The sequence below is a fragment of the Triturus cristatus genome, chromosome 4_2 (genome assembly GCF_964204655.1).
Source record: "Triturus cristatus chromosome 4_2, aTriCri1.1, whole genome shotgun sequence".
NCBI classification, from domain to species: Eukaryota; Metazoa; Chordata; class Amphibia; order Caudata; family Salamandridae; genus Triturus; species Triturus cristatus.
In genome coordinates, this window is record NC_140586.1 from 624,081,662 (window position 1) to 624,153,750 (window position 72,089).

Genomic DNA, 72,089 nt, shown 5'->3' on the forward strand with positions numbered 1-72,089 from the left:
AATGCAGAAAGAAGCAACAGAAGTCCTCAAAGACGAAGAAAAGTGCAGGAAGAAGGATAACGTGCAGAAAGAACAAACAGAAGAGCAGAAAGAAGCCTTGTTGCAAAATAATCCTGTACCCTCAACTTTTTCAGACGGATACTGGTGGTAACTGAGTCTGACTAACCAGTCCTAGAGCCAGTGCCATGTCAGAATACAGTGAAAACACCTACATGCACTAGGGAACACTATGCGTTGAGGTCCCCCTGTGATTAACATGACCTCCTCTGTATGCCCCTGATATATAATAGGGGAGGGCATTAAAACTACCTTTTAAAACGCCCCACAGGGCGTGTTTGCACACGTCACCTCAGGCCCCATCCCCTCCCTTCCCCACTGTGTAAACGCGCCCTGTGGCCGATCTAAGTTGAGAGATTAAGTCTCCTTGAATCCTAAGGGTTCCTAGGGTCAAACTAGCCCACTAGGTACCTCCAGTAAGCGCCACAGAGCTGCGTTGCATAGAGGTGTAAAAAGGGGCGTGGCCTCAGAACACCTGCCTGCAACGCAGCTCCCTGGCACATACTGGAGATACCTGTTGGGCTAGTTGGCCCTCAGGGACACTCAGTATTGAAGGGGAATTAATTCCCCAACTTACAACTGGCCAGGGGGTGCGTTTGCAGAGTGCTGCAAGGAGGGGGCGTGGCCTCCGGCGCGATGCCGGTCTTTTATTTATTTATTTTTTTTAAGAAGGAGGGCTGTGTGGCCCCACTTATTTTTCTAATTTATTGGCCCTAGGGACCCGATCCCCCAGGGCCTGCACCCTAATTTTTTTTGTTGAAAAATATACATTTGGAAGGGGGCCGCGTGCCCCCCTCCCAAGGCCTTAATCGGCCCCAGGGACTCCAATCCCCAGGTCATGGCCTTTTTAAAGAAAAATCTTTAGGAGGGGGGCTGCGTTGCCCCCCTCCTCAGGCCACTTATGGCCCCAGGGACCCCATCCCCCGGGGCCGGCCTTTGTTTTTTATTATTTTTTTAAAAATATATTTATAGAAACACCTAGGAAATGCTGGACAAACCGTATGTACCTATCACCATGACGATTTGCATGATATTCATTAAAAGGCGACTATGCATACAATGAATCCACGTGGAATGTATTTACACCGCTAGTGAAGCTCTGACGTGTCTGACGCCCTACCGTGCCTAATCCCGGCGCCCCCGCCGGTGGGTACTCTCCAAGTAGACACCCTTGTTGTTTATTTATACAAAGAAGGGTAGCTATTGACGGGCACATTTAATACACACGCACATCAAAGGGGATTCGACAAAAATTCAACCAAACTATGCAAGAAACCCCCCTCACGGTTAATAAAACACACATCCACTGCCGGATGTGTAATACTTTTTATTTTACTATCTGGAAAGGAGACGAATCTCACTTGAGAGTCACAGCGTGCTCCTGGCTGAGCCTAATGCTGTGTTACACCCACCAGTGCCCGCCGAGTGCCACACACCTCTGTGTTGTATTCCACCAGCTAGTACGTATGCTATGACACTCTCTAGCCCATGTGCACTGTAACACCACCCCGTGAATATGTCATGCCACACTTGCCTTCGCACGGGTTATATTGCCCCATCTAACGTGCCTTCCTCGATGCCTATGTTATAACGCACAGCGCTATGCCATACATATTACAATCTGGGATCCATATCTTTGTCACAGTGCATATGCAACGTTACACTCCCCAGTACATATTTTATATTACAACTTTAGAGACTAGTTAGGTTACAAAACACTGCCCTGTGGATATTACACTCCAAGGCGCATATCGCATAGCACGCGCTAGTGCCTGTGCTATCTCGTGCTCTCCAATGAATCTGTCATTGAGCACAATGTATTGCATATTATATTTCACGCCCCAGTTCATCTTATATCACACTTTTTGGTGCATAGTTTATACCATATACTATATCTAGTTTTCATTTTCAATCGTGATCTCAGGACTATGTTCTATATAACACTGCGTCCACCTACCCTTTTCACGGGCATTACATTTTGCGATGGGGGTGGAGGGTCAGGGGGTGTTTCTACCAAGTGAGCCCAGAGTCACAGTCACAAACGTCCTCTTCTTCCTGAATAAAAGTGAGATTATGCTGCATACTTGTTCATATTTTCAGTAGTTCGCACAGACATACATTTTAAAAACAATAAAGTTCATAATACCCACCTTCTCTGAACAGTTAGCTTGCTGCCCCATCCACCTCCTCCCTATCCTCTGTTGTCTGAATCCATGGACTAGCCTCCTCCCTCCTGCCATGCATGGTCTGATGTGCTGCCACTGCCCTCCATTTAGCATGATGTACCAGTCCACTCCTCCTGCCCTCCATTGCCCAATTCTATGGCCCATCATTGACCTCCTGCTTAGCCTCTGTGCTTAGCTTGCTGCCCCTATTCTCCTTCCCCCTGCTCTCCGATGTCTTTGTGCATGCCCCTGTTCCATCCTTTTTGCCCACCATGTTCCATGGACCGGCACTCCTATCTACTCTGAGTGTTCTGTTGAGCTGCCACTCCCCTCCCACCTGCCTAGCATTGTCAGATGACTCTAACCTGTCCCTGCCACCTCCACCCTACCTGTCCACATGCCATGCCCCTATCCCCTTCCGCCTGTCCTCCATGGTCCATTTTACTGCCACGCCCTTCTGCCCTCCCTGGTCTGTTGTGCTGCAACTGCTCCTCCTGCCTGCCCCGCATGGTCTGTTGTGAGGCCCCTTCCCCTGAACTCTCTTGTCTGTGCCCAGGTCCTGATCCTCCCTTCTATCCTCCATGGTCCTTTGTGCATGCCCCTGCACCCTCCTTCTTGCCCATCATAGCCATTGTGCTGCCACTAACCCTCCTGTTTGCCATGCATGGTCTTCTGTGCTGCCATGGACCCTCCCACTTTCCCTGTGTGGTCAGCTAGCTGCCCCTGACCCCCTCCCACCTTCCCTTCATGGTCTGTGTGTATGCCATCATAGTCTCACTGTTGCTCTCCATGGTGTGTCTTGTTTCTAGTGCCCATCCTGCCTGACCTCCATGGTCATCTTGCTGCTCCTGCCCTGCCCTCTTGCCCCCAGCCCTCTGTTTCCATGTGCAGACCCCTATTACCTCCCTCCTGGCTTGTCTGTTCCATTGTAATGCCCCTGATCCGTCACTCCTGCCCTTTATGGTCTGTTATGCTGCAGCTTTCTCTCCTGTCTGTCCATTATGGTCAGCTAGCTACCATTGCCTCTTTCCCCTCTGTTCTCTGTCGTCCATGTGCATGGTCCTGTCCCCTCCCTATTGCTTTTTATGGATTGTTGTGCTGCACTCCCGTCCCGTATTTGCTGCTGCAAACCCTGATGCCTGCCCTGTAGGGTCAGTTTGGTGCACCTCTCCATGTCCCTCCAGTCCTCTGTTATCCGAGTCCATGTCCATGTCCCTACCCCAATTCCTCCTGCCTACCTGCCTACCATGATCCAATGTACCATACTTGCGAATATTTTGAACTTGGTAAGAGGGAGATTTTGAAAAAAACTGGGGTATTGATTTTCCCCTTTGAGTTACATTGAAAAAGAGGAGATTGTAGACAGGAGACAGATCAAATAAAGCCCATTTGAGCTTAAAAACATTGGACGTTTCCTGGCTGAAACGGGTCTGTTGGCATGTATGGTTGTACTACCACTGCCTCTTCCTTCTGCCCACAATGGTCTATTATATTGCCACAGCCTCTCTTGCCAGTCCTGTATTGTTGGTTTGTTGCCCTTGCCCCCCTTTCCACTGCCCTCCATAGTCTGTTGTGTTGCCACTGCCCTTCCTGCCTGCCCAGTGTGGTCAAATTGTTGCCTCTGCACGCTCCTACCTGCCTTCAATTTTCAGAGTCCGTGCCCCCGGCCTCTGCCTCTCAACAGTATCCCAATGAACAACTAGAATTATGGTTAGTGCTCTAAAAAACTAAAATGAGGACATATTTTCTGATTTTTCAAATAGCGACAAAGAACTTTTAAATTATTTGTAATCTTTATGTTTTTTTATCCAGTTGACCACTTGATTAAATGTTGCACTTAGGGGAGAGGATGTGGTGTTACTTCCAGAGCTGCAGACTTTGCAACTGAGGAACCAGGTTGGAGTTTCTGTGTCAGTTCAACATTCTGTGATTCTGGTCAAATCACTTAATCTCCCCATGTCTACAACCAAAATGAATTTGATCTTGTGTGATGTAACCAATGCTCATGTAAAGCACTTCAATACCTGACAAGTCTGCACTATATAAAACTGCAAATACACAAAAAATAAGTGTTTTGCACACTTCTGTCATTGGGCTACATGTGGGCTACATCTGGGTGATATCTGTGCTGCATTTGGGCTCTTTTGTCTCTGGTGGCCATCTTGGGAGATTTATTTGTTATGAAGTTTCCTAATTTCCTCATTTACTGCAGTCTCCTCAGTAGGAAATGCTTTTAGTTTTTTACTTTGATTCCATCAAGAAGGTATTCAGATATGTCACACATTTGCCGTAAATTCTGAATGTTAGCACTCTAGTTGCTCATTAGATCACTGTAGTAAAGCTACTGCTCACGACAGAAGTCTGCTGCTGGTATTAAAAGTGCATGTTTCAGTCTGCATATCAGAATTTTTTAATGAAATAGAAGAGGATTTGAGAAGTCACTCAAAATGTGCCCTAATTTTTCTTTCTTCATCACTAATCATAATTTCTATGGCAAAATGAACCCCCTCACTGTGTCCCTTTTTAAATTAAATGTTTTAAGTGTTACCAGTTTATTTCAATCAAGATGGCTTCAGGTGTGCCATACTTTTGTCATAAGTAAGACAGTAAGCGCTCTAGTTGTTCTTAAGAACACTCTGGGACATTCTGTCATTGAGCTAGACTTGGGCTACATCTGGGTGATATTTGGGCTACATTTGGGCTCTTTTGTCTCTGGTGGCCATCTTGGGAGATTTATTTGTTATGAAGTTTCCTAATTTCCTCATTTACTGCAGTCTCCTCAGTAGGAAATACTTTCAGATTTTTACTTTGGTTCCATCAAGAAGACATTCAGATGTGTCACACATTTGCCATCAATTCTGAAAGTTAGCACTCTAGTTGCTCATTGGATCACTGTAGTAAAGCTACTGCTCACCAGGGAAGTCTGCTGCTGGTATTCAAAGTGCATGTTTCAGTTTGCATGTCAGAATTGTTTTATGAAATAGAAGAGGATTTGAGAAGTCAAAATGTGCCCTAATTTTTCTTTCTGCAGCACTAATCATAATTTCTATGACAGAATGAACCCCCTCATTTTGTTCCTTTCTAAATTAAGTGTTTTAAGTGTTACCACTTTATTCCAATCAAGATGGCTTCATGCGGCCATACTTTTGTCATAAGTTACCGCTCTAGTTGTTCGTTAGAACACTCTGGGACATTCTGTCATTGGCTATACTTGGGCTACATCTGGGTGATATTTGTGCTGCATTTGGGCTCTTTTGTCTCTGGTGGCCATCTTGGGAGATTTATTTATTAGGAAGTTTCCTAATTTCCTCATTTACTGCAGTCTCCTCAGTAGGAAATGCTTTTAGTTTTTTACTTTGATTCCATCAAGAAGGTATTTAAATATGTCACACATTTGCCATAAATTCTGAATGTTAGCACTCTAGTTGCTCAATAGATCACTGTAGTAAAGCTACTGCTCACCACGGAAGTCTGCTGCTGGTATTAAAAGTGCATGTTTCAGTCTGCATATCAAAACTTTTTTAATGAAATAGAAGAGGATTTGAGAAGTCACTCAAAATGTGCCCTAATTTTTCTTTCTTCAGCACTAATTATAGTTTCTATGGCAAAATGAACCCCCTCACTGTGTTCCTTTTTAAATTGAACGTTTTAAGTGTTACCAGTTTATTCCAATCAAGATGGCTTCAGGTGTGCCATACTTTTGTCATAAGTAAGACAGTAAGCGCGCTAGTTGTTCTTAAGAACACTCTGGGACATTCTGTCATTGGGCTATACTTGGGCTACATCTGGGTGATATTTGGGCTACATTTAGGCTCTTTTGTCTCTGGTGGCCATCTTGGGAGATTTATTTGTTATGAAGTTTCCTAATTTCCTCATTTACTGTAGTCTCCTCAGTAGGAAATACTTTCAGTTTTTTACTTTGGTTCCATCAAGAAGGCATTCAGATGTGTCACACATTTGCCATAAATTCTGAATGTTAGCACTCTAGTTGCTCATTAGATCACTGTAGTATAGCTACTGCTCTCCAGGGAAGTCTGCAGCTGGTATTCAAAGTGCATGTTTCAGTCGGCATGTCAGAATTTGTTTATGAAATAGAAGAGGATTTGAGAACTCAAAATGTGCCCTAATTTTTCTTTCTGCAGCACTAATCATAATTTCTATGGCAAAATGAACCCCCTCATTTTGTTCCGTTCTAAATTAAATGTTTTAAGTGTTACCACTTTATTCCAATCAAGATGGCTTCATGTGTGCCATACTTTTGTCATAAGTAAGACTGTTAGCGCTCTAGTTGTTTGTTAGAACACTCTGGGACATTCTGTCATAGGGCTATACTTGGGCTACATCTGGGTGATATTTGTGCTACATATGGGCTCTTTTGTCTCTGGTGGCCATTTTGGGAGACTTATTTGTTATGACGTTTCCTAATTTCCTCATTTACTACTGTCTCCTCAGTAGGAAATACTTTCAGTTTTTTACTTTGATTCCATCAAGAAGGCATTCAGATGTGTCACACATTTGCCTTAAATTCAGAATGCTAGCACTCTATTTGCTTACTAGATCACTGTAGTAAAGCTACTGCTCACCAGGGAAGTCTGCTGCTGGTATTGAAAGTGCATGTTTCAGTCTGCATGTCAGAATTGTTTAATGAAATAGAAGAGGATTTGAGAAGTCACTCAAAATGTGCCCTAATTTTTCTTTCTGCAGCACTAATCATACTTTCTATGGCAAAATGAACCCCCTCATTTTGTTCCTTTTTAAATTAAATGTTTTAAGAGTTACCACTTTATTCCAATCAAGATTGCTTCAGGTGTGGAATACGTTTGTCATAAGTAGGACTGTTAGCGCTCCAGTTGTTCTTTAGAACACTCTGGGAATCTGCAGTAGAACACAAAGGAATCAACTGACAGTCTCTGCCCTTGTTGGATGTACATGTTTTACTGAGAATGTCAGACTTCATTCTCACATGACTGAGAAAGATAATGTGAATTTACAGAAAATATGCTCTCAGTTTAGCTTATAGATCACCTTCCAAACCTCTGTGGGAAAAGCATGAGAAAATAGTTTTCTCTCAAACATGATTCATGATATCACAGCAGAAGGCTTTTTCACATGGTAAAATAACCTTAGAACACATCACAATTCCTAAAATGAGTATGGTACCATCAACAAATGATTTATAATGTAACTAAAGTCTTAAAACCTTCTATTAACTGCAATGCTTTTTAATGAGGTGCTATCATGTATATTAGTCCCAAGATGGCTGCCAACACTTCCTGGATGAAGTACTGACAGCCAATCAGATCTCACGATGAGATGTGCGGTTAGGCTCCGCCCAGATATATCTATCTTTTTAACTCTAATTTTCTCAGGAACTACTGAACGGATTTACACCATTTAAGCAAAAGGCATGAGTCTGAACTGGGGACTACATCTTTGCCAAATTTGGTATAATTCCGTTCAGCAGTTCAGGCTGTAGCTGCGTCAACAGGTCCTATGGGAAAATGCATGGGGAAAATGTGTTTTGGGACCCCCCATTTTTTCTCGATCCCCGCTTGACGAATCCCAGTGAAATTTTCAGGATAGGAGCGGACCGGAGCGGGCCAAAAGTTTGGAAAATTTCACTAAGATTCATCAATCGGCGCCAACGTTATTCCAAATAGAATGTTGCGGATTTCCTATGGAAAATAGGTCCTAACTATAACTACCTACTGGCGACTGCCAGTAGGTAATGTATATATACACACACACATATATATCAAAAGAATACCCTTGCAGGCATAGAGTGACGCATTAATTATGTAAAAAAGAAGAAGAGAACTCTGGGTAGTTCTCAAGTTTAGGTGGAAGGCAGCTTCTGTATAGAGCACCCTCAACACCAGTGACACTCTAGATTTGCTTACCTCAAATGTCTGCATTTCTATCAAAGTTTTTAAGCATTGGATTTGCACAGTGCTATCCAGGCCGAGTTAGAAAGGGACAAAGTCTTTTGCCATTTGAACAGCAAAGTCTTTAAGCATAGGAATATCACAGTGCTATCCATGCCAAGCTGTTAAATGGCAAAAGCCATTTACCACTCCAGGCTCAGTATTACAGCTTTGGATTGGTAAAATACCAACCAAGCCAACTTGAAATGAATAAAAGCAGCCCCTGACACGTGTTTCTCTGTCATTACAGCTCATCAGAGAGGTTTAGCTTTGTCCAGACACAAGGAAGCACCCAGTATAAGTCAAAAGAATATCCTTGCAGGCATAGAGTAACACATAAATTATGCAAAAAAGAAGAAGAGAACTTTGGGTAGTTCTCAAGTTTAGATGGAAAGCAGCTTCTGTATAGAGCACCCTCAAGACCAGTGACACTCTCGATTTGCTCACCTCAATGTCTGCTTTTCTATCAAAGATTTTAAGCAGTAGATTAGCACAGTTCTATCCACACCGAGATAGAAAGGGACAAAAGTCCTTAAGCATAGAAATAGCACAGTGCTATCCATGCCAAGCTGTTAAACGACAAAAACCATTTACCACTCCAGGCTCATTATTACAGCTTTGGACTGGTAAAATACCATCTAAGCCAACCTGAAATGAATGAAAGCACCCCCTGACTCGTGTTTCGCTGTCATTACAGCTCGTCAGAGACGTTTAGCTTTGTCCTATGCTTAAAGACTTTGCTGTACAAATGGCAAAAGCCTTTGTCCCTTCCTATCTCTTCTTCATATATATATATATTACCTACTGGTGGTCACCAGTAGGTAGTTATAGTTAGGACCTAGTTTCCATAGGTAAAGCATTTTTTGTTTTCCCAATAACTTTGGCGTTGTTTGACGAATCTTTGCGAAATTTTCAAAACTCGTGGGGCACTCCAGTCAGCTCTTGTTATGAAAGTTTCGGGGTGATTTGACAAGCGGGGTCCGAGAAAAAAGGGGGTCCCAAAATGTGTTTTCTCCATGTTATTTTCCATATGAAACTTTAGACACGGCTACAACTCAAACTGCTGAACGGAATTACACCAAATTTGGCAAAAAGGTAGCCCTAGGTTCAGAAAGACACCTTTTTGCTAATTGGTGTAAATCTGTTCAGTAGTTCCTGAGAAATTAGAAAAAGAAAACGGGGCTGATTCACAGAACTAAGTTAAGACAAAATCCTAACTTAAGTCTGTCTTAAGTCTGTTTAAGTCTGTCTTAAGTCTTTCTTAAGTTTGTCTTAAGACAAAATGCTAACTTAAGTCTGTCTTAAGTCTGCTTAAGTCTGTCTTAAGTCTGTCTTAAGTTTGTCTTAAGTCTGTCTTAAGTCTGTCTTAAGTTTGTCCTAAAACAAACTTAAGACAAAATCCTAACTTCTGTGAATACCAAAAGTAGTAAGTTTAGGATTTTGTCTTAAGTTAGTTCTGTGAATCAGGCCCAAATTTTTGATATCTATGGCCGCGGTGAATCCGCGGACCCTCCCGACCACGAGCTTTATTCTAATTGGCTGTCAACACTCCAAACCAGGAAGTGTTGGCAGCCATCTTGTGACTCGGTAGAACCGAGTCAGAAGAAAACAGGGAAACAAAGGTGAGAAAGAAGAAAAGGGGGCAGGGTAGAAACACCCTGACCCCCTAGGCCTACTCAGGGGGTCCCACCAGGACAAAAACAGTCGAATGCAAGCTGGGTGCGTGGATCCAAATAAAAAATAATAAAAAAATAAGCGAGGGCTTCTGCGCTTTGTTAATTTTAAGCCCCCGGGTGGGCAAGGTCCTGGGGTATTTACAAAATGTATAGCGGGGGCCCGTGGGGGCCCCCGCAGTGCCAGGGACCGCTACCTCCCCGGGGCACTAACTGTTTAAATGCGGGGGTCTGTTATGGAACCCCAAGCCCCGGAGACCACCACCTCCCCGGGGCTTTGGAAAAGTTGGGAGGGGGGCTGTACAGCACCCCTCCTTGAGCCTTCGATGGCCCTGGGGACCACCACCCCTCAGGGCCGGCTCCTGCAGTGTCCTGGGATGCCCACTCCTAGCACGTCTCCCGCCCTACCATAGCAAACTCCTGTTTGGATTTTGGAAGAGAGAGCAGGGAAACCTGCTCTCGCTTCCAAAATCCAAAGCAGATTGCTTTTCCACATGGGGAGCTACATGTCCGCAGTTCCCCATGTGGAAAAGCAATGCCGGCTCCAGCAGGATGCGGGGAGCCGACGGGACCATGGGGGCATTGGGGCTCTCCCCAAGTTCCTAATGAAGTGACTAGGCCCGGGAAATGGGGTCCCCTGGTGAATAGCTATTAATTGTAGGAGCCGGGTTTTTTTCCGTAAAACCCCCTGGTGTGAATGCGAGAGGTGCACGGCTCCCAGCACGGCCTCCTGGTGTGAACGTGAGAGGTGCGTGGCTTCCAGCGCAGCCCCCTGGTGTGAACACGAGGAGTGCGTGGATCCCAATGTGGCCCCCTGGTGTGAACACGAGGGGTGTGCGGTTCCCAGCGTGGCCCCCTGGTGTGAACACAAGGGGTGCTCGACTTCCAGTCATGCTGGGTGTGTGACTCCTAGCAAAAATATATTTATTTTTTAATTATAAACCTAGGTTATATGTTAGGATATTGGGTGGCTCTAAAAAGAGCCCTTGTGTTTATTGGGAGATTTTTGTAGCTACATGTAAGTGCCGATGCAGAGTCTTCAGTTGTTGAGAAGGACTCTGTTTCCCTTATCTGTGAAATGTACACCATCAGTCCTGTAGATGCCATCCATATTAAAACGCAGATTGTTGTTGTATATGGACTCCATACTATGGTCTCTGAGATAAGCAGAAACAGATTTATCGACATTTTTTCTAGCTTTCTCAATCTGTGGACAAAATTCATTGGACCAGTTCCATTTCTGTCTTTGGCATATGTTAGTGTAGACAAAGGCAGTTTGGGGGAAAAGTAACATCAATTCTGCAAAGGTGTCCTTCATTAGCATTTCCAGACCTACCCCAGTCAATGTGCCTAGGTCATTGCCACCACAGCACACAATTATGAGGTCAGTGGCTTGGAGATGTAAAAAGGTTTTAACCAAAGGCATCGTTTGGTGCCACTTTAATCCTCCTTGTCCAATCCATTTAATGTCCACATTGTGCAAAGCTAGATCTTTGTCAATACCTCTGTGTTCAGCATAACTTTTGCACCAGAAAACATAGCTGTGTCCCACAATCCACACTCTAAGCATCTTGAAGGGAAGTCTGGACGCACTGAAAAGATGCCTGTGGGTGAAGTAGGCAGTTGGTAGAATAAGAGGTATCTAAAATGGTGGATAAGATGCAGTTTTTAAAAAAGAAGAGAAATGATTGGCTGTTTAAGAACATTATAGGGTGAAAAATAGGGTGCATGTTTCTGTGTTTATAAAGCATGTTTCTTATTGGTTAGTAAAAAATGTTTGAAAGGTACATTAGATAGGATAAGCAGATATTTTGGAAAGTAAAGCACACTTGCTGTTTGAATTTGCAACATTGTGTGCTGAACTTGTGACCTGTGAGTTCAGTTGAGTGTTCCATGAACTGTTACTATGGAAACAGGTATTAAGCAGAATGGGGGTAGGGTTGGAGGTTATGTGTGGCATTAAAATGTGTATTTGTTATAAATATTAAAGTAATATGTTATTGCAGTGAGATTTTCCAAGTCAGTGCTATGGTTAGAAGTGGTGTGTTATTAAAAAAAATGCTAACATTATTTCGAATATACTTTTGAACTCTCGTATGGATCCGCTGCTCCATCGCTTACGGTGCACGGTCCAGGAGCGACTCCAGAAAATTCCAGAAGCAATTTCAGTTCAGTTAGAGGTCAGTTGGCAAGGGATGATATGTGTAACCAATAGAAATGTGTTTTAGAATTTGAATTAACCTGGAAAGCAATGTGATTTGCTATTTACATGTATATGTGTGGAGATTGAGAGGGAAACTTTTCCATTTTTTGGTTTTGCTAAGAGCAGTGCACTAATTGTGTGCATAAGAAAATCTGGTGTGTGATTCTGGTACTTCATAATCTACAAATCAATTTGAAAGGTGAGTTATCAATTTGTGAGGTGTATTATGTGGTGCCTTTTTTTTAAAAACATAAAATATAAGTCATACATTTTGAAGTTTGTCATATATTTTGTAATGAATAAATATTTATTGCAGTTTTTTGTAATGTATTTAAATGTTGTTTAATATACACTTTGTATAATATTATGTATGTCTTGGAATAGGGATTGCTGATTATGACCGTTTGTTTTAATGTGTGGATATGTATATTAGTAGTATACTGCATAATTTTAGGTGTTGATTTCAAATTGGAAATGTGTATATAGAGTTCAGGTATTAGTTTTGGTGTTTGGTTTCAATTAAAAATTTGTTCTGTGATTTTATGTGGTGTAGATAGTGTTGAAGTAGAGAGACACTCATTTATGTTTCTCAGTGAAATGGTGAGACTTATAGCAGAGAAATGTTAATGGTTTCTGCTTTCTATTTGGCTAGATGTAATATTAAAAGTAGTTGTAGAAAGGTAAAGTGTCAGTATAGATGTATGTAGTACTTTAATCCTATAAGGAGTGTCCTTGAAGAGCAGGAATTGCCCTGTTATTACTGAGACAGTCCTCCAATCACCCATCGAGCACCATACACTTATTCATTCAGTGCAGTAATACCTAAGTACTTATAAATTCTCTATGCACTCTGTTTGCTGCACTGTAATGATTCCAGTTACTAGTTATGTACTTATAGAATGCCCTAGCCAGTAACACTAGTACAGTTATGTTATTCTGTGCACTATGTATGCAGATGTCTAACCAGCTAGATACTATTGATACACTCTTGTAAATACCCAGTTAGTACTCATGCAACCTTGGAGTCTTTCTGTCTGTCCCATGCAATTCTCCAATTACCCATTCAGCCCTATCTACTTATCCTATCACTGCACCAATACCTAAGCACCTATAAATTCACCATGCACTCTGTTTACAGCACTGTAATTCCAGTTACTAGTCATGTACTTATGGAATGGCGTAGACAGTAACACTAGTACAGCTTAGAAATTCTGTGCACTATGCATACAGACCTCTAACCAGCTACATACTATTGATACACTCTTGTAAATACCCAGTTAGTATCCAGTCACTGTCCAAGCACTTGTACAATGCTTCTGGCATTAAGAGACCCAGTGCTACAGTCAAATGTGCACAATCAATGTGGTTTCCTAACCCCCTGCAGACTGCTGATTCACTCCTGCAAAAATCCAGGTAGCAGCCATGCAAATCAGCAATCAATTCAATTCAATTCAATTCAAATTTTCTTTATTTCGGCCGATTAGGCCATAAAAGATACAATCATACAATATCATGTAAAACAATCACTTGGAATAAAAACAATTAATAGGATCATTAAAACCAGTGTACAGTGGATTACGGACATAAAAGCAAATGGAATTCATTAAACAGAACTATCATTAATTAATTTAGACCTTATCTGCCACATAGCCCTTAAAAATTTTGCAACTGCAAAGACTATGTACGGAGCAGTGTTCGTTTTCAATATTCTGTACACCTGCAGATGACTCCTTATGCCAAGGTTTCTGCATAGCGGAACTAGCCAATATTTTCTTGGTCTATTATAAGCTGAGCAAAAAAACACAATGTGAGTTTCTTCCTCATCGTGAATACAGCAACCTGGACAGATTTTATCATTCTTTTTTGTCCAGTTATGGGTAAAAATTTTAATAGGGAGAGTCCCTAGCCTCCATTGTATGTACAATTTTCTAGATAAAATAGGGAAGATGATGTCCATAAAACCCTCAAACTGATAAGAGTCCTTGAAGATCAAAAATCGATCCGTCAGGGACCCTTTGTTAGGTGCAGAGACCAGGGAGGCAAAACGTTTCTCCCTGTATATACCCACGAGGTGTTTGCGAGGAACCCCGTGACAGCCTTGCTCGGGCGACTCCCATAATTCGGGGAGTCCCAGCCGATAAAGTTCTTTCCTTATAGAGGCTAGCAAGGGGATTTTGTTGCAAAGGTTCAGATTCATGACATGTACAAGCTCTTGTCTATAATGTGAAAGCTCAGCAGTAGACCAGAGCCTATGCCAGAACCTTAGTGGCATAAGTTCCAGGTCATCTTTTATAGAGGGTAGGCCCATATCTAGTCTTAGGGGAAGGTAGTAGCCATGCAAGTCAGCAATCACACTGTCACTCTCTGTCCACTCCTGCAATTATCCTGACAGAACCATGTCCGTATCTAATCTCTCTGCGGAAACACAAGCACTTATAAACTCACCCTGCTGTCAACTACCAGCACTCTACCTATCCAGTCACTGTCCATGCACTTGTGCAATGACTCAGGCATTAAGACACGCAGTGTTACAGTCAAATGTGCACAACCTATGCAGTCCCCTAACCCCCTGCAGACTTCTGATTCACTCCAGCTAAAATCCAGATAATAGCCATACAAGTCAGCAATCACACTGTCAGTCTCTGTCCCCTCCTGCAATCATTCTGACAGAACCATGTCCTTATCTAATCTCTGTTCCGAAACACAAGCACTTATAAACTCACCCTGCTGTCAACTACCAGCACTCTACCTATCCAGTCACTGTACATGCACTTGTGCAATGACTCAGGCATTAAGACATGCAGTGTTACAGTCAAATGTGCACAACCTATGCAGTCCCCTAACCCCCTGCAGACTTCTGATTCACTCCAGCTAAAATCCAGATAATAGCCATACAAGTCAGCAATCACACTGTCAGTCTCTGTCCCCTCCTGCAATCATTCTGACAGAACAATGTCCTTATCTAATCTCTGTTCCGAAACACAAGCACTTATAAACTCACCCTGCTGTCAACTACCAGCACTCTACCTATCCAGTCACTGTCCATGCACTTGTACAATGACTCAGGCATTAAGACACGTAGTGCTACAGTCAAATGTGCACGACCTATGCGGTCCCCTAACCCCCTGCAGACTACTGATTCACTCCTGCAAAAATCCAGATAGTAGCCATGCAAGTCAGTAATCACAGTGTCAGTCTCTGTCTCCTCCTGCAATCATTCTGACAGAACCATGTCCTTATCTAATCACTGTGCCGAAACACAAGCACTTATAAACTCAACCTGCTGTCAACTACCAGCACTCTACCTATCCAGTCACTGTCCATGCACTTGTTCAATGACTCAGGCATTAAAACACACAGTGCTACAGTCAAAAGTGCACAATCTATGTGGTCCCCTTACCCCCTGCAGACTACTGATACACTCCTGCAAAGATCCAGGTAGTAGCCATGCAAGTCAGCAATCACACTGTGACTCTCTGTCCACTCCTGCAATCATCCTGACAGAACCATGTCCCTATCTAATCTCTGTGGCGAAACACAAGCACTTATAAACTCACATTTCTGTCAACTACCAGCACTCTACCTATCCAGTCACTGTCCATGCACTTGTACAATGACTCAGGCATGAAGACACAAAGTGATACAGTCAAATGTGCACAACCTATGAAGTCCCCTAACCCCCTGCAGACTACTGATTCACTCCAGCAAAAATCCAGATAGTAGCCATACAAGTCAGCAATCACACTGTCAGTCTCTGTCCCCTCCTGCAATCATTCTGACTGAACCATGTCCTTATCTAATCTCTGTGCCGAAACACAATCACTTATAAACTCAACCTGCTGTCAAATACCAGCACTCTACCTATCCAGTCACTGTCCATGCACTTGTACAATGTCTCAGGCATTAAGACACGTAGTGCTACAGTCAAATGTGCACAACCTATGATGTCCCCTAACCCCCTGCAGACTACAGATTCACTCCTGCAAAAATCCAGATAGTAGCCATGCAAGTCAGTAATCACACTGTCAGTCTCTGTCCCCTCCTGCAATCATTCTGACAGAACCATGTCCTTATCTAATCACTGTGCCGAAACACAACCACTTATAAACTCAACCTGCTGTCAACTACCAGCACTCTACCTATCCAGTCACTGTCCATGCACTTGTACAATGACTCAGGCATTAAGGCACACACTGCTACAGTCAAATGTGCACAATCTATGTGGGCCCCTAACCCCCTGCAGACTACTGATTCAGTCCTGCAAAAATACAGGTAGTAGCCATGCAAGTCAGCAATCACACTGTCACTCTCTGTCCACTCCTGCAATAATCCTGACAGAACCATGTCCCTATCTAATCACTGTGCCGAAACAGAAGCACTTATAAACTCACCCTGCTTTCAACTACCAGCACTGCACCTATCCAGTCACTGTCCATGCACTTGTACAATGACTCAAGCATTAAGACAGTGCTACAGTCAAATGTGCACATTCTATGCGGTCCCCTAACCCCCTGCAGACTACTGATTCACTCCTGCAAAATCCAGATAATAGCCATACAAGTCAGCAATCACACTGTCAGTCTCTGTCCCCTCCTGCAATCATTCTGACAGAACCATGTCCTTATCTAATCTCTGTTCCGAAACACAAGCACTTATAAACTCACCCTGCTGTCAACTACCAGCACTCTACCTATCCAGTCACTGTACATGCACTTGTGCAATGACTCAGGCATTAAGACATGCAGTGTTACAGTCAAATGTGCACAACCTATGCAGTCCCCTAACCCCCTGCAGACTTCTGATTCACTCCAGCTAAAATCCAGATAATAGCCATACAAGTCAGCAATCACACTGTCAGTCTCTGTCCCCTCCTGCAATCATTCTGACAGAACAATGTCCTTATCTAATCTCTGTTCCGAAACACAAGCACTTATAAACTCACCCTGCTGTCAACTACCAGCACTCTACCTATCCAGTCACTGTCCATGCACTTGTACAATGACTCAGGCATTAAGACACGTAGTGCTACAGTCAAATGTGCACGACCTATGCGGTCCCCTAACCCCCTGCAGACTACTGATTCACTCCTGCAAAAATCCAGATAGTAGCCATGCAAGTCAGTAATCACAGTGTCAGTCTCTGTCTCCTCCTGCAATCATTCTGACAGAACCATGTCCTTATCTAATCACTGTGCCGAAACACAAGCACTTATAAACTCAACCTGCTGTCAACTACCAGCCCTCTACCTATCCAGTCACTGTCCATGCACTTGTTCAATGACTCAGGCATTAAAACACACAGTGCTACAGTCAAAAGTGCACAATCTATGTGGTCCCCTTACCCCCTGCAGACTACTGATACACTCCTGCAAAGATCCAGGTAGTAGCCATGCAAGTCAGCAATCACACTGTGACTCTCTGTCCACTCCTGCAATCATCCTGACAGAACCATGTCCCTATCTAATCTCTGTGGCGAAACACAAGCACTTATAAACTCACATTTCTGTCAACTACCAGCACTCTACCTATCCAGTCACTGTCCATGCACTTGTACAATGACTCAGGCATGAAGACACAAAGTGATACAGTCAAATGTGCACAACCTATGAAGTCCCCTAACCCCCTGCAGACTACTGATTCACTCCAGCAAAAATCCAGATAGTAGCCATACAAGTCAGCAATCACACTGTCAGTCTCTGTCCCCTCCTGCAATCATTCTGACTGAACCATGTCCTTATCTAATCTCTGTGCCGAAACACAATCACTTATAAACTCAACCTGCTGTCAAATACCAGCACTCTACCTATCCAGTCACTGTCCATGCACTTGTACAATGTCTCAGGCATTAAGACACGTAGTGCTACAGTCAAATGTGCACAACCTATGATGTCCCCTAACCCCCTGCAGACTACAGATTCACTCCTGCAAAAATCCAGATAGTAGCCATGCAAGTCAGTAATCACACTGTCAGTCTCTGTCCCCTCCTGCAATCATTCTGACAGAACCATGTCCTTATCTAATCACTGTGCCGAAACACAACCACTTATAAACTCAACCTGCTGTCAACTACCAGCACTCTACCTATCCAGTCACTGTCCATGCACTTGTACAATGACTCAGGCATTAAGGCACACACTGCTACAGTCAAATGTGCACAATCTATGTGGGCCCCTAACCCCCTGCAGACTACTGATTCAGTCCTGCAAAAATACAGGTAGTAGCCATGCAAGTCAGCAATCACACTGTCACTCTCTGTCCACTCCTGCAATAATCCTGACAGAACCATGTCCCTATCTAATCACTGTGCCGAAACAGAAGCACTTATAAACTCACCCTGCTTTCAACTACCAGCACTGCACCTATCCAGTCACTGTCCATGCACTTGTACAATGACTCAAGCATTAAGACAGTGCTACAGTCAAATGTGCACATTCTATGCGGTCCCCTAACCCCCTGCAGACTACTGATTCACTCCTGCAAAATCCAGGTAGTGGCCATGCAAGTCAGCAATCACACTGTCACTCTCTGTCCACTTCTGCAATCATCCTGACAGAACCATGTCCTTATCTAATCTCTGTTCCGAAACACAAGCACTTATAAACTCACCCTGCTGTCAACTACCAGCACTCTACCTATCCAGTCACTGTACATGCACTTGTGCAATGACTCAGGCATTAAGACATGCAGTGTTACAGTCAAATGTGCACAACCTATGCAGTCCCCTAACCCCCTGCAGACTTCTGATTCACTCCAGCTAAAATCCAGATAATAGCCATACAAGTCAGCAATCACACTGTCAGTCTCTGTCCCCTCCTGCAATCATTCTGACAGAACAATGTCCTTATCTAATCTCTGTTCCGAAACACAAGCACTTATAAACTCACCCTGCTGTCAACTACCAGCACTCTACCTATCCAGTCACTGTAAATGCACTTGTACAATGACTCAGGCATTAAGACACGTAGTGCTACAGTCAAATGTGCACGACCTATGCGGTCCCCTAACCCCCTGCAGACTACTGATTCACTCCTGCAAAAATCCAGATAGTAGCCATGCAAGTCAGTAATCACAGTGTCAGTCTCTGTCTCCTCCTGCAATCATTCTGACAGAACCATGTCCTTATCTAATCACTGTGCCGAAACACAAGCACTTATAAACTCAACCTGCTGTCAACTACCAGTACTCTACCTATCCAGTCACTGTCCATGCACTTGTACAATGACTCAGGCATTAAAACACACAGTGCTACAGTCAAAAGTGCACAATCTATGTGGTCCCCTTACCCCCTGCAGACTACTGATACACTCCTGCAAAGATCCAGGTAGTAGCCATGCAAGTCAGCAATCACACTGTGACTCTCTGTCCACTATTGCAATCATCCTGACAGAACCATGTCCCTATCTAATCTCTGTGGCGAAACACAAGCACTTATAAACTCACATTTCTGTCAACTACCAGCACTCTACCTATCCAGTCACTGTCCATGCACTTGTACAATGACTCAGGCATGAAGACACAAAGTGATACAGTCAAATGTGCACAACCTATGAAGTCCCCTAACCCCCTGCAGACTACTGATTCACTCCAGCAAAAATCCAGATAGTAGCCATACAAGTCAGCAATCACACTGTCAGTCTCTGTCCCCTCCTGCAATCATTCTGACTGAACCATGTCCTTATCTAATCTCTGTGCCGAAACACAATCACTTATAAACTCAACCTGCTGTCAAATACCAGCACTCTACCTATCCAGTCACTGTCCATGCACTTGTACAATGTCTCAGGCATTAAGACACGTAGTGCTACAGTCAAATGTGCACAACCTATGATGTCCCCTAACCCCCTGCAGACTACAGATTCACTCCTGCAAAAATCCAGATAGTAGCCATGCAAGTCAGTAATCACACTGTCAGTCTCTGTCCCCTCCTGCAATCATTCTGACAGAACCATGTCCTTATCTAATCACTGTGCCGAAACACAACCACTTATAAACTCAACCTGCTGTCAACTACCAGCACTCTACCTATCCAGTCACTGTCCATGCACTTGTACAATGACTCAGGCATTAAGGCACACACTGCTACAGTCAAATGTGCACAATCTATGTGGGCCCCTAACCCCCTGCAGACTACTGATTTAGTCCTGCAAAAATACAGGTAGTAGCCATGCAAGTCAGCAATCACACTGTCACTCTCTGTCCACTCCTGCAATAATCCTGACAGAACCATGTCCCTATCTAATCACTGTGCCGAAACAGAAGCACTTATAAACTCACCCTGCTTTCAACTACCAGCACTGCACCTATCCAGTCACTGTCCATGCACTTGTACAATGACTCAAGCATTAAGACAGTGCTACAGTCAAATGTGCACATTCTATGCGGTCCCCTAACCCCCTGCAGACTACTGATTCACTCCTGCAAAATCCAGGTAGTGGCCATGCAAGTCAGCAATCACACTGTCACTCTCTGTCCACTTCTGCAATCATCCTGAGAGAACCATGTCCTTATCTAATCTCTGTGCCGAAACACAAGCACTTATAAACTCACTCTGCTGTCAACTACCAGCACTCTAACTATACAGTCACTAGCCATGCACTGGTACAATGCCTCAGGCATTAAGAGACGCAGTGGTACAGTCAAATGTGCACAACTTATGCGGTCCCCTAATCCCCTGCAGAGTACTGATTCACTCCTGGAAAAATCCAGGTAGTAGCCATGCAAGTCAGCAATCACACTGTCACTCTCTGTCCACTCTTGCAATGACCCTGACAGAACCATGTCCTCATCTAATCACTGTGCCAAAACCCAAACATTTATTAATTAACCATTCTCTTTTGTTGCAGTACTCAAATGATACATTCAGTACCTATGTACTTATATATGAACCAAGTTACTAATAAATCCAGTATTACAATCATCTATCTACTATTGAGTTCTCTAAACACGTAAACACTACCTATTCAGTTCTACAATTATCCAGTTAGTACCTGTGTCTTGCAGTAAATGGATAGTGATTTTTAAACAAAGCATTTAAATGGTTTTATATACAATAGTATATCTTATCATTTTATTTTAATATCATATATACATATTTTTTTAACAGATATTGTTCATCATCATTAAAAAAAACTTACCATGACTAGAACAACACAAAAGAGGAAACAAAAAATAGGACTAATTTTTGAAGAAAACACAAAAGCAAGAATTAGATGAACTACAACATGTGGGAAAAAAGAAAAAGTCTTGCGATAAGAGAAGAAAATAATTTACTAAAAAGCTTTCAAAGGCTAGAAACAGTGTGCACAGTGTGGAAAGTAGAAAGAATGCCTCAACAACAAAGAAGAATAAAAAGAAAAAAGGAGAAATTAATGGGAAAATACATTTTCAAGAATGAATGTATGGTAAAAGAAGAAAGAATCAGTATGAGGAAATTAGAAAGAGAATGTTTTACAATAGAGTTGTCTTTAATTTGTTGAAAGTTTGTGAAGAAATATAAAAAAAGATCAGCATTTTATAAAAAGAAGAAACAGATTGAAACTATTGTTGAGAAGGCTTTTGAATTAAAAAGGAAATTATTCATTTTAGTATTAAACAGAATTCGATCATTAGATAAGCCAATACATGTTATGAAGGCCAAAAGTAAAAAGAAGAGAGTAATTAACAAAACTAACTTTTGTGATTTTTTTGGGGGTGAATGGAAACACAGTTCAAGTTCAGAGCCTTTTTTTAATGAAGAGAGCTATTTTAGAACCAATACTTTATTGCATGCAGTTATACCTCTGGTCGTGCTTATGAGGTTAAAAACGGTTGTCCAATTGAAAAAGAAAAGATGGTTCCCAGAAATGTAGAAGAAGTGATAGCTGATGAAGTTCTAGGGAGACGTACTAAAGCCCCAGTGTCTACTTGGGATTGTAGTAGTATATGCAGTATACAATAGGAATCTATTGATATTTTACAGAATTTCTTACGAGAGTATAGTAAAAAAAAGGGTTAAACAAAAGATTAAGATGTTGCAAGGACTACATCCTTGCATAGTGAGAAAGAATACTGGTTTGCAAGGTCATTCTCTGGCTTGTCTTTCTAGAAAAGTATGTCAAAGTGTTTTTCATCATTTTAGAATGTAAGCAGTGCATCATTCTCAAATGCGGAAGTTAGTCAGAAGATTGTATTACTCAAAAAGTCCAGCAATATTTTTAAATGATTTAAACAGTGCTCTTTTGCATGGGTCAGTATCAGATGTAAAAAAAGTTAGTGATGAAATAGAGTTTCGTTACTTTGGTCCTGAAGAAGAGAGTAGACAAAGTGAGACATTGATAGAATTAGGTGTTGAAGAAAATGTGGAAAATAGTAGTACAGAGAAGTTTGATGAAGAAATTACAAAGTTTAAGGTAATTTCGTGTGAAAGGCCAAATTATACTTGTATTTGTTGTCAACGAACTCCTTATAAAAATCAGACTAGGAATGTTGATCTGTATTTAAAAAGTGAAAGACAAAATAATGATAAGTGGAAGGAATTTGAAACTTACTTGTTGGTAGAGGATTGCTTTGATTTGGGTACTGATTATCATATTTGTAAACATTGTCATAACAAATTAGAGGATAATAAAATGCCTGCTAGAGCTGTCCATGATAATCTAGAGTTGGTAACCATTCCTCCAGAACTGATAGATTTAAACACGTATGAGTCTATTCTGATTCGATCTGTGCACCCGTTTCAGGCTATTGTTGGCATGGAGCCTAAAACAGGTAAATTGCGTCCCACAGATTTACAGAGAGGATTAAAAGGAAGAGTTGTATATTTACCTCTAGATTTAAAGAAAAATATTGAAATTGTTGGTGTAGAGAAAGAAGAAAGTGAACCACTAATTATTCTAGTTAATGGTGTTCCTACTAAGAGTAAGAAAATCTGGCAGGAATTAATGGATGTCAGGAAAGTGCAAAAGGCAACATTGTATCTTATAAAAAACAATGATTACTACAAAAATGAGTACGTGGAATAAGAGGAAATACTTTTAGGAGATGATAGTGGAATGTCTAGTGGTCAAATTGAGAAAGTGGACATGTCCAAAAGTGAGGAAATTTAGGAACATTATAGTGTACATCCTTTACATTCGAAAGAAGTGATGGGAAATACTATTGAATTATTCCAAATGAACAAAGCGAAGGGGAATCCCATGAGTATTTGGGAAAAAAGTTTGGAAGCTCGTTGTTTTCCCCAGCTGTTCCCAACTGGAAAAGGTGGACCATATGACAAACGATCAGTGCAGATTCCTGCATCAGAATATTGGACAACAAGATTGTATGCAGACGATCCAAGATTTCGACAATGTATACCATATATATTTCATCTTTTGTTTGAGAGTGACTTGTCTGGACTTTCATATGCAGTCAACCACATATTAAACTCAGGAGTACATCTTCGAAATGTTTCTGCAAAGGAATTTATGGATAAAGTACATCACAGAGACAATCATTTAGAATTTCAACTGATTAATTTGATGGCAGGTCAGCGTGGTACTAATGAGTATTGGTATCGTCGTCATGGAGAACTTAATTGCATGCTAAGGAACTTAGGAACTCCTACATGGTTTGCTACCCTAAGCTGTGCTGAATACGCTTGGGATGATTTACTTGAATTTCTTTGAAAAGCAAAATCGAATATTAAAAACATTGATTTCAAGAATCCTGGAGAATTGTGTTCTTTGGATCCTGTAAATGTATGCAGATATTTCAATCATAGGTTTGAAGCTATGATGTCTTTTATCTGCAATAAAAAGAATCCTTCTCTTGGAGAAGTTATTGATTTCTTTTGGAGAAAGGAGTATCAAGCTAGAGGTGCTCCTCATATACATATGCTTTTACGGATCAAGGATGCACCCAAAATGAAACAGATTCAGATGAGACTGTTTTATCTTTTATTGAAGATTATGTTACATGTGCTATACCAAAAATAAGAGAAGGAAACACCTTAAGGCAACAAGTGTTACGATTTCAATCTCATCGATGTGGCAAATAATGTCGATGGAAATACAAGTCGAAGGAAAGGTTTTATACCAAATGTCGTTTTGGATTTCTATGTCCTTAAATATCCAAAGGAAGAGGAAACAGTTTCATGTCAGCAGTGAGACATACCATCACTAGAAAATCTCCCAAAAATACTTACAATTTGAAAAGATGTGAAGAATCAAAGTATATCAATGATTATAATCCCGTTATTCTCTCAATGTGAAATGCTGATATGGATATCCAGTATGTTGCGGATAATTCCATTGCTGTTGCTCGGTATGTAACATCATACATAACAAAATCAGAAAAGACGGAGTTGAAAGAAATGTGGGAAGAAATTTACCACGAGAAGAGTCTTAGTAAGAAATTGTACAGCTTTAGTTTGAAGATGCTGTCCCATCGAGAGATTGGAGCGTACAAATGCTCTGATCGGTTGTCCTCTGCAAGTTTATATTCAAAGTCAAGAGGAATCCTTTGGGTTAGTCTAGGTCTTGCTGCAACGCGAAATCGAGTACTTAAATCTATACAAGAAATTGAATATTTAGCATTAAATAAACCGGAAAGCAGAGATATTGTTAAAACAAACATGCTGGATATGTACTATCCTAATAGAAGTCCTCATCTTGCAAACATATGTCCCTATGAAGTGCTACAATATTACAGTTTTAAGAGAAATACTACAGAGAACATAAATAAAGAAAAATATGCAGTGATTGGTTCAGAAGGATGTTTGGTGGCATTGATCCTATCCCGCCTAGATTATGGGAACGCCCTGTATGTTGGCATCCCTGCCTACGAGTGCCGTCGCCTGCAGCTTATTCAAAATCAAGCGGCTCGCCTTGTTTATAGGCTTCCCAAATCTAGTCATACCACTCCCCTGCTTAAGACTCTCCACTGGCTCCCCATTAGGGAGCGGTCGTTCTTCAAGTTGGGCTGTCTGACCTTTTTGTCTCTGGCTGACATTGCCCCTGCATTTATTAGATCTAAAATCAACGCATATGTTCCTGTTAGAAATCTTCGCTCCTCCACCCAGTTCCTTCTCCTTGTCCCCCGATCCCGCAAGAAGAAATCAGGTGGCTCTAGGTTTTCGACACTTGCCCCCCACTTCTGGAACACACTTCCTCTGGCAATCAGGTCTATTCCCTATTTGGACTTTCGGGCAGCTCTGAAAACTTATCTTTTTTCCTCTGCTTATCCCTCTTAATCCCTCCCCCCCTTCCTTCCTCAGTTTCTCAGTTCCCTTCTGCAGCACCAAGAAACCGCTTGGTATTAGAGCGCTTTACAAAATTCTTTCAACTTCAACTTCAACTTCATAGTAAAGGAAATCTGATTAATCATTGGAAACTGAGTTGTGATACTCGTGATAAAAGAGAATTTTACTATTTAGCACTTTTGCAACTCTTCAAGCCTTGGCGTACGGAACTGGAATTACTTGGAGATTTTCAGTGCTATGAAGATTCTTTCAATGCATGTAAAGATAGCATTGAATGCACTGTTTTTGCAAATTATCTGTAAGTGTTGAATGAAGAAATTGAAAGAAGCTACTATTGCAGCTGAGATTGTTAGAGACAGTTCTCAAGAAAGTCAAACTTCTGCTCCAGTAAGTCAAGATCCACCAGGACAACCAATTCTTGAAAATGAAGCAGCAATCACTATGAGTGAAGTGGAAACAGCAATGCATCAAGCTCAAGAAGATATTATGAACTTAGGAAACTTGGAAGAACAACTGAATAATGAACAGAAAGAAATATATCAGCAAGTGAAACAACAGATCGACCATGGTTTTCTTCATGAAAAGAAAGAATGCACCTGCACATCATTTCAACCTATCCAAATGTATGTCAGTGGTCAAGCTGGTACAGGAAAACGTTTCTTAATTAAAGTTTTGACCAGTTATCTACAGAAAACAACTGACTCACATTTGTCTTGTGTGTTAACTGCTCCAACTGGGTTGGCAGCACGCAACATTAAAGGCATTACATTGCATCATTTACTAATGCTACCGGTAGAGCATGAAAATAAATTGGAATATCACAAGCTATCTGGAGAAGCTTGTTATGAAGTTTGAAGAGTGCAAAATAAAATGAAACTTCTGATTATTGATGAGGTGAGTATGGTCTCAAACTTAATGCTTGCCTTTGTGCATTTAAGAATGCAGCAAATTCTAAAAACAGAATACGATGTCTTATTTGGAGGAAAACATGTGATAGTTTTTGGTGATCTACTGCAACTTACTCCTGTAAAAGGGCAACTAGTATTTAAAACGCTTGTGCATGAAGACACCAGAAAGTCTTTGGGAAGTGTTCGAAATGTTAACATTTGGTCATATTTTGAATACAAAGAACTTATTAAAAAAATGCGACAGGCAAATTATGTAGATTATGGAACCATTCTTCAAGATATAAGAATTGAAGTATTGACAGAACATGACAAAGAAACTTTGCAAAGTCGGTTACTTACAAACTTTTTCCAAATGAAAATATACTTCCAGAAAAAATATACAAAACAATTGCAGAAAATAAATCTATAATCTGCCTAATGCCTACACTTTGAGAGTGTTCTACATTCAATGAAGAACTTTTAAAGCTGGAAAATGAAGAAATTGTAAGAATAGAAGCCATTGATAAAATAGTGCATGAAGGAATTACTATTATTTTGACGAAAAATTAAAAGCAAAATTGGATTCTTTGGAAAAATCTATATCTAAAATTGCTTGTTTAGTAAAGAATTTATATGCATGTGTAAACTGTTGGGTAATTTTACGACGTAATTTGGATGAGGAAAAAGGTTTAGTAAATGGAGCAATGGGAAAAGTTGTTGATTTTGTTAATTATCAAAATAGAGATGGAATTGAATTCAAGAAAATCAAATTTGATCAGATTGAAGAAGTAAAACAAATTGCTCGTTGTTCTGTTCGTTTTTGCTTGTTAAAGATTTGTATGTTTGTAGAAAACAGTTTCCTCTTTCTTTGGCATATGCGGTGACTATACATAAATCTCAAGGTTTAAGTGTAGACAGTGCTTTGGTAAACATTGGAAGTACCATATCTAAAGAGGGTATGGTATATGTTGCTTTGCCCGAGTTAGAACTTTATCTGGATTGCATTTGATTGATTTTGATGAGGAAAAGATTAGTGCAGATGCAAATTGTGTAAGAGAGTATAATCGTTTAAGAAGACTGTATGCTCCCAATTTAGGTGAATATCCTGTTATGAAAAGCTTGTAGTAGGTCAAAAACGAAGATATGAGAATATCTGTAGTGAAGTTGAAAAGAATAAAAAAACTCAAAATAATGTTGAGATTGCAAAGAAAAAGAAAAAGTACACTCTTGAAGAGATTGTAGGATATCAGATAGAAAATAGTTCAGGTATCAACTGCTATGCTAATGTAGTGGTGAATGTTGTATTTTTTCTAGAAAATCTCTAACAGCAAATTATGGAGAATTGTGAAAAAGGTTTCGTTATTTGTTGCATTCTATTTTTGAAAAATTGAGAACTGATAAGAGTAAAATCCGAAGTGTTTCCGATATTCGAAATCTTCTGGATATGTCCTGGTTTTTCGCAATTTAGACAGAATGTGCAACAAGATGTTCAGGAATTTCTAATGTATATGCGTGCAGTATTGGAAGATGAAGGAATAGAAATTGAAAATCTGTTTGCCATTCTTATAGATGGGAACATGATTGTGAAAATTGTACATTTACTTCTACCACTAACATAGACATTGAAAGATTCATATATCTGACAATACCAGATTGTAAAACAGTGTCTTTCAACAAATTAGTTAAATCAGCTAATCAAAACATGGAGCGTAGCCAATGCAAGATATTAATATGAATTAAGCAGTTTTTCTGGGATATTCTGACAGCAAATGTTTTAAAGAACATCATTTAGAGTATATGGAAGTTATGAAGAATTGCTGATTAAATTATTGTTTCTGTTCTTTCATATTGTAGTTACAAAATGCATTTTATATATTTGACATTTGTATTATATGCAATGTTATTGAGGATGTTTTTTACGCAAGGTGCAGCGATAGTTGACTATGTTGAAAATATTTTTGACACAGATTTGTATTTTTTTTAAACAATCTTATTGATTTTTTTTTTTGCCCGCTGTTATATGATGAGTAACATTGAAATCACTATCTATAGTGAAATTCAATATATTCTGAGAACAGCAAAAAAGGCAAACCAAATAATGTATATAATGTTAAAATTATGTTGTGTTCTTAAAATTATAACATTATATATTGTAACTGTATTTTTTCTTCTCTTTACAGACCCTAATTTTAAAGTTCTAAAGTTTTTAAAATTTAAATTATACAAAACAACTGCAAAAAATGTTTAGAATATTTTGAAATCTACTACTGTAAAGGTAAGATTAAGTAATCCAAACACTATCAATCCAGCAATACATTCACCTGTGCACTATCCATACAAACCTCTAACCACCTACTCACTGCTCTTTAATGTCTTAAATACATCAGGTACTAACCATATAGTCCACCAATCACTCTGTCACTCCCTATGCACAGCTCCAGTCACCCAGCCAGTACCGTATACTTATCCAATCACTCCACCAAAACCCAAGCACTTGCAAATTCACCGTCCGTACCCATGTACTCATACAATGACCCAGACACTAACACATGCAGCGCTACAATAACATGTGTACTATCCATGCAGTCCCCTAACCACTTATACACTGCTTATTCAGAGCTTCATTTTCCCAGGTAGTACCCATGCAGTCCAGCAATCACACTGTCACTCCCCATGCACTCCCCTAGTCACCCAGCTAGTGCCATGTACTAATCCAATCACTTCATTAGTACCCAAGCACTTATAAATTCACCATACACTCTCCTTTCAGTATTCTAATCATCTAGTCACTACCCATGTACTCATGCAATGACCCAGACACTAACACATGCAGCGCTACAATAACATGTGTACTATCCATGCAGTCCCCTAACCACTTATACACTGCTTATACACACCTTCATTTTCCCAGGTAGTACCCTTGCAGTCCAGCAATCACACTCTCACTCCCCATGCACTCCTCTAGTCACCCAGCTAGTGCCATGTACTAAACCAATCACTCCATTAGTACCCAAGCACTGACCCAGACACTAACACATTCAGTGCTACAAAAACATGTGTACTATCCATGCAGTCCTTTAACCATCTACACGCTACTCATTCACACCTTCATTTTCCCAGGTACTACCCATGCAGTCCAGCATACACGCTGTCACTCCCCATGCACACCACCAGTCACCTAGCCAGTACCCTATACTTATCCAATCACTCGGCCAAAACCCAAACACTTGCAAATTCACCGTACACTCTCCTTGCAGTACTCTAATCATCCAGTCACTACCCATGTACTCATGCAATGCCTCACACCCTAACACATGCACTGCTACAATAACATGTGCACTATCCATGCAGTCCTCTAAACATCTACACGCTACTCATTCACACCTTCATTTTCCCAGATACTAACCATACAGTCCACCAATCACTCTGTCACTCCCCATGCACACCTCCAGTCACCCAGCCAGTACCCTATACTTATCCAATCACTCCGACAAAACCCAAGCACTTGCAAATTCACCGTACACTCTCCTTGCAGTACTCTAATCATCCAGTCATTACCCATGTACTCATGCAATGCCTCACGCCCTAACACATGCACTGCTACAATAACATGTGCACTATCCATGCAGTCCTTTAACCATCTACATGCTACTCATTCACACCTTCATTTTCCCAGGTACTGCCCATGCAGTCCAGTAAACACACTGTCACTCCCCATGCACACTTCCAGTCACCCAGCCAGTACCCTATACTTATCCAATCACTCCGCCAAAACCAGAGCGCTTGCAAAGTCACTGTACACTCTCCTTGCAGTACTCTAATCATCCAGTCACTACCCATGTACTCATGCAATGACTCACGCCCTAACACATGCCCTGCTACAATAACATGTGCACTATCCATGCAGTCCTCTAACCATCTACACGCTACTCATTCACACCTTCATTTTCCCAGGTACTACCCATGCAGTCCAGCAAACACACTGTCACTCCCCATGCACACCTCCAGTCACCCAGCAAGTACCCTATACTTATTCAATCACTCCGCCAAAACCAAAGCACTTGCAAATTCACTGTACACTCTCCTTGCAGTACTCTAATTATCCAGTCACTACCCATGTACTCATGCAATGACTCACACCCTAACACTTGTACTGCTACAATAACATGTGCACTATCCATGAAGTCCTCTAACCATCTACACGCTACTCATTCACACCTTCATTTTCCCAGGTACTACCCATGCAGTCCAGCAAACACACTTTCACCCCCCCATGCACACCTCCAGTCACCCAGCATGTACCCTATACTTATCCAATCACTCCGCCAAAACCAAAGCACTTGCAAATTCACCGTATACTCTCCTTGCAGTACTCTAATCATCCAGTCACTACCCATGTACTCATGCAATGACTCACGCCCAACACATGCACTGCTACAATAACATGTGCACTATCCATGCAGTCCTCTAACCATCTACACGCTACTCATTCACACCTTCATTTTCCTATATACTACCCATGCAGTCCAGCAAACACACTGTCACTCCCCATGCACACCTCCAGTCACCCAGCCAGTACCCTATACTTATGCAATCACTCCGCCAAAACCCAAGCACTTGCAAATTCAACATACACTCTTCTTGCAGTACTCTAATCATCCAGTCACTACCCATGTACTCATGCAATGCCTCACACCCTAACACATGCACTGCTACAATAACATGTGCACTATCCATGCAGTCCTCTAAACATCTACACGCTACTCATTCACACCTTCATTTTCCCAGATACTAACCATACAGTCCACCAATCACTCTGTCACTCCCCATGCACACCTCCAGTCACCCAGCCAGTACCCTATACTTATCCAATCACTCCGACAAAACCCAAGCACTTGCAAATTCACCGTACACTCTCCTTGCAGTACTCTAATCATCCAGTCACTACCCATGTACTCATGCAATGCCTCACGCCCTAACACATGCACTGCTACAATAACATGTGCACGATTCATGCAGTCGTTTAACCATCTACATGCTACTCATTCACACCTTCATTTTCCCAGGTACTGCCCATGCAGTCCAGCAAACACACTGTCACTCCCCATGCACACTTCCAGTCACCCAGCCAGTACCCTATACTTATCCAATCACTCCGCCAAAACCAGCGCACTTGCAAATTCACTGTACACTCTCCTTGCAGTACTCTAATCATCCAGTCACCACCCATGTACTCATGCAATGACTCACGCCCTAACACATGCCCTGCTACAATAACATGTACACTATCCATGCAGTCCTCTAACCATCTACACGCTACTCATTCACACCTTCATTTTCCCAGGTACTACCCATGCAGTCCAGCAAACACACTGTCACTCCCCATGCACACCTCCAGTCACCCAGCAAGTACCCTATACTTATTCAATCACTCCGCCAAAACCAAAGCACTTGCAAATTCACCGTACACTCTCCTTGCAGTACTCTAATTATCCAGTCACTACCCATGTACTCATGCAATGACTCACACCCTAACACTTGTACTGCTACAATAACATGTGCACTATCCATGCAGTCCTCTAACCATCTACACGCTACTCATTCACACCTTCATTTTCCTATATACTACCCATGCAGTCCAGCAAACACACTGTCACTCCCCATGCACACCTCCAGTCACCCAGCCAGTACCCTATACTTATGCAATCACTCCGCCAAAACCCAAGCACTTGCAAATTCAACATACACTCTTCTTGCAGTACTCTAATCATCCAGTCACTACCCATGTACTCATGCAATGACTCACGCCCTAACATATGCACTGCTACATTAACATTTGCACCATTCATGCAGTCCTCTAACCATCTACACGCTACTCATTCACACTTACATTTCCCAGGTACTACCCATGCAGTCCAGCATACACACTGTCACTCCCCATGCACACCTCCAGTCACCCAGCCAGTACCCTATACTTATCCAATCACTTACCAAAACCAAAGCACTTGCAAATTCACCATACACTCTCCTTGCAGTACTCTAATCATCCAGTCACTACCCATGTACTCATGCAATGACTCACGCACTAACACATGAACTGCTACAATAACATGTGCACTATCCATGCAGTCCATACTCTCATGCAATCACTTTTTTTCTTTTTTTAACCAGTAGATGGGGTTCCGTAAGAAAGTTTTTTTTAAACATTTTTAATGATCTGTTGAACAAAAACAAAAGCACATTATAAAAAAAATAACATTTGTGCGCTTTAAGGGCAGCTGAAATAACATCTATGCACTGCTCGCCAAAATAGAGTTCAGTGGCGCACTTAATGCAACTAATAGAGGTATTTTGAAATTCGGGCATAATGTGTGGTCTTGATGTTGATGGCATTTGTCCAGAGGTTGATGGAGAACTGGGGTCTTCAACAGCAGCAGCATACAATTTTCGCTTGATTTCCTCTCTAGAAGGTGCACTTGGTGGATGGTCTCCATATGCTTCTTCATACTGCTTGTTCCACAGAGTACTTCTTGTTAGACCCTCTGGACAGCACTATTTTGCAAATGATGTATGTGACTTTTGTAGCATTGACCTTTTTCTCTCCCTCCGGAACACTAAAAAAGGCCCAAACAATGCTCTCCTTTCTCTTCCTCTTCTCCTGCACTCTCTCTTCTTCCTCCTGCCCTGCAACTTCATCCACTTCTGCAAATTTTGAAGCCATACTTGGTTTCATAATAAAGAAACACACAAAAAAAGTAATAGTATGAAGACAATAAACAAAACGGTCTTCTCTCAATGAAAGTCAAAGAATAAGGGACACATCAGAAGGATGGATCCTCCCTCTTTCATAATTAAATTGATTTAAACCAATCAGATTCCTTTTTTGTGTGCGCAACTGTCACGCACCCTTCGCGCACCCGTGAAATAAATATATATCGTTATATACTATAAATGGAAATTTCTACAAACCTTTAATGAGTATATTAGCAAAACTGTTCAGTATAATATCATATTCTAACTTTCTATAGCCATTTTTACAACTTTAAAAATACACCAGAATCGCGACTTTAGCGCGATGTCGGCGCGATCCCAGAAACACATGTGTGGAGAGTTTGCGCACAGTAAGCGGCTACACCGCGAATTCCGTAACTTTACTGTCATCAAAATTATATCACAAATAATACTTTAAAAATAATTTATAATTAATTTTAGACAATCACTCAAATGAAAAGTTTTATTTATAATTAACAAATTCTGGCAAAGTCGCGACCCCAGCGTGAGTTTTCAAAATGGCTTCCAGAATGCGCGTAGCCATCGTGCTAGATGCGCGAAGGGTGCGCGACTGTTGTGTAATATATATATTTTTTTTAATGAATATAGTTTTCAAAATTAAAAATTATTCGCAATTGTTTTTTAAATATGTGTATGTATATGTATAGAAAATAAAAAAAGATAGGTTTCAGGTACACTAGACTTTCAAATTTACTTTTAAAAAACCTTTGAAATTTACTGAAAAAACCATAGGTTTCAGGGACAATATAGTTAGAAATTAGCATTTAAAAAACCTTTGAAATTCACTGAAAAAACCATAGGTTTCAGGCACGTTATAGTTGGTTGGACATTTCACTCATACAAACCCATAGAATCCCCCCGTTATAGTTAGTTCAGCTAATTATAACTCGCGCCCCCGCAATGCACTGCAGATGACGTCACATATGACATCATTCATGGCATGGTCAGTGACATCACTGAAGACATCACTGATTACATCTCAAATTACATCACTGACGCTTCATTTCCATTTCCCGAGGCAGCGGGGGTCTTTGACACACCTCGGAACCTTCCAAACCCTGTATTTTATGCACTCTGGGCACAGATACTTCCCTGACAGTGAGCGAGTATTTACGGCTCACATTCTCGTACCACAATAGTCACAGACTTTCCAGTAGACACCCACACACCGACTTCGGGCTTGGAGTGCATAAGCAGAGAGAACCTGACTGTACACAGGGGAGACACATGAACTCCACATTGCAACAGACATTTATCCACCGAATCTAAGTGCATCCTGGAGGAAGAGGAGGAACGAAAGGAAGTAGCCCGGGCTATCTTCACAAGGAAAACAATGCCAACATCTAGAAGTGCCATTACAACTAATCATATACAACCAATTGAAGAGAAATTATGCAAGTTGGAGAAACTTAAAAGGGCAGAAACTTCCAAATGGTGGGAAACCATATCGCTACAAAACTATGTGGATCAAGCTATGGTACCAAGAGGACTAAGAATTTTCATGACGCCCACATATGCGACACCCAATCCCAAAATGCTGGAGGAGTGGTCTGAGAACTCCTCACAAAGCTCAAAAAGCATATTAGAAATCCTGATAGAAATATGACCACCTCTACAGTCAGCAAGCCACAGTGGATGATACTACAACAGCCAATACAGAACCTACGACCACGGAAGGGTCAACGGCCAGTGAAAGCGAATCGGATTTGTCAGTGAATAATGTCCCTATGGAAGCAAGTAGCACATGGAAACAGACTTTTTTAGACGAATACCGGACCCTTCGCCGGGGTCATCAAACCGCAAGGGACAGCCTGATCCTGAAAACGAGGGGTCAGAGAGGAAGAGGACGGGGCAGAGGTCGAGGAAACGCAGGAACAGATGAGCAAGAATTCAACAACATTGGCAGAAGAGGCAGGGGAAGTGGCGACATGGGAAACAAGCAAACACGCTCCAGAAATGGATACAAACACAGTCAATAGAACTATTATTAACCTCTCTAAACGACCCATGAATGATATTGAAAAACAAACTTTCTGCCTAGGATTCTCGTTCTGTCCTGCCTACTTCTTTGATTACTCAGGTGATAGAATAGACCTTTTTAAGTTTGTCCGCAAATTCACACACTTAAGAGGACCAAAACTAACAGGGCCACACAGGTCAACAGCATCACAGATCAAACAGATCTCCACATAGGTGACATCGACACACTGATCACCATGATTGAACTAGATCACGAGGGAGAGGGGCTGGACCCTAACTTATGCACCACACAGACACTAGATGAACATGACATTTTGACCAATGCCTCAGCCTCATCTGGCTTCAAGCCCAAGTCCACATTTCTACCTAGGTTACCACACGACAGCATTAATACATTCCAGGAGGTTGTAGGTAGACATCAAAGCAAGGGGAGGGAAAATAATGACTACAACAACCTCAGTTTTTAACAAAGACAGATACTGAAGTCTCTCTCTGAGGATGACAGCATTGTTATCCGTCCAGCTGACAAAGGCGGCAATGTTGTCACCTTGGACAGAGATCTTTATGTAGAGAGATCTATATGTAGCGGAGGCACACAGACAACTTGAGGACACCCAGTACTACATGCCCATTAGCTTTGATGAATATAACACTAGTATCACCACTGTCTGGGATCTCATGATAGAGTGGAGGGATAAAGGCCTTCTAGAGTGGGAGGAATTTTGTTATCTTAAAAAAGATCTTCCAGTACTCCCTGTCCTTTACCTTCTACCGAAGGTGCACAAGGATCCCTATAACCCACCAGGGCGACCTATTGTTTTGTCATGTGGGAGTGTAGCAGAACACATCTCAAAGTATGTGGATAATTTTCTCAGGGACCATGTCTGTACACTTTGGAGCTACATTAGAGACACCAAAGATTTCCTCAAGAGGATTGACAACATTGAGTGGGGGGACGACCATTGGTTCATCACTCTTGACGTACATAGTCTTTATACCATCATTGACCTTCAGCAAGGATTTAGGGCATGCACACACTATCTTGAGACCAGACCCCTGAGATTTTGGGAACATAGCAGAATGGTTTTGGAGATGATAGATTATTGTCTCAAAAACAATATCTTCATGTTCAATGGTACCCTTTACTGTCAAACCACTGGAACCAAGATGGGATCTTGTTTTGCTCCCAGCTTCTCAAACCTGTTCATAGGAAGCTGGGAGGAAGAGATTTTCTCAGACCCCGGGATGCAGAATGACCTCACTCACGTATCGATGTGGCTACGCTACATCGGTAACTTGTTTATCATCTGGGTAGGTCATCAACATGAGGCACAGTTGTTACTAGACAAACTCAATATCAATGACCAGAACATTAAACTGAGCGGCAACAAAAGTGACAAAGAGACGGAGTACTTAGATGTCAAGCTAGAAATCAAGCACCATCAAGTACATACATCCCTTTACAGGAAATCGACAGCTGGGAATAGTGTGCTTCATGCCCTCAGCAGCCACCCTGAGGCCCTCAAATGGAGCATCCCCTATGGAGAGCTGCTGGGGGCCAAGAGGAATTGCAACACTGATGAGGGATACCAACTTGAAAGCAACCTGATGGTTGAATGTTTCAGGGAGAGGGGATATCCTAATTGGGTACTCAAGAAAGCGGAAGAGAGGGCTGACGCCATGGATAGATCTCTGACGATAGCTGATACATCAGATCTTGACACAAATAGTGGAGATGAAAACACTAGAATGATTATGACCTTCATCTCAGATTCAAGAGGCATCAAACGCATTGTGACACAAAACTGGAACATACTTAAAACTGACAACATTATCAGCAACACTCTGCCGAACAGACCGAACATAACCTACAGGAGGGGCAAAAGTATAAGGGACCAGCTAGTACATAGTGATATCACCATTTATCCTGACAGGAACCTTCATGGCCTGCAGAGTTTCTTCCCTTGCGGCCATTGTAAGGCCTGTAAGAACAGCAAATTCTGCAATTACGTAGAATGCAATGAGATGAGGAAGGAAATAACACAATTCCTCACATGTAGCTCCACTTTTGTCGTTTATGCGATTGTATGCACTTGAAATCTCTGGTATATCGGGTCTACCACTCTGATGGCCAAAAATCAAATTTTAGAGCATTACAGAGCAATCAATTACTGTGACCAGAAATACCCTGTTTCTCGCCACTTTCAGGATAGACACTTTTCCAACGTGAATAGTCTCTGCTTTCTCATCATAGAATAGGTGACCAAAGGGCCCCGTGGGGGGAACAGGGTCCTTACACTCAGACAGAGGGAGTCCAAACATATCATTAACTTCCAAACAAGGACTCCTGGGGGACTGAACCAGGACGAAGAATTAGCCATACATCTGAAGGAATAATATGTCGTCAAATGGCACGTCAGATCATCCACATCATGGAGGATCTGTCTTACACTCCATTCTTAAACTTTGAACTTGTGGAGCCATGTGGCTTACAGCATATGCTCCTATATTTATAGTGTTTACACTGTACTGACATGCTGTTTCTGTTCCTCTTTGACTTCCTCCTTCACAACAGTTGAACAATTATATTAATTTTATCTGTCTTATATTTTCATGGATGTAAGTTTTGTTTTGATTAGGTGGAAATTGGTATCCACACTCTTAACTCTGTGTTTTCTGTTCTTGTCTCACATAGGAGGAAGGAAGGGGCCCACTCACCTGTTATCACCTACACGGGCTGCCTACCCTTTCTACCCTCCCATTCACATCTGGGCACTTCAGCATCTAAGAGAGACTGTATACGGCACAAGTGTGTTGGATCGATTGGGGACAGGGCCCTGTCTCCATCACGGAGCATAGTAGGACCTTTGAAATGAATGGACTGTTTAAACTGTTTTCACTTTCTCCACACGAGCCTTAGGGCACTGGCCCATTATTTAATCAAGCAATGGTCTATAGTTAGAGCACTTGTCCAAACTGAATTTCTGTGAATTTCCGTGATTTACGTTAAACTTTGGGAACTGAATTACCGGTGTGCTCCGCCGGTGTGTGCGCCACTCTCCTGGGATCCCAGCAGTCCGGAAGGAGCGCTCCTGGTGGAATGAATATATATATATATATATAAACGCGTCTTGCTGTTGTTGGATTAAACTTCTTTTTGCCAGTATTTCACGGAGTCTGTGCCTGTCTGCTCTTCGTCTGCCAGGATTGGAATTCCATATATATATATATATATATATATATATATATATATATATATATATATATATATATATATATATATATATATATATATATATATATATATATATATATATATATATTCAAAAATAAGATTCTCCTTGGTAGGAAGAAAACCGTCCAGCACTCCAGGGGGTTAAATCATTTGGATTTTATTCAGATGCAAAACATCTACGCGTTTCGGCAGTCTCAGCTGCCTTGTTCACGATGTTGAAAGCACCATTACTTTTGCTTAAAATACTCTATCAAAGAGTAACAACAATGAAGAAGAACTAATAGCGTTTCCATACATATGCCCACACACTCCTTTTTAGTCAAGAGTGGCGGCCATCTTTAGATGGACATAGTACATGCATCGGTAAATGATATATTCTTAGGAAAGTTCCAATAAATATCGACTAACTTAGAGAAATAACAGCACACAATCTATTATATTCACATGTGTTGCTATTACATTCCATTTTCATCTTTTTGGACATATATATATTTACAGAGGTATTTCATCCCTTGCATTTCTAGTCCAGTTTACATCATAAGATTTCAGTTATTATTGTCTTCCATTTTTTACTTGTCATCATCCGCCTCGAAACACATTTATATACATGTACCATATTCTAAATATTCCTTCATTTTATAAAAAACACAGGAAATAAGAGATGGTTTTGTTCCGTGATCCTGTATACAACCTCAAAGTGCTAGTGCTTTGTGCAAATTGATCATTGAAAGTGTCAGTGCCTCACAGAGTATTGTTAATTTTCAAAATCTCGAAGTTTTTTCTTTTCTTAAAGTGCAAGTGCTTTGCAGACCATAAATTAACATATTTCATACACTTCTTAAAACACTTTATCCCAAAAATACATAATTAAAAATTGCATTATATATTTAAATATCTAAAAAACTTTTTTTTTTTTAAATAACAAATATTCCACTTTTAATGTTAAAAAGTTATTTCCAAACACATTTCGTATACAGAAGAGAACCACCACCTCTATGTCCTTTCTTCACTCGTTGTATAGTTCTCTCATTTAAAAAAATATACAAAAGAATCTAATTTTTTGTGCAGCTTTTACCCTGAGCATCCCTGATTTCATTACCTTAGTGTAAGCAGGTATAAAGATCCTCATCGACATTAAGTCCATGGGGTTCCCTACTGTTAAACTCTAAGATATAATAAGTTTCCAATTTTCTCAGTTCCTTTTCCCTGTCCCCTCCTCTTTTTTTACGGGGGATCTCAGCTATACAACTATATTGGAGACTCAAAGGATCGCTTTGATGAAAATTTTCAAAATGTCTTGCGACTGGGTATGTTCTATCTTTAAAATTTTAAAATTGCTCTTCTGTGTTGGAGAATTCTCTTATATACAGGTAGAGTAGTACTTCCTATATATATTTTCGGGCAGCTACACTGTAATAAATAGACAACAAAATCCGATCTACAGGTTAGAAAGCTTTTAATAAAAATAGTTTTATAAAAAAATGTTCTAAAATTTGTGCCATTCAAACTATGTTGGCATGCTTTAGATTTAAAACATTTTTTAAAACCTGCTTTCGGTTGGAGCCAGTTCGTATCTCCCCTTTTTTCTGTCTTGGAACTCACTACTTACAATAAGATCTTTCAGGGATTTTGATTTCATTTAAGTAATGTTCGGTTGTCTATTCATTTTCAAACCTATTGAAGAATCCCCTCGGACCAGGTACCCATTTTTTTTTTATAATGGCTCTGATTTTTTTGTGGTTGGTGTTAAATGTCATAATAAACCTGGGATTCTCTACTTTTGAATCATCCTTCTTTTTCTGAGTTTGTGATGGTTCAAAAAGTGCTTTCTGTCTGTCACATTTTCTGGCTTTCATAGCTGCGCCTTTTATTACTTGTGAAGAATATCCTCTTTCTCTAAATCGATCAGTCATCTCCTTCTCGACTCTTAAATACTCATCCTGGCTACTGCATGCCCTTCTAGCCCCGTAGAATTCCCCAAAGGGAATACTACGTATCAAAGGCAATGGATGGGCACTATCGGCATGGAGAATAGTATTCTCCGCAGTAGCCTTTCTGAATATTGTGGTCTCTAATTTGTCCCCCATTGATTGAACTCTGATATCTAGGAAATCTATGGTAGTTTTACTACACTGTCCCACAAATTTCAAATTCAAGGAGTTTTGGTTCAGATCCATGATGATTTGTTCTATATATGTTTCTGTGCCCTGCCACAGCACAAAAACATCATCTATTAATCTTACCCAAAGTAAGATATTATTAGACCACTGTTCTAAGGGTGGCCCCCCGAGCACCTGCTCCTCCCACCAGCCTAGATGTAAGTTGGCATAACTGGGAGCGAAGCAGGTGCCCATCGCCGTACCCTGCTGTTGTAGAAAGAGTTCCTCACCGAACAAAAAAATATTCTTCGTTAGGCATAGTTCCATTAACTCTAAAAACATACGATTGTGTTTCAAAAGCCTTAAGGGTCTCCTATTCAAAAAATACTCTGTTGCTCTAAGGCCATCTATATGCCATATGCTTGTATACAATGTTGAGATATCCAAGGTTATTAAAAACATAGTGGTAGCATCCCAATGAATATCAAAAATACATTTAAGAAAGTCCGTCGAGTCTTTAATATGTGAAGTCAATGTTCTTGCAAGAGGATTAAGAAAGTAATCAATATATCTTGATGCATTTTCAAACAAGCTGCCACATGAAGAAATTATAGGTCTACCTGGAGGTGTAGTGATACTTTTATGCACCTTCGGGAGCATATAGAATACTGGTATTACTGGTTTCTCTTTCTTGATGACTTTAAATTCATCCCAGCTTAATAAATCCTCTTGTTTCCATACCTCAAGTTTTTCAAAAAAGAGGTCCCTTGTATCTTCATACTCATTCATACTGATCCTTCGATAACATTCTGGATTATTCAATTGGCTCAATGCTTCTTGTTTATACAATTCACGTCCCCATAAAACAACATTCCTCCCCTTATCAGAGGGTTTTATCAAAATTCCGTCTTCTTTCTGTAGTTTGACCACAGTTTTATGTATTTGAGCTTTTCTAAGATTCACTCTTTTTTTCTTTTGATTTATATCATAGTACAATAATTTAAAATTTTTAGTTACATTATCACTAAAAATTTCCAAATTGTCTCTTTGCATTTTTGGTACAAATTGTGACGGTAATCTGAATGGGGTTTGATCATCTCTTTGCATGCCTAGTGACAGCACTTCTGTTTGTTCATTGACTATTGATACTTCCTCAGTGTTGTTGCTATTTGGATTTCCCACATTTTCAGAATAGTTCTCATTTTCCATGTTTTCCATATTTATATTCTCTTCTCCAGCTAACGTCATAATAAGGGCTGTTAGAATGGGTATATCATTTACATTCAGATTGTCCAATTCATCCCGAGGCATACAAATTTGTTCTTGTTTATGATTTCCATGAGCATTGCGGTTACAATAAAGTTTATTCAATTTGAGTTTTCGGATAAAACAGTACAAATCCATTCTGCAGCTTGGATAATTAAATTAATTATCTTTACAGAATGAGAGCCCCAGTTCTAATATCGATTGTTCCTCCTCTGTTAAAATCATAGTACTCAAATTAATAACTGTTTTATTCTTTATTGCTTTTTCGTTGTTTTCTTCGCATTGGAGCGTAGGGAGCGCTTTGTTTGCAATTCTGACGCTTCTCCTGTACCCCTCGCCCCCTCTTCTCTGTTTCCTCCTCCTTGGCTTTTTTGTCTTCCACGGCCTCTCACTGGGCGATGGTCCGTTTTTTGCTCTAGTAACATAAAACGGAACTCATCGGTTACAGCCAGGCTCACATCCCTTAGACCTCTGTTGGGTTCTTCCTGTTCTTGTTCTGAGCCCGTATCAGAACTGGCTTCACTGTGAATAACAATTTGTTGGCCTATAACTCCACTCTGGATTTTTTGTCTCCTTTCAGAATCAAATTTTTTTGCGAAGGTGTATATCCTTCCAGACTCATAATCCAGGTGGTCTCTTAAAAATTTGGTAGCCTTTCTATCTTTTATCCACTTCTCATATTTCTCCAATCTGATTTTAATCTCACCCTTGACTTTATTCACTTTAGTTTTATCATCGTTTTGGTCGAGAATATCACTTAATTCTTTTAGCTTGATCACTACTTCACGTCTTTCTACTTCCGCATATTTCACCAAAATACGGATCATGTTAGTAGAACTGTTTGCGCTGTTCTCTGCCCATTCACAGAGCATTTCCGATTTTGGATTCTCATATGTTGGTGTGATCATTATACGTAATCCTCTTGGGACTCGGCCCACTTGTAAATATTGATTCAGGGATGCTACCTCCCACCATCGTGAGATCTCCCTTTTTCTCAGTTTCTGATATATATACATATATATATATTCACTGAAAAAAACATAGGTTTCAGGGGTGTTATAGTTAGCTGGACATTTCCCTCGTACAAAACCATTGAAATTCCCCTGTTATAGTTAGTTCAGCTAACTATAACTCGCGCCCCCGCAGTGCACTGCTGATGACGTCACATATTACATCACTCATGACATGGTCAGTGACATCACTGATTACATCACTGATGACATCTCAAATGACATCACTGATGACATCACTGATGACATCATCCATGTGATAAATTACTGCATCTTCACACACCCTAATTTAACCGTTGATACACAAACTCAAAATTTCAGACAGCCATTCTCAAAACCATAGATACTCCAATACCAATAACTACATACCCACTTATTAACTCTTAGGACTACATACACCTCCACTCATTCACATGTACAGTCACTCATACTTACAGTCACTCCGTACAGGACTATCATATGCATTTATACACCTACATAGACACTCACACACCACCAATCATCCATAGAGGTACTGTCACACCTAGTCAGTCATGCAAATAATTAATCACACTCCCATTTACTCACCTATGCAGTTATACACACTCAAGTTCACTTACTCATAAAAATAGTACCACATTCTTATGCTCTTATACAATCATTGATACAAGCGCACACTCATCCATACAGCCACTCTCACAATCACACACTCTCACATATACCCACTTATATACTCTTACACGCATATATACTGCCTTTCACATATGTAGTTAGTCACAAATGTACCACTGAGATATACATTCAATCCCTAACACACCCATACATACACTCACTCAACCATACAGTTCATCACAGATGCACTCTTAAAACCATGCACCCATAGAATCACCCACTCACACATCTATGCAGAGAGTCACACACAGCCTACCCTCCCAAACACTCAGGCACCCATACAGATACTCAGGCAACCAATCTATAACCCATATAGACACTCATATAGCTATTCACAAAACCATGCAGCCACTTATACACCAACAGACAGAAACATACAGACATTCACACAGTTTAGTCACTAGTCTGCAGTAAGATACATTTAATGACTCACTTATAGAGTCAGTTACGCACCTAGAAAATCATCCATTCACACACTTGTACAGCCACTCATTCTTCCACAGGCCTTTCACTATAAATATATAAAAGATATTTAAAATGTATAGAAACACACAGTCACTGGATGATGTCATCAGTGATGTCATTTGAGATGTCATGAGTGATGTCATGAGTGATGTCACTGACCATGTCATGAGTGATGTAATATGTGTCGTCATCAGCAGTGCATTGCGGGGGCGCGAGTTATAGTTAGCTGAACTAACTATAACAGGGGAATTTCAATGGTTTTGTACGAGGGAAATGTCCAGCTAACTATAACACCCCTGAAACCTATGGTTTTTTCAGTGAATTTCCAAGGTTTTTTGAATGCCAATTCCTAACTATAACGCCCCTGAAACCTTTGGTTTTTTCAGTGAATTTCAAAGGTTTTTTAAATGCCAATTCCTAACTATAACGTGCATGAAACCTATGGTTTTTTCAGTGAATTTCAAAGGTTTTTTAAATGCTAATTCCTATCTATAACTTATCTCTGAAGATATCATGAAAAGCATTCTTTTTTAAAAGTAGGATGCACATTAGTTTTGTGGAAAAGCATCTTTGTGATTGGTTAAGAAAAAGCAGTTTCAACGTGGAGTACATATCATAGGATAAAATTTGCTCAGCTCAACCACACCTGCTACTTGCATTTGGAAGGCACTGTTTGAACTTAAAACAATCGTCAAATTTTAACCTGCACGTGTCATTAAATGTTCAAGAAAATGTTACAAAAAAATATCGTAAAGTTTAAAAAAAATTATGAACTTTTAACCTGCACGTGTTGTAGAATGTTCTAGAAAGTGTGTTGATAGAATACGTTGCACTTCTGACTTCTATGTGTTGTTGAATATTTAAAAAACGGTTCATATGGAAAATTAAAAAGAAACCAATAGAGAAGTTTTGAAACCTAAAAGAATCAAGGAACTATTCTAATTTATTCTTTACATGTCTTTATGTGTGCAGCAACAAAATTATAGACACAACAGCACCAGGAAGAGGAAGAAGCAGGGAGTGTGGGGGTGAGGGGAGATGGGCAGAATGGCACACATGCAGAATTAAGTACAGCACAAGTATAGACAAACAATGGCCAAAATGAAACACACCAACAAGGAGCACAAGTCACACAACCCGCCAACATCACACCACTGAACGAGCATAGAAGTGAAAACCACGCTGCATTCATACAGGATGTGTACAAAGGCCAGTTGTTGGTGTTGTGGGATGTCTGCGACCGTGGTCATCGTGGATGAGATGCCCAGCATGTGGCACATGGTCGAGTTCACTGTGTGTTATGTTGCCAAACGGCTGCTCCTCCCTCCCACGAGCCCCCACACTTTTGTACGGTGAGCTGTTGTATCTCGTGCACTCGTACGGCATGCCATTGTAATGCCTATTTGCGCATGTCCTACTACATTCCAACAACAACATCACAGTGCCGTTTGGAGGTGGTACATGCCACTTTACAACATCGACTGCTGCGGCTCTTGTAACAGGCCACACCAGAACACAGAGACACACTTACTGCACTTCCTGTACACGGACATGTCCGTGACACCCCATTCCCCTTGCCTGATAGGCACACCCCTCCACTGACCTGTGAACCCCATACCAGGACACGCCAGTTGTGCATGCAGGAGGATGCGTACGTAGCTACACATCGAGGCTCACTGCCAACGCTGAGGTGACAGCACACTGTGATGTTGCAGGGCTCGTGCCTATCATGCTAAGACAATGACCACAGTGACACACTTACTAAGATATGGGTTTGGGGGGTATTGGCGGTCCTGGAGTTGTTGAGATGAGTCTTCTGGACCTCATGGGTATCCCTGTATCATGCTCATTGACTTTATGGCACCTGTGGGTGTTCTGGTGTGGCTCCTGGCTGTGTTCCCTTTCATGGTGCAGGTAGTTGTCCTGCTTAACACCAGCAGAAAGCAGTTGTAAAATCCCTGGTGCTAACGTGTCTTATCGCCGGAATTTGTTTCGCATTGCAATTAGTGTGAAAGTTGTGATGTGATTTTTTTCGTATGCAGAACAATATACGAACTGAGCAGTGTATCTTGTCAAGATCCAGCACCTGACACACTATTCCCAATCAATATAAATACAATGAGAATTCTTAATAGATTTCGTGTGTACACTGTAAGTGCAGCCAATACCTCAGTGCAATACAGTACAGGATTTTAGTATTGAGAATAAATCGCAAAGGTGCACCTCATGTCTTTTTGCACGGGAACGGCTACTCTCCATTTCATTATCAGCACTTTAACGGAAGTAAAGTTGAGATAAATCTAACACACTATTCAGAAGTTGGTGCAAACTACAGATATCACTAGTATTCCAGCGATAAGTGCCCCAAAATTTAACACCATGGTGGACTCCATCAAATAACAGTAATAGGAACAAGAAAGAGTCACACAGCAGTTAAGAGAACAACCAAAAACATTATTAATTTTTTTTTCAAACTTTATTTTTTATAATAAACGATAAACTATTTTCAAACTTTATATTTTTATTAACATAAATATAAACAATAAACTAATAAACAAAATGTAACAACAATAATACATCATGTATTTGTTGACAGATAACTGTTTTAACCCCTTCGATGCTGCGCAGATTCCGCCGCTGTGCTGACGGAATCTTGCGCGGGCGTGGTCATGACGGAATGGTTCCGTCATGAGCACAGCTCAACCGTGGGTCATGACGGAACCATTCCGTCATGAGCACCGAAGGGGTTAAAATCTGTCATGTTGTGAAGTTTTAGTAGCATTAGAATCCAGTCTTTGCTTATATGTTGATTAAATGAGTCATGCCTTGACACTGATGTGCTGTACTTAAATAAGTAGATTGTGTGCAGTCCCCTTACCCCTGCCACAGTAGTGAATGAGTTTTGGTAAAGTCCTAGGATAGTGTTGATTGTCTAAAATCACACTGTGAGAATTGAAGGTGTGAAAGACAACTGTGTAGGTGATTAGAGGCCTGTATCAATACTACATAGGCATTTAAAGCAGTCCATGTGCTAAGGCCTGGCTCACTGCATGACTACTTGGGTACTGACTGAATGATTAGAGTACAGCAAGGAGAGTGCCTAGGCGAATTTATAAGTGCTAGGATTTTCGCACAGGGAATGGATTAGTACTTGGTACTGAATGAGTCACTAGAGGAGTGCAAAGGCAGTCACAAGTGCTGGACTGTATGGATACTAACTAGGAAATTGAAAGTGTGAAAGACAAGTGTCTAGGGGGTGAGAAGACTGCATGCATAGTGCATAGGGGTTTGAAGAAGTCCATGTGCTAAGGCCTGACTCAGTGTATGAATACTTAGGCACCGACTGAATGATTAGAGTACTGCAAAGATAGTATCTTGGTGAATTTATAAGTGTTTGGGTTTTAGCACAGTGAATGGATTAGTACATGGTGCTGAATGGGTCACTAGAGGACTGCAAAGGGAGTGACAGGGTATTTCCTGGAAATGTATGGATACTGACTAGGGAATTTAAGGTGAGAAAGACAATTGTGTAGGTGGTTAGAGGACTGCATGCATAGTGGATAAGGGTTTGAAGCAGTCCATATACTAAGGCCTGGGTCACTGGATGAGTACTTGGGTACTGACTGAATGATTAGAGTACTGCAAGGAGAGTGCCTGGGTGAATTTATTAGGGTTTGGTGCAGTGAATGGATTAGTACATGATGCTGAATGGGTCACTAGAGGAGTGCAAATGGAGTGACAGGGTGTTTGCTGGAAGTGAACGGATACTGAATGGGAAATTGAAGGTGTGAAAGACAAGTGTGTAGGTGCTTAGAGGACTGCATGCATAGTGGATAGGGGTTTGAAGAAGTCCATATGCTAGGCAGTGACTGAATCATTAGAGTACTGGAAAGAGATTGTCTTGGTGAATTTATAAGTGTTTGGGTTTTGGCACAGTGAATGGATTAGTACATGCTGTTGAATGGGTCTCTAGAGGACTGCAAAGGAAGTGACAGGATATTTCCTGGAAGTGTATGGATACTGACTAGGGAATTGAAGGTGTAAAAGACAAGTGTATAGTATGTTAGAACACTACATGCATACTGCATAGACATTTGAAGCAGTCTATTTGGTACTTAGAAACTGACTAAATAATCAGACTACTTCTAGGACAGTGCTTAGATAAAACTTTTAAATTTTCAGTTCTGCCACAGTGAAGAGAATAGTACATGGTACTGCACCTTAGTGTCAAACCCTGACTCATTTTATCAATGCATAAGCAAAGACTAGCTTTGAATGCTACTAAAACTTGACAACATGAGAGGTTTTAAATTAGTTATCTGTCAGCAAATACACGATGTTACCAAATGCCTCTCTCACAGTGGTTCTCAAATGCACACAGACTCACAGTGTGATTCTAGACAAGCCCCACTATCCCTAGGAGTTTACCAAAACTCATTCACGACAGTGGAAGTGGTAAGCGAACTGCACACAATCTTCATATTTCAGGACTGCACTTTTATGTCAAAGCCTGACTCATATAATCAAAGCATAAGCAAAGACTGGCTTCTAGTGCTACTAAAACTTCACAACATGACCGGTTTTAAAACAGTTATATGTCAGCAAATACACGATGTTACCAAATGCTTCTCTCACAATCCTTACCTAAATGCACACAGACTCACAGTGTGATTTTAGACAAGCAACACTATCCTAGGAGTTTACCAAAACTCATTCACTACTCTGGAAGAGTTAATGGTACTGCACACAATCTACATATTTAAGTACACCACATCAGTGTCAAAGCATGACTCATTTAATCAACGCATAAGCAAAGACTGGATTCTAATCCTACTAAAACTTCACAACATGACAGGTTTTAAAACAGTTATCTATCAGCAAATACATGATGTTACCAAATGCTTCTCTCACAGTGATCCCAAATACACACTAACTCACAGTGTGATTCTAGACAAGCACCACTATCCCTATGAGTTTACCAAAACTCATTCACTACAGTGCAAGTGGTAAGGGAACTGCGCACAATCTACATATTTCACAACTGCAATTTACTGTCAATGCCTGACTCATATAATGAAAGCATAAGCCATAACTGTCTTCTAATGCTACTAAAACTTGACAACATAACATGTTTTACAACACTTATCTGTCAGCAAATACACAATGTTACCAAACACTTCTCTCACAGTGGTTCCCAAATGCACACAGACTCACAGTGTGATTCTAGACAAACAGCACTATCCCTAGGAGTTTACCAAAACTCATTCACTACAGTGGAAGTGGTAAAGGAACTGCATACAATCTACATATTTCACAACTACACTTTAATGTCAATGTCTGACTAGTTTAATCAACGCATAAGCAAAGACTGGCTTCTAATGCTACTAAAACTTGACAACATGACAGGTTTTAAAACAGTTATCTGTCAGTAAATACACGATGTTACCAAATGCTTCTCTCACAATCCTTACCTAAATGCACACAGACTCACAGTGTGATTTTAGACAAGCAACACTATCCTAGGACTTTACCAAAACTCATTCACTACTCTGGAAGAGTTAATGGTACTGCACACAATCTACATATTTAAGTACACCACATCAGTGTCAAAGCATGACTCATTTAATCAACGCATAAGCAAAGACTGGATTCTAATCCTACTAAAACTTCACAACATGACAGGTTTTAAAACAGTTATCTATCAGCAAATACATGATGTTACCAAATGCTTCTCTCACAGTGATCCCAAATACACACTAACTCACAGTGTGATTCTAGACAAGCACCACTATCCCTATGAGTTTACCAAAACTCATTCACTACAGTGCAAGTGGTAAGGGAACTGCGCACAATCTACATATTTCACAACTGCAATTTACTGTCAATGCCTGACTCATATAATGAAAGCATAAGCCATAACTGTCTTCTAATGCTACTAAAACTTGACAACATAACATGTTTTACAACACTTATCTGTCAGCAAATACACAATGTTACCAAACACTTCTCTCACAGTGGTTCCCAAATGCACACAGACTCACAGTGTGATTCTAGACAAACAGCACTATCCCTAGGAGTTTACCAAAACTCATTCACTACAGTGGAAGTGGTAAAGGAACTGCATACAATCTACATATTTCACAACTACACTTTAATGTCAATGTCTGACTAGTTTAATCAACGCATAAGCAAAGACTGGCTTCTAATGCTACTAAAACTTGACAACATGACAGGTTTTAAAACAGTTATCTGTCAGTAAATACACGATGTTACCAAATGCTTCTCTCACAATCCTTACCCAAATGCACACAGACTCACAGTGTGATTTTAGACAATCAACACTATCCTAGGACTTTACCAAAACTCATTCACTACTCTGGAAGAGTTAATGGTACTGCACACAATCTACATATTTAAGTACACCACATCAGTGTCAAAGCATGACTCATTTAATCAACGCATAAGCAAAGACTGGATTCTAATCCTACTAAAACTTCACAACATGACAGGTTTTAAAACAGTTATCTGTCAGCAAATACACGATGTTACCAAATGCTTCTCTCACAGTGATCCCAAATACACACTAACTCACAGTGTGATTCTAGACAAGCACCACTATCCCTATGAGTTTACCAAAACTCATTCACTACAGTGCAAGTGGTAAGGGAACTGCACACAATCTACATATTTCACGACAGCAATTTACTGTCAATACCTGACTCATTTAATGAAAGCATAAGCCATAACTGTCTTCTAATGCTACTAAAACTTGACAACCTGACTGGTTTTAAAACAGTTATCTGTCAGCAAATACACGATGTTACCAAATGCTTCTCTCACAGTGGTTCCCAAATGCACACAGACTCACTGTGTGATTCTAGACAAACAACACTATCCCTTGCACTATATCAAAACACATTTCTTCATCTAGAAGTAGTACTACATTTTAGTATAGAAACATAACATAACTCATTTCACAAATTCATAAACAATGACTGGTTGCTAATTCTACCAAAATATAAAAACTGCACAGTTATCTGTCTACAAACACATGAAAAACACAAATGCTTATCACAGAATGGTTTCTACATGCACACACATTGTAGAGAAAAAAAGTACTCCCTACACTTTAGCAGGAAAAATACATTAGTCTGATTAAAATCAAAATAGTCTACATACATCCCCTCACAATTAAATAACTCATCTTTCAAGTTCTTTTGTAGATTAAGGAGTATATCAATCACTCACCATATTTTCTTTTATAGAATCTCTGCACTGCGCACCTCTCAGCAAAAGCAAAGAATGAAAAAGTCTCCCTTTCATTTTCCACACTTATACATGTAAACAATAAACACCAAATCACAATCCTTCGCACATAAACTCAAAAGCAAACACACATTTCTATTGGTTAAACATTACAACCCTTTCCAACTGAAATACATTTCAACCCTTCCCCCAATCTGCCTTCTGCCTGTTACCATAGAAACAGCTCATGGAACACTGCACTGAGCTCACAGGTCACAAGTTTAGCACACAATGTTCCTACACAAGGCAGGAAGTGTGCTTGACTTTTCAACATATCAGCTTATCATATATAATGTTCCTTACAATCTGTTTTTGTTAACCAATAACAATCATACCTTTAAAAAACAAAAATATACACTCTACCTTTCAGTGTAGAAAGTTGTTATACAACCAATGATTTCTTGTCGTTTTTCAAAAAACGTTGCCGTGGATCCGCGCACCCACCGTGAGAGAATCCATGCATCCAACGTGATAGGATGCGCGCACCATGCGCGCATTTCGCCGCTTTTTTTTTTTTTAAAAAGGTGGGCCACAGGGAGTCCTTCTGGGACCCCCTAAGCAGATCTAGAGGGTCAGAGTATTTCCACTCTGCCCCCTTTATATCTTTTACACACTTATTCCCCTTCCATCTTCAGCCTCGCTTTTACCGAGGCAGAAAATGGCCGCCAACAGTTCCTGGTTTCGAATGTAGAGAGACGCTCAACAACCAATTAGCATTCAACACGCGATCGGGAAGGTGCGCGCTCGGTTCGGGGAGGGTGCGCTTACGGTGCGGGTACGGTCCGCAGATCTTCCGCGGCCATAGATATCACTAACTTTTTTACCCTAATTTTCTCAGGAACTACTGAACAGATTCACACCAAATATGCAAAAGGCACGAGTCCGAACTGAGGACTACCTCTTTGCCAAATTTGGTGTCATTCCGTTCAGCGGTTCGGGCTGTAGCTGCGACAACAGATCCTATGGGAAATTTCATGGGGAAAACTCGTTTTGGGACCCCCCTTTTTTCTCGCCCCCGGCTTCACGGATCACCGCAAAACTTTCAGGGTAGGAGCGGAGCGGAGCTGGCCAAAAGTTTGGAGAATTTCGCGAAGATTCGTCAATCAGCGCCAAAGATATTCCCAATAGAATGTTGCGGATTTCCTATGAAAAATAGGTCCTAACTGTTAACGGTGGGAAATACCCATGAACAATCTTAGCATAGTTTTTCACTACAAATCCCATAATGCACCACTATAGGGAATCCTTGTGTACCTTCCCAGACTGCAACGAGGGAAGAACAGCTGACCTACAGTTTAAAAGCCCTCAGCAACCAGTCTCAGGTGCTTGGCTTTGAATTCCTGTTGAAGCCCCGCCCGTTTCCTGTGCTGAGACAAGCTGGACGCATCTAATCCAGAACCTGCCGGGGTAAAGGACGTTGGTTCCCTTGAATATCTGACGCTTGCCCTACCTCTTAAATCTGTCCCCGTTCGCCTGACCACGCTGGTGCCCTCGTAGGTGTATCACGCAATCCCCTTCTACTTGCTCCGGGAGCGTGAAGACCCACCACTGTTTGCCTCTGAGACAAAACTGTATGAACGAGGAAGACACTACTGGATTATACACCCCGAGTTTAATTCATTGCATTTACCGAAGAGCCACGAACTCCAGCGGAGTAAATTGACTTCATGCGCCTTTATATCAGTAGCGGAAAGAAACTACTTGCAAGATGCCTTTTTTTTTACTTTATTGACATTGCCGAAGGAGGACAAGAATTCGCGGCGTTGCAATATCGACAGCACCTGCTCCTAGCATTCGCCGTGAGGACCGACAGAGACGGATGTCGCCTTCCCGATGCAGCCGTTACTTTAAATGAAGGCGGAGAGCTTCCGCTTCAGTTATTCGTCGCATTGGCACAACAAGCTTCGCTTTCATAGACTGTAAGTGTTATCAACTTTCTAGCCATAGCGTACTTGGATCTGGGAGTACATAGTGGATATTTGTTCATTCCTTATTTTATTATATCGGATTTCTACCCTCCCTTTGAGAACGCTGTACGCAGACGTCTTGGGGAAATTTTTGGTTACTTAAGGCGACTCTTGGCAAACTGTGAGAAAAATAGAGACGCTCTGCAAACTCCTTCGTGGAAGTCTCATAGATATATCACCGCTCCTGCTGGTCTTCGAGTAAGTGTGTGGGGGGTACACAAGGTCTGAGAAATCTATAGAGAACAAAAGGGAACGTAAATTGTTTATTTGCCAAACAGGGGGGATCTGCTAATATATTCCTCTCCCCTTCTTTCATTACTACAGGTTTCTGTTGTTGGCGGACATTACCTGACTTCCCTGCCCTTTCTCTCCTGACGCTCCCTGGTGGCCCTTCGAGGGCTCTTCTCTCCTTCTAGATACTCCCAGCCTTTTGGGTATGTTAATTGCCCTAAGGGGGTACTATCTTGGAGTAGAGGAAAGCCACTGGCTTCGCTCCTGTGCATTTCGGCATCTTCTGTTCTTGTAGCCTAAGGCCTTGACACTAACTATAACTATCTACTGGCGACTGCCAGTAGATAATATATTTATATATATATATATATATATATATATATATATATATATATATATATATATATATATATATTAAATAAAATCTCCAACTTCTGAAAGCTATTTCAGTGCAAATGTCGCCAGTAGGTAGTTATAGTTAGGACCTCGTTACCATGGGAAAATGGCAACATTCTATTCCCAATAACTTTGGCGTCAATTGACGAATCTTCGTGAAATTTTCAAAACGAATTCTTTGTTGAGATCAGCTCAAATGTTGAAAGTTTGGGGGTGGTTCATCAAGTGGGGGCCGAGAAAAAAGGGGGTTCCCAAAACGTGTTTTCTCCATGTTAATTTCCATAGGAAAATTTAGATAAGGATACAGGTCAAACGGGTGAACGGAATTACCCCAAATTTGGCAGGGAGAATGGTCTTGGTCTAGAAAGCACGCTTTTGTTTATTTGGTGTAAATTCGTTCAGTAGTTTTTGAGAAGTATCGACATTTACAGATATCGATATTTGGGAATTCTGCCATCTGATTGGCTGAGGCGTTACGAGCACAAGCTTGTTGCTGATTGGCTGCGAGCGGTTGCAACTAGGAAGTGTTGGCCGCCATTTTGTGATTCCGTTGAAGAGAGTAAGGTGAAAAAAGGGGGAAAAGGGGAACAAAAGTGGGAAATAGGAGGGTAGGAGCACTGTAACCTCTGTGGGGTGTTTAGGGTGTGCTATATAGGGGGTGCGAAGCGAAGTATTTACCCCACCAGTGTGTAAGTGGTGGGCTATGGAAATTAAGTGAGGTATTGGGTAGAGTCTGATGCGGGTAAGTTGAACTGGTGCGGGACTCGGGGATTAAAGCGTGAGCCCAAATTGTGTGTCTTATGCTGTGAAGTCATGTGCCATGGCCGCTGCACTACAGTTGTGGAAGTAGTGTCCAAATGTGTTTATAACTACTAGGATGAACTACTGACCCATACTGGTATGAAAGTCCTGGGGTACGGAATATATGTGAGGTATTGTCTAGAGTCTCATGTTGCTAAGCTGAGCTGCTGCCGGAGTCGGGGATTAAAACGTGAGCCCAAACTGTTTGTCATATGCTGTGAAGTCATGTGCTCTGGCCGCTGTGTCACATCTGTGCAAGTAGTGTCAGCATGTAGTTATAGGTACTTGGATGAACTTTTGTTTAGAACATTGTAGCTTGTGTATGGTGCTTAGGTGGTGTTGTATAGGGAGTGCAAAGGTAAATCAATATGGTATTTGTAGAGCGCAAACTACACACCCTTATGGGTGAGTAGAGCTGGGGATCAAAGCGAGAGGTCTGTGCTGCAAAGTGAGATGGTCTGGCCGCTGCGCTACAGCTGTGTGGAGAATAAATTTTGGTGAGGGTACGGGAGTTGGCGTTATATGGCCCTAAAATAGTAGGCATAAGTTGTAAATTATAGGGTGGCTCTAAAAAGAGCCCTTGTGTTTATTAGTTGGAGCTACATATAAATGCGGATGCACAGCTTCAAGTTATTCAGGAAAACTCGATTTCCCTGATCTGTGAATTGTACTCCATCACTTCTGTATATATCTGCCATATCAAAACGTATGTTGTTGTTGTATATGGACCCCATTTTGTGGTCTCTGAGGTATGCAGAGACAGCTTTGTTGACTTTTTTCTGAGATTTTTCAATCTGAGGACAAAATTGTTTGGACCATTTCCACTTCTGTCTTTGGCATATATTGGAATATACAAAAACAGTTTGAGGCAAAAGTAACATCATTTGTCCAACGGTGTCCTTCATAAGCATTTCGAAATCTACCCCAGTCAATGTGCCTAGGTTGTTTCCACCACAGTGCACAATTATGAAGTCAGGTGTTGGAGATGCAAACAGGTTTTAACCAAAGGCAACAGTTGGTGCCACTTCAATCCTCTCTGTCCAAACCATTTAATGTCCATATTTTGTAAACCTAGGTCTAAGTCAATACGTCTCTCTTCTGCATACCTCTTGCACCAGAAAACATAGCTATGTCCTACGATCCACACTAGCATTTTGAAGGTATGGCTGGAAGGTATGGAAAGATGTCTGTAGCTCATGCAGTTCCTTCATAGAATAAGAGATATGTTTAAAGATGGGGAACTAGTTTCTTTTCGCAACCAAAACGGTACCTGATTGGGAGATGAAAAGCATTGTTTTTTAAAAGTAGGTTGCACATTCCTTTTGTGGAAAAGTATGTTTGTGATTGGTTAAGTAAAAGCAGTTTGCACGTACATATTATAGTACATATTACAGGATCAAATTTGCTCAACTCAACCACACCTGCTACTTGCATCTGGAAGGCACTGTTTGAACTTAAAACAATCGTGAACTTTTAACCTGCACGTGCCGTTAAATGTTCGAGAAAATGTTGCAACAAAATATCGTTAGGTTTAAAAAAATTGAGGAACTTTTAACCTCCACCTGTTGTAGAATGTTCTAGAAAGTGTGTTGATAGAATACCTTGCATTTCTGACTTCGATGTGTACTTGAATATTAAAAAAACTATTTACATGAAAAAGTAGAAAGACGGTAATAGAGAGAATTTTTGAAAGCTAAACGAATCAAGGAACTATTGTAATTTGTTCTTGATTACCTACTGGTAGTCGCCAGTAGGTAGTTATCACTGTTAACGGTCTGAAAGTGCGGTGTTGCTCAGAGTGGCTTGGTGGTGATATGATATGGTGCTACACTCGGGTATGAAACCGAGAGTCTAAACCGTGAGGTCATTGCTGTAAAGTGATGTGGTCTGGTGTTTGTAGCATACGTGTGCAAGTAGTGTTAGTAGGCGTTTATACCATACAGGGAGTGCGAAGCGAACTACTGACCGCTACTATGTGTTGATAGTATACCGGAAGCGGGAAGCGAAGTAGTTACGCCTACCGGTGTTAAGACTTAGGGATGAAACCGAGCGGATTGCTGTAAAGTGATGGGCTCTGGGCAGTGTAGGATACTAGCCGCTGTAGTATAAGTGTGTAAGGAGTGTTAGTATGCGTTTATAGTATATAGGGAGTGGGAAGCGAACTACTCATCCCTACTGGTGTGAAGACTCGGGGATTAAACCGTAAATTGTGAGCTCATTGCTGTAAAATTATGTGCTCTGGGCGCTGTAGCATACTTGTGGAAGAAGTGTTAGTTTACGTTTATACAATATAGGGAGTGGGAAGCGAAAGTCTTACCCCTACCGGTGTCAAGACTCATGGATGAAACTATGAGCTCATTGCTGTAAAGTCATGTGCTCTTTGTAGTATTCCATTGTAAGTCAAAGTAGAAATTTGGTAAGTAATTCTACTAGAATCTAAGGGGCATCTTATCAAGGAACGGCGCTAAAATTATCGCCACTTTTGAGATGTCATCAGTGATGTCATGAGTGATGTCACTGAGCATGTCATGAGTGATGTAATATGTGACATCATCAGCAGTGCATTGCGGGCAGATTCAACTAACTATAACAGGTGAACTTCTCTGGTTTTACATGAGTCAAATGTTCAACTAACTATAACGTCCCTGAAACCTATGTTTTTTTTAGTGAATTTCTAAGGTTTTTTAAATGCTAATTCCTAACTATAACGTCTGTAAAACCTATGGTTTTTTCAGTGAAAATATATATATATATATGTAACCTATATACCGGTCATCAATGGGTAGTTATAGTTAGGACCAAGTTTCCATAGGAAGAGCATTTTTTGTTTTGCTTATAACTTTGGCGTTGTTTGATGAATCTTCATGATATTTTTCAAACTAATTCTTTGTTCATATAAGCTCCTATGTTGAAAGTTTGGGGGTGATTTGTCAAGGGGGGGCCAAGAAAAAAGGGGGTCCCAAAACGTGTTTTCTCAATGTTAATTTCCATAGGAAACTTTAGACAAGGTTACAGGTCGAACGGGTGAACGGAATTACCCCAAATTTGGCAGGGAGAAGGGCCTTGGTCTAGTAAGCACACTTTTGTTTATTTGGTTTAAATCCGTTCCGTAGTTTTGGAGAGATATCAAAATTTACAGATATCGATATTTGAGAATTCTGCCTTCTGATTGGCTGAGGAGTTACGAGCATGAGTTGCTGCTTATTGGCTGCGAGCGGTTGCAACTAGGAAGTGTTGGCAGCCATTTTGTGATTCCGTTGAAGCGAGTAGGAGGAAAAAAGGGCAAAAAGAGTAGGAAAGAGGAGGGTAGGAGCGCTGCGAGGTCTGTGGGGTGGTTAGGGTGTGCTACACAGGGAGTGTGAAGCGAGGTATTCACCCCTACCGGTGTGAAACTGCTGTTTTGCCCAGAGTGAGATGGTATTGAGGTGAGGTGCCGGTACACTCGGCGGTGAAACCATGAGCTGATTGCTGTAAACTGTTGTGCTCCTGGCGCTGTAGCATACTGGCCACTGTAGCATAGCTGTGCAAGTGGTGTTAGTATGGGTTTAGACTCTAGCGCTGTGAGCTCTGTGGGATGGTTAGGGTGTGCTACACAGGGAGTGTGAAGCGAAGTATTCACCCCTAGGGGTGTGAAAGTGCTGTTTTGCCCAGAGTGAGATTGTGCTGAGGTGAGGTGCCAGTACACTTGGAGATGAAACTGTGAGCTTATTGCTGTAAACTGATGTGCTCTGGGCATGCTAGCATACTGGCCGCTGTAGCATAGCTGTGCCAGTGGTGTTAGTATGGTTTTAGACTATAGCGCTGTGAGCTATGTGGGGTGGTTAGGGTGTGCTATAGAGGGAGTGTGAAGCGAAGTATTCACCCCTTGCGGTGTGAAAGTACTGATTTGCCCAGAGTGAGATGGTTCTGAGGTGAGGTGCCGGTACACTCGGGAAATAAACCGTGAGCTGATTGCTATAAACTGATGTGCTCTGGGCGCTATAGCATACTGGCCACTGTAGCATACCTGTGCAAGTGGTGTTAGTATGGTTTTAGACTTTAGCGGGAGTGGGAATCAAACTACTCACCCGTACTGGTCTGAAGACTCGAATGGAGTGTTTTAGCCAGTTGGAATAAAGAAATAATTGTGAAGAATATAATGCAGAAGGTTGCAATGCCACAGAAGAAAAATGGTGAAATCCGGTGTGTTTAAGAAAGTAGCTGTGTGGGATAAAGCGATGGAGTCTGCAAGTTATATAAAAAGTGTCTTTATTTAAGTGTCATAAATGGAACAACTGGTGCAAGAGTTAAGGCATCCAGCTGAGGCAAACTCCAACCGCTTATGCTGTATTCAAACCTAAGCTCCTGCATCAGTCAATTCCACATTACATGTTACAGTTCCATGTGACATAAACAATACCTATTAGACATGAATGACTGTAAATTGTAGAATGAAAATAAAGGTAGGATAGGATTAGCACACTGTGCCAACCAGTTCCTAAACAATGCCGTGTTTTTTTATCTTGATCGCCAGCTCGTGAGCAGAGGCTGAGGATGAGCTAATTTGTGTGAAAGGGCTTCGTGGATAACAGGCAGGCAGAGAGACGTGTGTACAAAGAATAGATATGGTTTCAAAATGGATGTCGGGTTTAGGCTAATTAGATATGCATAGGCCATACGTCATCCATCTCTGGTTAGTGTGGAGACGTAAGGGCCAATAATGAAAACACAGTTCAAATGCCGAAGCATACTTAGAAAGTTATTATATGAAAATAGTTAAATGGAAGTGTATTAAAAAAATGTATAGGAAAAAGTAAAAAAAGTTGGAAAAAATCAATCCAAGAATAAAGTGAATTTCTTACAAGTCTTGGAGATTGCAGTCAGGAAGTTCTTCAGCGGCTTGAGATGCGTAATGTTCCAAGAGGCGATTGTTGCCATTGTGTGAGAAAAGCAAAGTGATCCAATTCATATCCTCGAAGGGACAGTAATGTTCCTCGAATGTTGGAGCGGCAATTTGAATTGGCAGGCAATCTGCGATGTTGTCAAAAGTCGCATGTTGCAGGAGATCTTTCGCGGCTGTGCAGAAATCCCATCCCGCCAGGATATCTTTTTGCGTTGCATTCGGCATTGCTCTACTGCCCGAACAATCAAGTTCATGGTGTTCAAAATACTCCATTACCTGCTGGATATTGGGAGCGTTTGCTGGGATGTTGGCAAGGCATTGATCCATTCGCCAGTCGATTGGGCAAGTTTTGCAATAAAAAGATGGTTGCACGCAGATTGTATATGTGTAAATAAATGTCATGTTGTAGCTGGCTCCGATAATAGTTAGAGGCAGGCAGCCGAAAAGTTGTTCCATATTTTCATGGTATTGATGTAGCTTCGCGTAGAGGCGTATTCTGTCGGACATGCTTTTTACCACAGGGAGCACAGCCATTTTTAACAAGCTAAAATAGTAGTAGGATGGCCGCAAACAGAGTGAGAATTATGGGCACTGTTGCTGTTATTCCAGGGATGATAGAATGAATGAAGTCTGGTATTAGACTAAAAACAGTTTGAAAGCCTGTGAGAAGGCCGGAGGAGACAGTGTTAAAAAAGTGTGCCAGACCTTAAATGTCAGATGTGTTGAAAATTGTGTAACAATTCACAAAGTGTAATGGGAGGTTCGTATTTAAAAGGGAGTGTATTTTACTTGAAGTTCGTGCTATGTGCAGTCGATAAATTACTTTTGGAGAAGTGAGGGACACTTCTGTTTGAAACAAAAGCGCTTTCTGTTTGCTCCGTTTAATAAAATCTTTTTCAAAGTAGGTATTGAAGGCCAAGTTGAACTTTGGGAGTTACATAGTGTGGGTGGGAATAGAGATTGCCAGAGGAAGTTATATGGTTTGAAACAGTAAGGACAAACGGTATGCCAGCTCACATTGCGTAGCAGTCCATGTTATTAACCTCTTCTGTGCCCATGACGAGATGGTCTCGTCATGGAGCACGGTTGCGCTGTGCCCATGACGAGACCATCTCGTCATGAACCCCGCCTGCTAATGCAACGCCCGGCACAGGAGGGGGAAAGGGCATGGCACTCAAGGGGTTAAGAAGCAGATAACTGCCATTAGAAAGCTGCGTAAATGTTGGTCTGATTGTGGGAGTTGGCGTGCTTTTAAGAAAGCACGCAAGATTGGGGGCTGTAAGGTTAGTAGCGTCGTGCAGTTGGACATTCTTGCATAGCAATGAATGACTGCCATTGTGATCCCACTTTTCACCTGTGAGAAAAACTTCGGCATCCTCTTTAAGACAGCGATATGTAAATGGGAGAAACCACTGCTCGCAAATAAACACCCTACCTTATATAATCACATACAACATGACAAACAACATGTACACCTAGCAGACACAATGACACTACGTACTGTGGGAACCGTGGCTCACCATGTAGACAAACCAAACATAGCACCTTTGCCATACAATGCATAGTGCGGGGGGAGATGGGAGCAAAGTATGTGCGAAGGTGGCCAGTGATTCTCGATTATAAAAGTATACAATGCAAAGTATTGCGGGGATGTGTCGGAGAGACTTGAGTATGCAAAGCACAGACATGTATATGTGAAGATACACTGATGGTCTATTGAGTGAAGTGGACAGTGGACGCAACCGTGATAGTACTGTAAGTAGGGAAGATTACGAAAACATAGCGCGTACGTGCTCCCTCCCTCCCCCCCAAATCTTTATCGTAGTGGGCTGGCTCGGCGTACGCAAGGCTAGCGTAGGGGTATGAATAAAAGGCCCGTTTCTCTGGGTGTGGTTCTCTTCCAGAATGGCGAACATGTCTGTCAGATCTGCGCAGCTTACACCGCCACGAGGCTGACGCTGTGAGTGAAGGTGGCTGTGGGAAGAATGCTCTCAGCCTGCTGGTACCCAGAAACCGTCATGGCCGCTGCGACGCACATATGCCCCACAGTTCACCTTTCGACACCGCCGTATGTGAAAGAGAGCCGACCACGTGCCGGCAGAAGCTCCTGGGCCGAGGTCTGCGAGCTGGGAAGGATCCTGAGATCAACGCTGGCCACAGCGACACAAGCAGACAATGCCCAGCCTGAGGCCCAGCACCGTGAAGTGCTCTGTATACTACTAACACAGTAGTCCAACAGGTACCAACAGTGGAACGGTGTCTTGATCCCACAATGGACGATGTTAGAAATGCATCGGAGAGTGCAGATGAAGGTACTCCTTTTGACCAGCTGTAACCAACTGTAGGTCCCAACACTGGAACCGTGTCTTGATCCCAAAATGGACGATGTCCAATATTACCTGCTGCTTGTTGTTTTTTACAGAACTCCCTCCGTTGAGGTGCATCGGACTCTGTGCTTCCGTAGCTAACTGCTGCACATGATTATTGTGCTTGGTTGACACTAGTCGGTGGAGTACACCGCGGTACAGCAGGTCGGAACAGTGAAACAGGGTCTTGATTCTGTGATTGAGGATGTCAGAAGTTAAAGTTTGTGATGATTTGTGTGTACCTCCTCCGATCAGGTGCAACCAACTCTGTGCGTCCGAATCCAACGGCACGTGGTTGTGAGGCGTTAATGACCACTGCCTCTGGCCTAAACTGCGGTCAGCAGGGCTCACAATTCAGATCGAGTGGTGATTGTTTAATTACAGAATCCAGTAGGCAACTAACTACAACGTCTATTGAAATATACACAATAGCCTTTTAGTATACTTGGTTGAAGAAGTTTTTTAAGATGACTTATAGGTCTAGTACAATGACCAAATTCTTCGTGGTAGTGGTAAAGAACACTGAATAACAGTGTACACAGTGGACAGCAGAGATCGCGATTCAAATTGTTTTGATTTATTTATTGCAGAGTTTTGGGTAATTTATGTTGTTGCACTTTGTGTAGAGGAAGTGAGAAAAAGTATTCATGGAAGACTGTGCTCACTACTGCCTTCAATTTACACTGCAGACAGCAGTGTTCACAATTCAGATTGAGTCGCTATTGTAGATGACGCAGTCCTGTAGGCAAAAGACATTGCTCCAGTGCGCTTTGTCTGCACCACGCATACGCATCATCGCCGGGTCCGCACACGGTTTTTCTTGCTTCGCGTACGGCAAACACCACAGCTCAAGTCAATGCCACGTGGCTGTGGGCCCCTGCTGACCGCTCTCTGACCTACACTGCATACAGCAGTGTTTACAATTCAGATCGAGTCGCTATTGCAGATGATGTAGTGTTGTAGGCAACAGACATTGCTCCCAGTACGGCCCGCCCGCAGCAAGCATTATCGCTGGATGTGCACATGCTGAAGGCTTTTGTTGTGGCTATCTGAGTGCACTAGACCTGATGGACCCTTTATGATACAATCTTTTTGTGTATTATTTCAGATCTACTGCCTGTATCTCAGTATACCACAAGTTATGGTTCTTTTACGATAGAATCTTTTCTGTATTATTTCACATCTAGTGTCCCTACCTTACTGCAGCACAAACTATTGACCCTTTTATTATTGAATCTCTGTGTGTGAGCCAATGATTACTGTTGTAGTTGATGCTAGCATCAACCATTCCCTGAGGGCTGGTTTACACTCACCCCACACGCATTCAGCTCAGACGTCACTGGAAATGTGACCCTGGTAATAAAAAGGAGTCAAGCGCACGTGCCTGTACCCACTTCCACTATCTATCTGTGTCCGTGTGTTCATTATCTATGCATAATACTGCCTCTGGGCCGTACCACATTACATTGTGCTGTGGACAGCGTATGCAACCATATTACCTCTGGCAGTGGGGAAAAGTTCTGTTATGTAGATTTTACATGCATGGCTATCACAGGTGGAAGGCTACTTTACAGAGCATGAACATTGATGAAGATGATGGTTGCATGTTGTGTGTAGTGTCAGATATGTGTATATAGCAAAATGTTTTCAAAAAAGCTCTGAAAGCAGAAGAGGAGTCTCTCATCAAACGCTATAGAGAGAATGACTAACATGGGTGGGATCCTCCAACTGTTACAATGGGAAATGTTATGAACCAATTAAATGCTTTTCTTAGGTCACATGGCAATCGCGCACCGAGCGCGCAAGGAGGCCGCATACGACGCGATTTTAAGAAAATATATTTACCATAATATAAGTTTATTACAGTTAGAAATATATAAATGTTTAAAATATTTTAGATTATCGCTTATTCTCATATACACTTTAAACTTATTTAGACATAGTTTTGAGAAAAATGAGGGAATGGCTTTCCCGGTGCGACACCATATGTCTATGCTGTAACACAGGGCCTGGCAGCGTGCAGTCATCGCATACGCAACTCTCAGCGGGCGTGATCCCATATGTACATGACGTAAGGTACGGCTTGGTACTGTGTACCCGTCGCATACCAAGGTAGCAGCTGGCGCGACCACATACATATATGATGTTACGTGGGACACGGTGCCACAAACCCGTTGGATACGAAATGCACATCCTTTTCGAGTTTAGCAATATGGTGGATAGGATTTGCGTGCTGATGGAGCATGGTAAACTACTGGTACGGGACTTCAGTTTTCTAAAAAAAAAAAAAAAAAAATGATATACATGCTTTTTTTTGAAGATATAAAACATGACATATTTTTCAAATAAAAAAAAAGGATAATAGAGTTCCAAATTCTTACAAAAAAAATAGAAAAAATATAGGTTTTATAAATATTAAAATATGAAAGTAACATTTAAAAAACCTTTCGAAATTCACTCAAAAAACCATAGGTTTCACAAACGTTAAAGTTAGGAATTAGCATTTAAAAAACCTTAGAAATTCACTGAAAAACAGAGGTTTCAGGGACGTTATAGTTAGTTGGACTTTTGAATCATATAAAACCAGAGAAATTCGCCCGTTATAGTTAGTTGAGCTAACTATAACTCGCACGCCCGCAATGCACTGGTGATGACGTCACATATCACATCACTCATGACATGGTCAGTGACATCACTGATGACATCTCAAATGACATCACTGAAACATCACTGATGACATCATCCAATGAATGTGTGTTTCTGAAAAGGTTAAATATTTTTCATAAATACCTATGCCAAAGTGTTTTGAAGAAAGAGTGAATTTACAAGTCCCTGAATGGATTATTTAGTAGGTGTGTGACTGACTGTATAAGTGAGTGATTGAACATGTGTTACTGAATGTATGGGTTAGTGACTAAACTGTGTGAAAGTCTGTATTAGTGTCTCAGTTGGTGTATAAGCGGCTGCAAGGGTTGGTGAGTAGCTACATGAGTGTCTATATGGGTTATTGATTTGTTGTCTGAGTATCTGTGTGAGTGCCTGAGTGTCTATGTGGGTGGGTGGAGGTGTGTGTGACTGTGCATACATGTCTGAGTGGGTGATTCACTGGTTGTATGGATTCAAAAGTACATCTGGGAAGGGCTGTATGGGTGAGTTAGTGTGTTTATGAGTGTGTTGGTGAGTGAATGAATGTCTCACTGGTATATGTGTGAGTAACTAAATATGTTTTAAAGCAGTATATGTGAGTGTTGGAATATATATATGTCTATACGTGAGAGTAAGTTATTTGAAGAGTGGGTGTATAAAAGAGTGTCTGCTTGTATCAGTGAATGTATAAGACAATAAGTATGTGTTAGTATCTGCATAAATAAGTGATGTGGTGTGTGTATTTATAACACAGTTGGTGTGTATAACTGTATACATGAGTAAATGGGTATGTCATTGATTCTTTGCATGACTGACTAGGTGTGTGAGTAACTCTTTGGCTGAGTGGCGGACTGTGACTGTATGTATGGGTGTATGAGTGCATATTATAGTACTGTATTGATGAGTAACTACCTGTATAAGTGAGTGGACATGAGAGTAGACCTAGGAAATAGTGGGTGGTATGTAGTATCTGGCATTGTTGTGTGTATGGTTTCAAAAATAGTAGTCTGTATTTTAGAGAGGTGTATTGCCTGAAATGTCTGTGTTCCAAGGGATACATGGGAAGCACAATTTACCCCACCAAATAGTGAGTTCTTGAGCACATGAATGCTATAAAAAAACAAGGATACTAATTATCCGGTTGCACGTCATTTTGAAAAGTTCCATAAAAGCAATCGAGAGCTGTTGAAGTTCTACTGCATAGATAGAGTAGAAAATGAAAAAGGGGGGGGTGACAGAACTAAAAGATTGCGGATTTTGTAATCAAAATATATAATTGATCTCCAAACAAAGTCCCCTATAGGGCTTAATAACGACGAGGAACTCCGGGTTCATCTTCAATAGGGGTTACATATTTATATAACCTAAGTTTCCATCCGAAAAAAAGGAAGAAAGCTGGAGAATGTTGCATAGAAAATGAGAGTTCCTGCCTATTTTTCTTGTGCCAAACACTAAATTAAAACCCCCCCAAAACCCCACCACAAATGCCTCTTTCCCCTCCCCTTTTTCTCCCCCCTCCCCTCTAGAAACCTGACGCATATTTGCCCATTCAGGGCGTAATAAGTACACAAATGAGTGAACATTGTGAAATGACATACAGATTTTGAAAATAATAATATGAATTTAAAACATCAGTTTTTAATAATTATTATCTAAGAATGTTTGATGAGTATAAATCATTGAATTTGACCACTAATGTCGGAAAAGGATAATGTTCACCTGTGTGTAATGTTTTTTAAATCACAAGAGCACTTAATCACTTTCTTTTCGGCAGTAGTACTCACAAATGCAAAAAAAATGTGTTAAGATGGCCACCATGAATTTCAGCATCTAAGCTGCACAAGTCCATTGTGTCTGTTAATGAGATATAGTGATACATGTTGAGTAATGAAATACTTCCGGTTTTGCACGGTGTAGCTGACATTGACAAAGCCGCAAGGCGAAATGCGTCTGTCGGTGCAGGGGGTGTGCACAATAAAGCACTTTACTGAACCCGGCTCCTGTGTGTGCTTTCCACTTGGGCATGAGAAGGACATGCCTCTTTGCTGAAATTGATTGCGGTTCACTACTGCGGTGTGAGCACCCGGGGCGAGAGGAGCGGCAGCGGTGATTCTGGTGTCTCTCTCTATATATATATATATATATATATATATATATACACATATATACATATTTTAAAAAATCATCCATTTAGACACTTATATACCCATTTATTCTTCCACCGACGTTGAGATACACATATATAAAACATATTTAATTTTCAGAAAAACACACATTCACTGGATGATGTCATCAGTGATGTCATGAGTGATGTCATTTGAGATGTCATCAGTGATGTCATCAGTGATGTCACTGACCATGTCATGAGTGATGTAATATGTGACGTCATCAGCAGTGCATTGCGGGCGCGTAAGTTATAGTTAGCTGAACTGGGGAATTTCACTGGTTTTGTACGAGTGAAATGCCCCTGAAACCTATGGCTTTTTCAGTGAATTTCTAAGGTTTTTTAAATGCTAATTTCTAATTATAACGTGTCTGAAACCTATGGTTTTTTCAGTGAATATATATATTGTGATTAGCATGACCTCCTCTGTAAGCCCCTAGTACATAATAGGGCAGGGGGATTAACACTGCCTCTTAAAACGCGCCACGTGGTGCGCTTGCACACTGGTGAAGGGAGGGGGGAGCCTGAGGTGACATGTGTGCCAACACGCCCTGTGAACGTTTTAAGTTGGGGGATAAAGTTCCCTTGAATCCTGAGGGTCCCTGGGGACCAAGTAACCCACCAGGAATTTCCAGTAAGTGGCACAGAGTTGCATTGCAGAGAGGTGTAAAATGGGGCATGGCCTCAGACCACCTCTCTGCAACGCAGCTCTGTGGTGCTTACTGGAGGTACATGGTGGGCTAGCTGGACCCAGGGACTCTCAGGATTAAAGGGGACCTAATTCCCCAACTTAAAACGCGCCACAGGGCGTGTTTGCACACATCACCTCAGGCCCCGTCCTCTCCTTTCACCACTATGTAAACATGCCCTGAGACCATTTTAAGTTGGGAGATTAAGTCCCCTTGGATCCTGAGGGTCCCTAGGGTCCAACTAGCCCACTAGGTACCTCCGGTAAGCGCCACAGAGCTGCGTTGCAGAGAGGTGTAAAAAGGGGCATGGCCTGGACCACCTCTCTGCAACGCAGCGCAGTGGCACTTACTGGAAGCACCTGATGGGCTAGTTGGCTCCCAGGGGCCCTCAGGATTGAAGGCAAATTATTTCCCCAACTTAAAATGCGCCACAGGGCGTGTTTGCACACGTCACCTCAGGCCCGGTCCCCTCCCTTCACCACTGTGTAAACACGCCCTGTGGCCATTAAGGTGGGAAATTAAGTCCCCTTGAATCCTTAGGGTCCCTAGGCTCCAACTAGCCCACTAGGTACCTCCAGTAAGTGCCACAGAGCTGCGTTGCAGAGAAGTGTTAAAAGGGGCATGGCCTGGACCACCTCTCTGCAACGCAGCGCAGTGGCTCTTACTGGAAGCACCTGGTGGGCTAGTTGGCCCCCAGGGGCCCTCAGGATTGAAGGGGAATTATTTCCCCAAATGAAAACGCGCCAAAAGACGTGTTTGCACACGTCACCTCGGCCCCGTCCCCTCCCTTCACCACTGTGTAAACACAACCTGTGGCAGTTTTAAGTTGGGAGATTAAGTCCCCTTGAATCCTGAGGGTCCCTAGCGTCCAACTAGCCCACTACGTACCTCCAGTAAGCGCCACAGAGCTGCGTTGCAGAGAGGTGTAAAAAGGGGCACGGCCTGGACCACCTCTCTGCAACGCAGCTCCATGGCGCTTACTGGAAGTACCTGGTGGGCTAGTTAGCCCCCAGGGGACCTCAGGATTGAAGAGGAATTAATTCCCCAACTTAAAACGCGCCACAGGGCATGTTTGCACACATGTCACCTCAGGCCCCACCACCTCCCTTCACCACTGTGCAAACGCGCCCTGTGGCGCATTTTAAGTTGGGGATTAACTCCCCTTGAATCCTGAGGGTCCCTGGAGTGCAACTAGCCCACCAGGTACCTCCTTTAAGCACCACAGAGCTGCATTGCAGAGAGGTGTAAAAAGGGGTTGTGTCCTCTGAACACCTCTCTGCAATGCAGCTCCCTGGCGCATACTGGAGGTTCCTGGTGGGCTAGTTGGCCCCCAGGGACCCCCAGTATTCAAGGGGAATTAGTTCCCCATCTACAAACATGCAAGTGGGTGCATTTGCAGAGTGCTGCAGGGAAGGGGCGGTTCCTCCGGCGCAATGCCAGTCTTTTTTTCATTATACATTTTTTTAAGAAGGGGGGCTGTGTGGCCGCGCTTCTTTTCCTATTTTACTGGCCCTGGGGACCCCATCCCCCAGGGCCTGACCCCAATTTTTAATTTTTTTAAAAATAAATTGGAAGGGGGCCACGTGGCCCACATCCCGAGGCCATAATCGGCCCCAGGGACATCATCCCCAGGGGAATGGCCATTTTTTTTCTTAATTTATCTGGAGGGGGCTTCGTTGCCCCCCTCCTCAGGCCTCCTCGTCCCACAGGGCCGGCCTTTTTTTTGGGGAGGGGGGCCGCGTGGCCCCCCTCCCGGGCAACTTCTGGCCTTGGCGACCCAATCCCCCCACGATCCCGCCGGCTCCCCGCGTCCTGCAGGAGCCGGCATTGCTTTTCCACATGGGGAGCTGCTGAGATGCAGCTTCCTGTGTGGAAAAGCAATTGGCTTTGGTTTGTGGAAGAGAGAGCAGGTTTCCTGCTCTCTCTTCCAAAAACCAAAGCAGAATTTGCTATGGCAGGGCGGGAGCCACGAGGTTCCCGCCCTGCCATAGCAAACTGTGGTGTCCCGGGGTGGGCACCCCGAGACACTGCAGGAGCTGGCCCTGGGGGGTGGCGGTCCCCAGGGCTATCAAGGGCTCCAGGAGGGGGGCCGCGTAGCCCCCCTCCCACCATTTACAAAGCCCCAGGGAGGTAGAGGTCCCTGGTGCGTGTGTGGGGGCTTGATTCCCCCCACAGGTTAGTTAATTTTTTTAAAAACAAGCCCCAGGGGGTGGCAGTTCCCGGCGCTGCAGGGGGGCATGTGCCCCTGAAAATATTTTAGAAAAGCCCCAGGGGTGGCAGTCCCCAGGGCTTGGGGGGGGCCTTTGAGCCCCCACCCATTTAATACACAAGCCCTGGGGGCTGGCGGTCCCTGGGGATGCGGGTGGGCCCTGACCTCCCCGCAAATATTTTAGAAAAGCCCCGGGGGTGGCGGTATCCAGAGCTTGGAGGGGCCTTTGAGCCCCCCCACCCATTTAATTCACAAGCCCTGGGGGGTGGCGGTACCTGGGGCTGCGGGGGGCCCCTTTGGGCCCCCAGCCCACCCGGGGGCTAAATAATAACGAAGCGTGGGAGCCGCGGATCCCCCACGCGTCCCGTGATTTAAAAAAATTAATAATTTGGGGGCCCTGGGGGTTCTTGTGGGACCCCCTGAGCAGGCCTAGGGGGTCAGGGGGTTTCTACCCTACCCCCTTTTCATGTTTTGCGTGTTTGTTTTTCTCTTTTCTTGTGCCTCGGTTCTACCGAGGCACAAGATGGCTGCCAACACTTTCTGGTTTGGAGTGTTGACAGCCAATTAGCATGAAGCGTGATCGGGAGGGTGCGCGGATCTTCCGCGGCCATAGATATCACTATCTTTATTTCTTAATTGCTCAAAAACTACTGGACGGATTTACACCGTTTTTCAAAAGGTCGCTTTCTGAGCCAAGCAGTACCTTTCTGACAAATTTGGTGTAATTCCGTTCAGCAGTTTTTGCTATAACTGTGTCTAAACTTTCCTATGGGAAATTGATTTTTTGAAGTGTATTCTTTGATTTTCTTAGGAACTACTGAACGGATTTACACCATTTAAAAAAAAGGCCTCTTTCTGAGCCAAGGGCTACCTTTTTGCAAAATTTGGTGTAATTCCGTACAGCAGTTCGGGCCGTAGCCTCTTCCAAAATTTCCTATGGGAAATAACATGGAGAAAATATGTGTTGGGACCCCCTTTTTTCTCAGCCCCAGCTTCATGAATCACCCCGAAACTTTCAGGATAGGAGCTGACCGGAGTGCCCCACCAGTTTTGAAAAATTTGCGAAGATTCGTCATCGGGCGCCAAAGTTATTGGGAAAAGAATTTTAAGATTTTCCTATGGTAACTTGGTCCTAACTATAACTACCTACTGGCGGCCGCCAGTAGGTAATATATATCTATATATATATATATATATATATATATATATATATATATATATATATATATATATATATTCACTGAAAAAACCATAGGTTTCACACACGTTATAGTTAGGAATTAGCATTTAAAAAACCTTGCTAATTCACTGAAAAAACCATAGGTTTCACACATGTTATAGTTAGCTGGAAATTTTACTGATAAAAAACCAATGAAATTCCCCCGTTATAGTTACTGTAGGCAACTATAACTCACGCGACCGTAATCCTCTGCTGATGCTAATACTGTATTTAGACACTTATTTGCCCATGTCTTCTTCCATTAAATTTTAGCTATACATATATTACAAATTTTTTTTTTTCATAAAGACACATATGTCATCAGCAGAGGATTACGGTCGCGTGAGTTATAGTTGCCTACAGTAACTATAACGGGGGAATTTCATTGGTTTTTTATCAGTAAAATTTCCAGCTAACTATAACATGTGTGAAACCTATGGTTTTTTCAGTGAATTAGCAAGGTTTTTTAAATGCTAATTCCTAACTATAACGTGTGTGAAACCTATGGTTTTTTCAGTGAATTTGTACGTTTTTTTAAATGCTAAGTTACTTTACGCCATTCGTGGCGTGCGCACCCACTTAACGCAGTTCGTTCCGTGCGTGCACGGTGCGCTTCGCGCACCGCGCGCCCACTTTACACAGTTAGTGCCGTACACGCAAGGTGGGCACGTTACGCACCGTGCGCACATGGAGGACATATTATGCGCTTCCTTGTGATAGGTAATCTGTTAAATTTAATTTGTAAGTGATGACAATAATATGCCATGCACAGAGAGTGTGTGTTTATTTTTTTTTTTTTAAATATTTTTTAGCGTAAGCGCACGGTACGCGTACGGTAAGCGTAATCGGCGAAATTTTCAAAAAATAAAAATTTACCGTTTTTGGCCTTGGGGGATCTTTGAGGACTCAACTAACATGGCTATGTGCATGGGCGCTGTCTAAACAGCCCCTTTATCTGTTTTTTGCCTTTGTTTACAGCCCCTCCCTCACAGTGCGAGAGAGAAAATGGCGGCCGCCGCTTCCTGGTTTCGACCGATTCGAATGTTTACTTAGATGTAACAGCCAATCAGAATCGCGCTCGCGCACGTCACCGTACGCGTACGGTAAGCGTACCGTAAGCGCACCGTAAGCTGGCTCAGATATATATATTGATTTAAAGGCTATTTTCTCAGAATCTACTGAACAGATTTACACCAAACCAACAAAAGGCACTTCCTTGACCTGAGGACTACCTCTCTGCCAAATTTCAAGTAATTCTGTTCAGCCGTTCGGGCTGTAGCTGTGTCTAAAGGTCCTATGGAAAAATGCATGGGAAAAACGCGTTTTGGGACCCCCTTTTATCTCAGCCCCCGCTTGACGAATCCCCCCGAGACTTCCAGGGTAGGAGCGGAGCGTAGCGCCCCACCTATTTTGAAAAATTTGCGAGGATTCGTCAACCGGCGCCAAAGTTATTCAAAATAGAATGTTGAGGATTTCCTATGGAAACGTGGTCCTAACTATAACTACCTACTGGCGACCGCCAGTAGGTAATATATATATATATATATATATATATATATATATATATATATATCTATCTATCCACGCTA